The sequence below is a fragment of the Mesoplodon mirus genome (genome assembly GCF_964341445.2).
Source record: "Mesoplodon mirus genome assembly, chromosome: 1".
Lineage (NCBI taxonomy): Eukaryota > Metazoa > Chordata > Mammalia > Artiodactyla > Ziphiidae > Mesoplodon > Mesoplodon mirus.
Window position 1 is genome coordinate 192,500,065 of NC_138976.1, and position 72,089 is coordinate 192,572,153.

Consider the following 72,089-nt stretch of genomic DNA (forward strand, 5'->3'; position numbering starts at 1 on the left):
GATTAGTGGTTGCTTAGAGCTTGTGGCAAGTAGGGTGGGAATATAGGGAGGTGATGCCTAAATAATATTAGATTTGTTTTTTGAAGTGATAAAAATGTTCAAAATTGACTGTAATGATGGTTGCACTTATATGAGAATATACTCAAAATCACTGAAATATATAAATAGGTGAATTCGATGGTATGTGAATTATATGTCAGTAAAAAATGGGATCTAAATAGACAATAGAGAGGATCAGTAAACTTCAATTTTGTTTCTTTGAAAATATAAAGAATGGTATTTTTTTATGTTCATAGAAGAGGAAGGCACAAACAAAACTATGAAAGAAAAGGGGTTTTATTTACATATATTTGGAGTTTTACTAATTATAGGAATAAAGTAAAGAGTATTATGCCATTAATACGAAAATTTATAAAAAATTGAATTAAAAAATAAAATTAGCACAATTGTCTTAAGAGGAAATAGAGAAACATAGTATACTAACAAATTTTACATGAATAGGATAGTCTGGTCAAATGTCTACAAATCAGCAAACAAAACCACCAGGACCAGACATTTTAAAAGTGACTTTGCAAATCCTTCAGGGATCAAATTAACCTTGATCTTATATAAAATTTTTCAGAGAGTGAAACAAGAGGGTATTCTCACTTTTTCAATATACAATAGCCAAACCAAAACAAATAAATAAATAAAATATACAACACATCCATTTATAGAAATCAATAAAACTATTCCAAATAAAATATTAACACAAGATTAATTTATATGTACCGAAGCAAAAGCCAGTGGAAAATATATGTGAAAACAAAAAAAGAGGTGGAAAATGTCTGCATACAAAATATAAGAAAATCTGTAATCTCTGAACTTGCTGGATGACTGACGTACAAAAACCAATAAGAATTTAAAATATTAGCAACAACCATTAAGAAAATGTACTACTATTAGTAAATACTATTCCATTAATACTTTTACTATTAAGTAAAAATATCATTCACAATAAAACAATAAATATCAGGTATTTGAGAATAAATATAATGTGAGTCAAATATTCATAGAGAAAATGAAGCTTTCTTAAAGGATGTAAAAAATTAAATGGAACACTTTGTAATATTCTTTGAAAACATGAATCAATATCTTATAATTGACCATGGCAATAACTTGTGTATGCATTGCTATTACAATGAAAATTGCAATAGATATTTTCATAAGCCATGACAAGCTAAATCTAAAGTTTATATGGGAGAGAAGTGTATTAGGCAGTGTTCTCCAGAGAAACAGAAGCAGAGCCAATAGGACATGTGTATGTGCAAAAAATCTGCAGGGCAGGGCAACAGGCTGGAGACCCAGGGAAGAGCTGATATTGCGGTGTGAGTCCAAAGGCAGTCTGCTGGCAGAATTCCCTCTTTTTGAGGGGCCGTCAGTCTTTTTTCTATTAAGACTTTCAACTGATTGGGTTAAAAGTTAATCTCATCTAAAAAAATTCTTCACACAAATATCATGAATAATGTTTGACCAAATGTCTGGTTACCGTGTCTTAGCCAAGGTGACCATTAGGTATAAGTAGGGAGTTGAAAGTAGCCAAAAATTTTTGAAGAAGATATGAAAACATTAAGAAACATGAAGAAAGGGCAACCTATGCTACCTGATATAAACACTTAAAGTCATATTAATTAAAACAGTGTGGTACTGGCACAGCAAAGGTATAGACAAACAAAATTGAACAGCATATAGGGCCCAGGAACATAGATAGATTAAAAAATAGACTAATGTGGTAACATTACAGATTTGTGGAGAAAGGATGAACCTTTTAATAAATGGTGTTGAGATTATTGGAAATTCATATGGACAAAGGGTTAGACCCCTATCTTAAAGAAATGAGAAAATAAATTCCAGTTCAAATCAAAAATTAAATATGAAAGAAAAATCATTAATACTTTAAAAGCAAAATATGGATATAGCTTTATGAAATCAGGTTAGGGAAAGGTGTCTTAAAGACAACATTTAAACAATCACAAAGTATGAAGAAAAGCTGAACAGATTATATGACATTAATATTGAAACATTTCCACAGCAGTATAGACAAATGGACAAATAAAAACACAAAAGAATAAATCTGGGTGGCCACGAAAATTGTAATAGAAAGGTCAGCCTCTCTATCATTAAGGAAGTTCTTATTTATCTACATTAGAAGCTAGGTGCATTGGAATTTTAATGTAGTGCTGTTTATAATAAGGTGGATGTTACCTAAATTCCCTTCTTAAAGGTAATTGATAAATAAATTATGGTTTGTTCTCAAAAGTAATATTATACAATAGGTAAATTGAATGAAATGTTTTTGTGTGTATTAACATGGGTGGATCATAATAACATAATGTGGATTTAAAAAGTAAATTGCAGTTACAAAAAGAGTATGTAGGTTTACAAATATATGAACTGAAGGGATGGGTGTGTGTGTGTTTGTGTATGTATGTGAGAGAGCGAGAGACAGTGTGTGCATGAGCTTTTGTGTGTGTTAAATAAGAATATATATGTAGTCAGATATGGCAACATGAACATAGAAGATTTACATACCTTTTGGTTAGAGATCTCTCTAATGATTGGGGATGATCTGAAGCGAAATGCAGGAATCAGATCTTTGGAAATACGGTCAGGCTCCACGTGAAGTTTTGAAAAATTTACCACTTTAAATAAACATTTTCTTCTCTGAGTCTGTTAAGATTTATTGCAAGTTCGATCTAATGAGCTGTATAGTAGAATGAACTTTTCAAAGTATGCTTGGTGAGGGATAGATTTCAGATCATTGATTGTTCCCTTAAAGACTAAGGCTATTTGGTGAGGAGGCTCCAAAACAAGGATTTTGTCGATATATAAATCTGTTTTCTTGAAGAGCTAATTATTTGTAGTTATGGCAGTATAATTTACTGAAGCTTTAATTTGTGTTTATTTTCCCCAATAACTCTATTACCACCACTTCAAGATGGTAGTTAACATTTGCTGTTAATTACTTCAGGGGAGATTTGTGTTAGGGTGAAAAGCTGGTGTTTCCTGGAATTGACAGATTTTCCTTTGTTCTTTGAAAAGCACAAATACTTTGAAAGAATAATTTTAGGTGAGAGAGAGAGAGAGAGGAAACAGAGGAGAGCCATTGAGACTCCAAAGGAAGAGGGATAGATGTCCCTGAGGCTGGAGAGAGGGACATATCTTCATGTAGCAGAAAACTTAAACATTCACTATGGCAATGTGAAAATAGGGCATGTCTCCAGAGATAGAGAAAGATTTCAGAAACAGTGGTTATGCACTTCATGCAAGTAATATGGGTTCAGGCACTAACTTTCCTGTGATTCCAGTTTATCAGTGAAGCAGTAGAGTCAGCAGATTTAAAGCCACCATGAAAGTTCAACAAGATGTATCTTTTGTTTAATGCCCAAATACAGAGCCTCTACCACACTTTCTAGGGTTATTTTAAGCCTCTAGAATGTTCATGTGACCTAATGAAAGAAATGGACTCTTGAATGATGACAAACTGGTAGAGTTTCTTCTTTGCCTGATGGGATGAGGGCTTACATTATTATTAAATTTGAAATAAAAGAAGTAAATAAATGAACCTCTTCTTGACCAATCAGTTGAAATTCACTTTAATGAGAATACCAATATGGTGTTGTAGAATAACAAAATCTCATGCAAGAAGGGAGCCTAGAGATCACTCCATCCAGCCTACCATTTTGTAAATAAGGAACCTGAAATTGATCAAATGTGGACAACTTGCCCGAACTTAATATTCTGGTAATTAATCAAGCTGCGATTCAAACTCAGGTCTTTTGATTCCAGGTCTAGTTTATTTTTCCCATTATATTAGGCTTTGTTTAAATAAATATAATTTTAAAAGTACATGATACCTTTACTCACTGTGGGACAGTATTCCAACATGAAGTTTTTATTTCTATTTGCCTTTCCTTGAACCTAGGACAGTTGAGGACGACACACACACACACACACACACACACACACACACACACACACACACACCACTCAGTAAATCTTCATTGTTGGACTATCAATCCATTGGTATTTTAGCATTTCCTTCAGAGATATGATGCATCCTAAGAAATTATATTTTCAAATAGCGTATTTCAGATGAATTATCTAAATGTGTGGGGGTTAGTTCCTGAAAATCTATTTCTCAGTTAATTGCTAGTTAATGTTTTTCTATTTTTACCAACTTAATCTCCTATCCTTTACCTGGACTCTTTAAAGGGCCTTCTAAAGTTTCTTCTTGAATCCTTGTTTACTTGTCTATAGGAAACTCCCCATAGATAATCTTTGTGTGTGTGTGTGTGTGTGTGTGTGTGTCTGTGTGTGGTACGCAGGCCTCTCACTGCTGTGGACTCTCCTGTTGCGGAGCACAGGCTCCGGATGCGCAGGCTCAGTGACCATGGCTCGTGGGCCCAGCCACTCCGCAGCATGTGAGATCTTCCCGGACCGGGGGACGAACCCGTGTCCCCTGCATCGGCAGGCGGACTCTGAACCACTGTGCCACCAGGGAAGTAGCCCCCAATAGATAATCTTACAAAAATAAATTAGATCATTTTTCTCCCATGTTTAAGCCTCCAAACCCAACTCTGCATTGCACTATCCTACTGTAATTGAATAAAATCAATATTTCTCACCATTGACTAAAAAGCTTACATGATATGGCATCTCCCAAATACTCCTTTGTTTGGTCTGCTATGACAAAAATACCATAGACTGTCTTTTTCTGTCTTATATCACTTATATATGGAATCTAAAAAAGCCAAAGTCATAAAAGCAAAGAGTAGAATGGTGGTCCAGGGGCTGGGAGTGGGGATATTGGAAAAATGTTGGTCAAATGATATAAACTTGCAACTGGTATTGATAGATAAATAAGCCCTGGAGATTTAATGCACAACATGGTGATTACAGTCAGCAATACTGTACTATAAACTTCAAAGTTGCTAAGAGACTAGATCATAATTATTCTCAACACAAAAAAAGAAATGATAATTGTGTGACATGATAGAGGTGTTAGCTAATGCTACTGGTGGTAATCAGACTGCAATATACAAATGTATCAAGCCAACAAGTGTACACCTTGCACTTACATAATGTTATATTTCAACTATATCTCAATAAAAAATACTATAGGCTGGGTGGCTTAAACACAAATATTTGTTTCTTATAATTCTGAACTAGTATTTCCCCCAAATACTACTTCACTATTGAGTTGTAAGATCATCTTACATATCCTGGATGCCAGTCTATGTTATGTATATATCTATATCTATATCTATATCTCATGAATATTTTCTCTAATCTGTGGCTTGCCCTTTCATTTTCTAATGGTGTCTTTAAAAGTGCAGAAATTTAAAATTTTAATGTAGTTATATATTTTTTTTATACTTATCAAAATGCTATTTTTAAAATTCTGAGGTAACATGGTTTTAATTATAAATTGAAAAGCAGATAGTATAGGTATGTGATTTTGTATCTCATGCAGAAATTGGCAGTCTGGTAGCTTGTGAATATTTTCTGTTTGTACTATTATTGCATGTATGAATTTATTTACGATAAATATATTTACGTGATACATAGAGAATAGTTAAATTGTCAGGATTTGCTATTTCCCCATAACTTTCTCCTCTCAATACTCTGAAGACTTGAAATGTTTACTTTCTTAATTGGTACAAGGCCTTTGTTGAGGTGGGGGGTGGACGGGAGAGAGATACAAAGAATGTAAAGAATACAAATAATAGCCCAGGCTATTCTCTATGAGGACGAATGAAAGAGGGCAGAGGGGTAAGAAGGATAGGGAACAATAAAGGAAGGGTGAGGACAGGAGAGAAGAGGTAAAAGGAAAGAGCAGTCACTATCAGGAATGGGATTTAGGAAAGGGAGTGTGTAAAAAATCGTTCGGAATCCTAGCTGTGTGCTGCCTCCATCTTTAAAACAAATCAACATGATCTTCAGTGCTTTCTGCAGGTTGGTTTCTGTTTGTGTGCATTATCATACCTAGGCTGTGATATATTTGACATCCTAAATTTTCATGGAGTTTATTTCCCACTCTGACATCTATGTATCTTACTGACACAACTTGAGTACTTCCTACTTTTTCTCATGTCCAATCACCATAAACTCATCAATACAAGGGACTATCATAATGCTTTTGTGATATCCAGATGACTAATCTCCCTATGGACTATAATATTATAGACATCGGGAGACTTGGCATAGCACTCAAGTAAGTCAGAGTTTGAGTGTACTTCTGTCTCTGTCAGGTAGAAGTGAACTGCTCCATTACATTTGCTGTTTGATGTGGAGACAACTATTCACCAGATCAATAGCTGTATATCAGGAGTTAGAGATGTTTTGATTTGTTCCAGGAAAAAAAGGCCCATAAAATCCAGCAGCTTTGATTAGAATTAGTACCTCATTTTCTTATGATAATCAACAATCATTGTCCATGACTTATTTGCCTTTTTTACAGGCCAAACAGATTATTTAAATGGGGCAGGTGATGGAGATTACCATCTGCATGGTTATTTTAGACTCTGCAAATTCCCCAGATATGTGCTATTGCTATTTTTTGGTATTGTTTTCATGTAAGGACAGTTCCAGGAGCTTCCACTTGGCCCTTCCTATGTATTTTTTTCCAGTTGTGGCAAAATATGCATGACATAAAAGTTACCATCTTAACCATGTTTAGGTGTACCATTTAGTGGCATCAAGTACATTCACGTTGTTGTGCAACCATCATTACCATTCATCTCCCGGACTTTGTTCATCTTCCCAAATTGAAACTCTGTACCCATTAAACAACACCTCTCCATTCATCACTGCACCCAGACCCTGGCAATCACCATTCTATTATCTGTCTATATAAATTTGACTACTCTAGTACCTCATATGACTGGAATCACAGTATTTGTGTTTTCGGTTCTGGCTTATTTCATTTAGCATAATGTCTTCAAAGTTCATCCGTATCGTAGTGTGTGTCAGAATTTTTTACCTTTTAAGGGTCATTAATATTCCATTGTATGTATATACTACATTTTGTTTATCCATTCCTCTGTTGATGGACATTTAGGTTTTTTCCATCTTTTGGCTATTGTGAATAGTGCTGCTAAGAACATGAAATTACAAACATCTGTTCAAGTCCCTGCTTTTAATTCCTTTGGATATATACTCTGAAGTAGAATAGCTAGATCGTATGGTAATTCTGTTTAATTTTTTGAGGAACTGCAACGGAGAAGGGTTCAGATTTCTACACATCCATGCCAATACTTGTTATTTATTATTGTTTTTAATAATAGCTATCCTAATGGGTGTCAGGCAGTAGCCGTTCTCAATAGCACTTACCTTGTTTGAGAGTTCTGTCATTTTCCAAGTATGTGTACTCCAAAAATACATTCAGATATGGGGAAATATAGTGTAGGTCACTGCACAGGATTTCTAGTGAGGTGAACTTGTGTCAAAATTCCAATTATCACATGGCTTCCATAAGCCCTATTATGACCTGAAGACCACAGTGATGTTTTGGAACCTCAGGTGTGTAAATTTATCTTAATAATCTCTGAAAAATTCTGAGTTTTCCACTTTTCTTTCTAAACATTCCCCCTGGAAAATTGTAAACACCTTTGAGGTAGACCTGGAGAAAAAAAAATCACACTCTATACTTTTGACAGTTTTGCAGCAAAGTTTCTGAAGCTATTGTAGCCACCTGATCTCTGGTTTAGGTCTGGGCGAGGCTGTAATTTTCATTCCTGGAAAATCAATGCAGGTTTCTGCTCATTGTGCTTGAATTTTATTTTCATTTATACAGTCAAGCCTGCTCATCAATGTAATTCCCAGTGTAAATGTGATTAATCTGTTACTGCTGGAAGTCATTTTGTGTGAAAATAGTTTCACTCTGCCCTGCTGACCTTTATGATAATTGCACTCACCTTATTTCTCATATTAAATGCTACCACTTAACCTCTGCTACTCTGTAACCCCATATTCCTGTTAAAAGCATGGGGGCCATTTCATTGGTGCTATCCCGCATTGTCATCATTAGCCCCCAGAAGACAGATTCCACAGAGGTTTTCAAGGATGCTTGTATTTCTCTCATCAAAGAATGTCTTAATGTCTTGAAGAAGAATGTTATTGATGACCTCTGTGGGGGCATAACTGTGGGATAGTTGAGTGGGTTTTACATAATTAATCCACTCCAACATTCTCATTTTAAGTACATGGATTCCTTTGTCTACATTCTGTCAGATAAATTATGGCATCTTGCCCCCTTTGAATGTTGCTGACTATTGAATCTATGTATCAGTCAGCCAAACAAGCCAACGATTAGAGCCAATTCCATCAGCTAGAGCTAATACTTTGAATCTCAGGTATGTTCTTTATAATAAATTCAACCCCTTCCAACTTTATATTCCATCTTTCTCAGTCTAGCACTTGTAAAACATATGCCAGGGCTTCCCTGGTGGCACAGTGGTTGAGAGTCCACCTGCCGATGCAGGGCACACGGATTCGTGCCCCGGTCCAGGAGGATCCCACATGCCACGGAGTGGCTGGGCCCGTGAGCCATGGCCACTGAGCCTGCGCGTCCGGAGCCTGTGCTCCGCAACGGGAGAGGCCACAACAGTGAGAGCCCCGCGTACTGCAAAACAACAAACAAAAAAACCCAAAAAACCATATGCCACACACACATTCTACAGGTTTCTGCTGATACACATTAGCAGGATATAGCATTTCTTTTGATGTATATGCTAACTCCTACCAGGGTGGACATTATACTTGCCTCCTGGGGCCTGGTGGAATCTGACTGTAGTTATTAGGATGCAGTAAGTGCTGATGTGGGTGGGTCTTGAGAAAAGTAGAAATTTCCTGGAAAACTAAGCTATTTAGATGAGGTCTTTAGAGATTAAGTAAGGGAAGATTAAGTAAGGGAAGGTTAGTTTCCTCAAATGGGGAGGAAGAAGGGTGGCTTCCTTTGGCGAGGAAACCACAGGAAGATTTGGGTTAAAAATTTTCATATTAATCTGAGTCTGCCTACCTGCACTTATCCTAAATACTCAATATATCCTTATCTTAATACCCAGCTCTTCCTGATCAATGTCCTGATATTAATCTGTGAGACTTAGCACAGATGTACCTTGAACTTGCATTTTAATTCTGCAACTCACACTTTTAGATTTGAAACTTGATCCTCAGCCATGTCTGCTGTGTGGCTATAAGACGTGAGAAAATTTTAAGGCCCTCAGTGTGGCTCTCTGTGTCTTCCCATGCCTCGATCTGAGAGTTTAAACACCTAACACCTTTTAACATTAAGTGTAAACATTTTCATTTTCTAAGCTCTCTGGTGCTATAAGAAGCAGCTAATGGTCCCCGTGGTGCTTGTAGTTATTACTGCTGTAATAGACAAAATCAGCTGCTGCTTGAGATGGAAAAGTATTGTCTTCAACTGGCAATATGTTCAAAGCAAATATTGCTGGTAATTTATTTATGGCTTCCACTACTCGGAAGAAGCACTTGTCTTTGCATTGGCAATGGAGTCACTACTACATTCAAGCTCAAAACCTTATTCCAGAGTCCCATCTTGAGCATCTTTTTCCTGGGATTACTCATGCAGGACAGGAAATCTGCTTCAGGAAGTTTAGAAAGTAGATTTTAATAAAAGGAGCTTGTTTCAAAAGTTATAAAATCTGGAGTCAAATGAAATAAGAAGGCAACCTAGAGTTTGGAAAGACTGAATCCCCTAAGCAGAACTCTAATGAATGTAGAGACTGCTGGTGGGTGCTGGGGACATGGAGGGAGAAGCCCTTGAGCAGGAATTGGATGCATGAGGGAGACGAAGCCTCAGTTGTATGTACAACTCAAAGAAAGAGGGCATTCTGGGTTCTCCCCTATCCCCTTCTTCCAAACTCTCACCAGTCCTTCCTTTACTCAAAATTAATTGGAAGCTAGTTGCCAGTGAATCCTGGGAAACCGAGTTTTCAGGAGTCAGTTCTCTAAAATAAAAATCAGAGCTGGAAAAAGAGAAATAGTCTTTAAAAATTATTAACACAAATATGCCATCCCTTTACAATAACTTCTCACATTCCAGTTCACTTGTTCAAATACCCCACCACTATGATAGTACTTTTTTTTACTTACTTTTTTTTTATTAGTTTCTGCTTTATAACAAAGTGAATCAGTCATACATATACATCTGTTCCCACATCCCTTCCCTCATGCATCTCCCTCCCTCCCACCCTCCCCATCCCACCCCTCCAGGCGGTCACAAAGCACCGAGCTGATCTCCCTGTGCTCTGCGGCTGCTTCCCACTATCTATCTACCTTACGTTTGGTAGTGTATATATGTCCATGCCTCTCTTTCGCTTTGTCACAGCTTACCCTTCCCCCTCCCCATATCCTCAAGTCCATTCTCAAGTAGGTCTGTGTCTTTATTCCCGTTCCCAGAGCTGGAAACAACCTAAGTGTCCATCAGCGGATGAATGGATAAAGAAGATGTGGCACATATATACAATGGAATATTACTCAGCCATAAAAAGAAATGAAACTGAGCTATTTGTAATGAGGTGGATAGACCTAGAGTCTGTCATACAGAGTGAAGTAAGTCAGAAAGAGAAAGACAAATACCGTATGCTAACACATATATACGGAATTTAAAAAAAAATGCTATGATAGTACTTTGACGCAAGTCTGTTTACCCCCTTGCTTTCTCCTGATACTGCCTTTGTATCTCTCCTTACTCTCTTACATTCCAATGTCCATTATCTAATAGTGTGTTTGTCCCTAGCCCTGTTCCAGTGTCTTTTAATTATGCTGGATAAACCCAAACCATTGCTTTCTCTTTTCTTGACCTCCAGCTTTCAAAGTATTCCCAAGTAAAGTGTATAATAGTTTAGATTGTTTCCTTTATAAATTCATGATCACTAACCTAAAAGGTCCTTTAATATTGCCCTTTAATTCTGCTACATTAATCTGGACCCATCATTTCCCACTCTTTACAGTTTGTTCTCTCTGCACTATTCTTTGTTTATTTAAAAAAATCCTTATTGGAGTATAATTGCTTTACAATGTTGTGTTAGTTTCTGCTGTATAACAAAGTGATTCAGCTATTGCACTATTCTTAAATGGCATGACCCCACCATTTGCTATAATATCAGGAGATAATCTCTTTTAATTCACAGAAAAGAAAAGAAAAAACAGTAGGAGAACTTTCCTGTTAATTAACATAATAGAGTTACTACATCTGCTGCCATCTTTATCTCCTTTGGTAATTTAACAGAACAGAAGCTCTATTCCTACTAAACCCAATTCCCTTACTCCTGATTTGGATTGCATCACCTTGCACTCTCTAAGGATCCTTATTTTGTTCAATACCTTCTCTAATCTGGATCTTTTCCACTATCTTTTTTAAACATTCTAAAATCTTCCAAATTGGGAAAAATAATAAAGAAGAGTAAAGCAAAAAAGAAAAGCAAAACCAAACTCACCTTTCTCCACCTGACTTCTATTACTAATTACCACACTATCTCTTCTTCAAAGGCACAGTTTTTAAAATAATTCTTGAAAATGTTTTTCTATATCTTGGCAATTGTGAATAATGCTTCAATGAACATGAGAGTGCAATCTTTTTGAGATCCTGATTTCAGTTCTCTTATACATATATATACACACACACACACACCCATATATATACATATATATATATATATATATATATATATATATATATATATATATATATATATATATATATACATATATCCATTCAGAAGTGGGATTGCTAAATCATATGATAATTCTATTTTTAATTTTTCGAGAAGCCTCCATACTGTTTTCCATAGTGACTATATACCATTTTGTATTCCCACCAACAGTGTACAAAAGATCCAATTTCTCCATATTCTCCCCAGTACTTGTTACCTCTGTATTTTTGAAACTAAGCATCCTAACAGGTGTGAGGTGATATCTCTTTGTGATTTTGATTTGCATTGCCCTGATGATTAGCGATGCTGAGTACCTTTTCATATACATTTTGGCCATTCATATGTGTTCTTAGGAAAATATATACTCAAGTTATTTGCCCATTTCTTAATCGAGATATTTGGTTTATTTGCTACTTAGTTGTGGGAATTCCTTATAAATTTTGGATATTTACCCCTTACCAGATACATGATTTTCAAATATTTTCTCCCATTCCATTGGTTACCTTTCCATTCTGTTGGTTGTTTCCTTTGTTGTGCAGGAGCTTTTTATTTTGATGTAGTTCTACTTGTCTATTTTTGCTTCTGTGGTCTGTGCTTTTGGTGTCATAGCCAATAAATCATTGCCAAGATCAATGTCAAGAAGTTTTTCCCAAAATGTCCATCGACAGATGAATGGTTCAAAACATGTAGTATATATTTACAATGGAATATTTTCAACTTTTAAAGAAGAAGGTGGTTCTACCATTGTGGCAACAGGGATGAACCTGGAGGACAATATGCTAAGTAAATAAGCCAGTCACAGAAGGGCACATACTGCATAATTCCATTTATATGAGGTATCTAAAATAATCAGACTTCATGGAAGCAGAGAATAGAATGTTGGTTGCCAGGGGCTGGGGAAAGGGAGAAATGGGGAGCTGTTGTTCAACAGGTATGAATTTTCAGTTATACAAGATGAGTAAATTCAAGAAACCTGCTGTACCAATAGTGTCTGTAGTTAACAATAGTGTTAAGCACTTAAAATTAGTTAAGAGGGTCAATTTCATGTTAAGTGTTCTTACCACACACAGAAAAAATGGGACACAAGGAAGCTTTTGGAGGGGACAGTTATGTCTATTACCTTGATTGTGTTAATTGTCTCATGGGTTTATGCATATGTCCAAACTCATCAAATAGTATATATTAAACATGTGCCATTTGTTGTGCATCAGTTGTACCTCCATAAAGCTGTTTAAAAATGTTTATCTATATTTGATATCTTCACTTTATTACTTCCTTCTCATGCTTCAACCCACTCCCAATAGAATCCATCTTTTATTACTCCAATAAAAAGGTACTTCATAAGTTATTTCCAAATCCATGGATGCGATGTGAAAATTTTATCCCCTACTTACTTGACCTATAAGTAGGATTTGCTTCTGTCTTTGAGACTTGATTTTCCTTGACCCAAAAACTCTTCTGGTTTTCCTTTAATCTCTGCGGCAGTTCATTCTCTATCTTCTTTGCAGGTACGTATCCTTCTCCTCAGACATTAAATGTTGAAATTCTTCAAAATTCAGTTCTAGGCCATTATGTCCTCTCAATCTAGAACTCATAATATGATTTCACAGAAACACACAGCTTCAGTTACCAACTCCATAAAGTTTGGACATTTGTGTACCTGAGACCTCTAATCTGAATTCTGTAAATCCGGTTGCTTATTTAACATCTAAATCTGTTCATTTAAAATATACATAAAGCTAAATACTCATGGTCTCCCTAAACTGCCGAATCTCTCCTCCTTCATTTTCATTTGTCTTAGTGTGTAGTGACACCATTCACCCAGTTGTATATACCAGGCACCTAACAATAAACCTTGAGTTCACCCTCTCGCATCAGCCACTATATCCTATCCATTATCAATCTTATCCATTTTACCTCCTAGATACTTCCTTAATCTATCTAATGTCCTCTATCTACTCATCGTTGTAAGTGGTAAATTAATGCATGAATATAAATTTCCCTGATTGCTTTGCTTGGTACCTATAGTTTTTATGGCAGAAAAATTTATATAAAAAAAAATGCGGGGTTCCCTGGTGGCGCAGTGGTTGAAAATCTGCCTGCCAATGCAGGGGACAGGGGTTCGAGCCCTGGTCTGGGAAGATCCCACATGCCGCGGAGCAACTAGGTCCGTGAGCCACAATTACTGAGCCTGCGCATCTGGAGCCTGTGCTCTGCAACAACAGTGGCCGCAACAGTGAGAGGCCCGCGCACCGTGATGAAGAGTGGGCCCCACCTGCCGCAACTAGAGAAAGCCCTCGCATGGAAACGAAGACCCAACACAGCCATAAATAAATAAATTAATAAATTAAAAAATATATATATTAAAAAAATCCGTTCATCTTCCCTATATCTTCCCTTCTGTTCCTCCATCCTCCTGTCCCCATTTCAAGCAAGTATCCAGGACTCCCTAGAAACCTCTTCCTCAGGAAATATGCCATTTCTAAGCATCAAGGTGTGAAGGAGGAGATTACAAGGCAGTTGGAGGATTAAAAGCCAGTGAGTACAACAAGCACTGCCTGACACTACCTTGTTACTGGATAGAGCCTTGGAGCTTCACCAACTCATTAGAGGGATGTAGTTGAGAGAGATATAGGGAAGGCATGTAATAGGCATGAGGTATCTATCTCATCAAATATTTCAACATCCCAAACATTATACAGGAACATTTATAAATGGGACATAAAAGTACAGGTGTCCCGGTCTCAGAAGACCAGAAGGACCTCCACAACACTTTCATGTTACAGGGTTTTTATACCACTTTGGCTGTATAAGGTACCTCTAATAATGGCTGAGTCTAAATTCTCTACCTGCTCAGTTATTTAAAGAATTAAATTCATTTAAATCAAGTAAAGAAACAGTAGGCTTATAGCAGCTCATAACTGCTTACTTTTAAAAATTTATTTATTTATTTATTATTTTTGGCTCTGTGTTGGGTCTTCGTTGCTGCACGCGAGCTTTCTCTAGTTGCGGAGATTGGGGGCTACTCTTTGTTGCAGTGCGTGGGCTTCTCATCACAGTGGCTTCTCGTTGCGGAGCATGGGCTCTAGGTGCACGGGCTTCAGTAGTTGTGGCGCATGGGCTCTAGAGCTCAGGCTCAGTAGTTGTGGCACACGGACTCTAGAGCGCAGGCTCAGTAGTTGCAGCACATGGGCTTAGTTGCTCCGCGGCATGTGGGATCTTCGGGAACCAGAGCTGGAACCTGTGTCCCCTGCATCGGCAGGTGGATTCTTAACCACTGCACCACCAGGGAAGCCCCTTAAATGCTTACTTTATGTAGAAATGCTGTCACCAATATATGGCAAGAACTTTGCTTGTATAATTTACACTAACTGGTATAATACACCTTCTACAAGAAAACTGAACAAGAATGAACTAGGGAGCAAAACATTTTTATCCTTTGAGCCATTCTGTTTTTAAGGGTTCTTGTAAGCTCTGATGTTTTATCTCTGAGAGAAAGAAAAGAATTTTTTTTAATTGGAAATTTAGAGATTTTTTTTAAACTTAAAATGAAAGATCTTGGTAGTAATTGAGTGTATAGTATTGTCATGTGTTTTATCATTCAATTTATAGAACTAATTGCCCATGTGTTCTTATAATAGGGGAGGAAAAAATAACAGTTTTAGTCCCAGTATAGATATTGCATGATAAAAGGAGAATGATGACCATCTCCATTTCCAAAGGGAGAACAGGAATTCAAAACATGCTATGTCATAAAACGTTTAATTCAGCATTTTAAAATATTTTGAGCATTTTGAACTCAATGTTTTGTAACTTCTAAAAAAGTATAATGTATATACATAATTTCCACACATTTAAAATGAGTTGTTAAATTGTTGAGCCCTGACTTCTTTCTCAAAATTAAGGTATGCTAGTCGGACCTGAGAATAGCCTCCAGAGGGCGACCAAGTTTCATCCCTGCAAACAACTGCATCAAAATTTAACATTGCTTCCAACAAAAGCAAGGACTTTCTAAGGTTAAAATTTGAAAAGCCAGTGATAATAGTTAATCATTGAAAAAATACCATGACCCAAAGTCTGAATAGCTCTGCAAATATTGGTTGTTTAAGAAGGAGACCACCTCTAATTTGATGGTTTAATAGAGCAAGGGTCTTTGGATCCAGACAAATCTCACAAAGCTACTAGATCAGCAAAACTTGTCATCAGTTCATGCATGCTCTAATTTTCCTGCTCCCTGAAGTCTACCTATTCTAAGCACCTTGTATTAGCAGGGTTTGGCTCTTGCATTTCAACAGACGTAAGGCCTTAAATTCAAGGGTCAGCTCTACAATTGGTTGATATATTACTTTGTAAACAGAGTTTCATCTACGGAATGGGATAAATATCTTCCTTATGTCTCATTGTTTTGTGAGTATTAAATTAGATAAATATATGAAAACACTTGACACAATGACTGGTAGGTAAACTTACTTTCTGCCCATTTCTTTTGCCCTCCCTTTTTTCTCCTTAAGTTGAGAAAGATAGGATCTTATTATGTCATTCACTTCAATGTTTTAGTGCTATATCACTCTTCCATTACTTTTCCCCAAAGTATATTTTTAAAAATCTCACAGAAATAAAGTAGTGATTAAGTTTAAATAATTGATATTTCTCAATCCCTAGACAGAAGTATATCTAATAAAAGAAGGTTTGTTAATCCTTGACTGATAATGACTAGAAAATAAAGAAGTATTTCTAATTGGGCAATCCATCCAATTGGCTCTCACCGTGTACCAATGGATTATTTTTTTTTTCTACTTATTTCATCTTTATTAAAGCTACAACACAGAGAACATTAGTTGAGTTAACTTTGTAACTGCCCTTTCTCATTATTCCTGACCTGTATCTAACTAGCAGACAGTTACTTTTGATTCTTCTGAGAAAGTTTCTAAAGCATTGCTTTTCTTTATAAAATAACCTTCCTGAAGGTAATGCTAATTTTAACTACTGATCAAGATGGCCTTAATGTGTCCCTCAGTTTGGCTCAACTTCAGACAGGTTTTTTCTTTACCATAGGCCCTTAACCTCCCTTTTCTGAAAACATTTACTTTAAGAAACTTGAAATTGTAAATTCTTTCTCTGCCCCTTTGAGATGTAAATTTTCTCCTAGTCACTTGATACTTTTCCAACCCAGAAATGTCTTTCTCAAGGACCTGGGAGTCAGCTCTTTGAAATATAACCTTCAAGAAAGGTATTGCCCCTACTTCCCAGTCTCTGTGGGGAGTATAGGAGCCTAACTTTGATAAGAGCCAAAGCAAACAGAGATGGTCTAATTATATTGACCAACCTCTTCCCCAGCATCCTCTACTATTTTTCCTACAGCTCATCCTGGCATCTAAAATCTTCCATGCCTTTTGTTTCAACAGAACGGAGTTCAGTCTCTCTCCCCTATTACAGAATCATCTTGAGTAAAGTACTCCTTGCCTGTTTAACCATCTGGTGCAATTTTTCTTTGACATCACTCCATCACATACTCCAAACTGCCTACCACTTTCAGATTAATCTTATAAAACTTTGTATATGTGCTGCTGAAGTGAGCACAATCTTTATAGAACTTTGAATCACTCCCTATTTCCTGTGGCATGAAGCCCACCATTCAAACTTCTCCACAGTCTTATACCTTCCAAACTCATTAGTGTTCTCTTCCAATTCCTGAATTCTCTCCTCCAATAATATTAGTACATTTTCTTCCTAAACGTGGCTAACATTTCCCCATTTTGAGATTTCATGTCTCTTCTAATTTTTTTTTAATATTTGGAAATTTTATTATACTGTATTTGCCCATAACAAATAAAATAGAAATTGTTTCAAGTCTTTGCAAATAAATTTATTATAGGGTATTAAGAACACCAGTGATGAAACTTCTGAGAAGTAAAGAAGGGCCACCTAGATAATGGAGTGATTAGTAGGAACAGGAATTTACTTTTACCCCTATGCTGGAAAGGCAGAGTTAAGCAGAGGGTTGTAAAGGAGTCCAGGGCCAGGTTAAATGATCATCAATGTCAGACCATACCAGTTCTGTCTCATTGGAGTTGGAGCCATGGAAGTTACAAAGTTGCTGCTGGAGAATCTTCACAAAGTAGAGGAAGAAAGGGAGAAGTCTCGTAGCTTATCCCTAAACTCCCATATACCATCAGTTGCTTCTTTTTGGCTGCGCCTGATCAGAAGAAAGCTGCCTGTATGAGTCTGCTATAATGTGATACAAAACAGATTCAAGAAAGAACAATGACTAAATTCAAGAAAAAGCAGCCCAAAACTAGTATTTTTGCTTGAATGTTGTGCAACAGTCTGTTTTCTGTATTTTTCTAACTTTATTGAGATGTAATTGACATATAGCATTGTGTAAGTTTAAGGTGTACAACCTGTTGGTATGTTACATGTTGTGAAATGATTACCACAGTGGAGCTAGTTAACACAACTCCATTACCTTGCATAAATAACATTTTTTTTTCGGTGAGAACATTTAAGATCTACTCTCTTAGCAACTTTAAAGTATATAATACAGTTCTGTTAACCTCAGTCACCATGCTGTAGATTAGATTCCCAGAAATTCATGTGCTAACTGGATATTTTACCCTTTGGTCAACATCTCCCCATTTCCCCCAACCCCAACCCCTGGCAACAACCATTCTATTCTCTGTTTCTCTGGGTTTGGCTGTTTTAGAGTCTACAATTTAGTTATATCATACAGTATTTATTTTTCTCTCTCTGACTTATTTCACTCATCATAATGCGCCAAGGATCCATAAATGTTGTTGCAAGTGGCAGGATTTTCTTCTTTTTCATGGCTGAATAATATTCCATCTATGTACATACCAAATCTTCTATATCCATTTATCCATGTATGGACACTTTGGTTGTTTCCATTTCTCGGCAATTGTGAATAATGCTGCAATGAACGTGTGAGTGCAGATATCTCTTTGAAATAGTGATTTCATTTTCTTTGGATATATATACACCCAAAGCAGGATTGCTAATGTATGGTAGTTTTCTTTTTAATTTTTTGAGGAGACTCCATATTGTTTACCATAGCGGCTGTACCAATTTACATTCCCACCAACAGTGCACAAGGGTTTCCTTTTCTGCATCCTTGTCAACATTTGTTACCTCTTAGTCTCTTTGAGGTGATATCTCGTTGTAGTTTTGATTTACATTTCCCTGGTGATTAGTGATGTAGAGCATCTTTTCATGAACCTGTTGGTGATTTGGATGTCTTCATTGGAAAAATTTTTATTCAGTTCTTCTGCCCAAGTTTTAATTGAATTGTTTGAGAATCTATATCTATCTATCTATCTATCTATCTATATATATATATAGCCATTGTATGAGTTCCTCATATATTTTGGATATTAATACCTTATCACATACATGATGTGCAAATATTTTCTCCCATTCTGTAGCTCGCCCTTTCATTTTGTTGATTGTTTATTGTTCTGTGTAGAAGCTTTTTAGGTTGATGTAGTTATATAACAAGTTGTATATCACAAGTTATATAACAAGTTGTATTTCTCTTGGTGATTTTAAGATTCCCTTGTTATCTTTAACGTTGACATTTTAATTTTAATATTTCTTGGTATGGATCTCTTTAGGTTGATCTGCTTTGGAGCTCTCTGGGCTTCCTGTATCTGGATGTCTGTTTCTTTCCCCAGGTTAGGAAAAGTTTTCAGATATTATTTCTACAAATGTTTTCTGCCCCCTTTTCTCTTCTCCTTCTGGAGTTCCTATAAGGTGAATGTTATGCCATTTGATGTGCCATAAATCCCTTAAGCTATATTCATTATTTTCATTCTTTTTTCTTCCTTATTCTCTGATTGGATGAGTTCCTCTGACCTGTCTTTGAGTTCACCTATTCTTTCTTGTGCTTCATCTACTGTATTTCTAAGTTCAATTATTGCATTCTCCAGTTATGTGACTTCTATTTGGAACTTTCTTATATCTTCTGATTCTTTGTTGAAGTTCTCATTGTTTTCATCCATTTCCTTCTGAGTTCAGTGAGCATTTTTATGACCATAACTTTGAACTCTTTATCAAGTAAATTACTTATGTTCATTTCATTAAGATTTTTCCCTGAGGTTTTATTTTGTTCTTTTTTTGGAGTATAGTCCTCTCTTTCTTCATTTTGCTTGACTCTCTGTGTTGGTTTCTATGCATTAAGTGAAATAGCCACATCTCCCAGTCTTGAAGAGCTGTGTGACAGATGAACCTTGTCATTTAACCCTGTCTACTCTTGGTTGCCTCTCAAATCTTTGTGATTGTCTAAGCAGTTTATTTTTAATAGACCTGGCACACCATCCCAGCAGTTGAGGGTGTGCCAAGACAAATGAGCAACCCAAAGTGGAGGATCTCAGGCAGTACCTAGATTCAGGTTGATAGGAAGCCAGAAAATTTGGTAACAGCTTTTAAAGAATGCAAATATATTTAGCTTTGTGAGATTGCAAGTGTAAGCCCTGCTGCGCCCCAGAAGCAAGCAATCTGAAGGTGTTCCCCGGGGAGCAGTCACAAGAAAACAGTGCTTCAGATAAGTGTACAAGCTCCATTCTGGGAGATACCAGTGAACTGTAGTAAGGCAGAGTGAGGGTGGAGAGATGGCACCCCCAGCCTACCTTCCGCGAGAGCACATCCGTAGCCTCTAGATGTGTGCTGAACCTGAAGTCTGCTCTTAAGTCTTGTCCCTACTAGCAAATAGGCTTTTTTCATGTAAAGGCTGGGGCTGTGTCTCAGTCTGATGTGTAGTGGTACATCCTGGGGGTGGTATCCTGCCAAGAACTGTCTCTCCAATTGTTACAGTCCCATGGGACCCAGAAAAGAAATCCCTCCTGGCCTCCAGAGCCAGGTGATCAAGGAGCATCCCCTGAGTGGAGGCCAGAAAAATGGGATCTACTGTCTTGGAGATTCTGGGTCTCTGGAGCACATCAAAAGGAAAGTGTGAAGATGATGCTTACTGGCTGAGTGAGGCGGTGGGAAGAGTGCAAAGATGACACCATTTGAATAAAGGGAAAGAGGGAAAAGAAAAAAAGAAAAAGAAGAAGAAAAAATATATATATCGCAAGAGAGAGGAAGAGCAGGGAAGAAGGAGCCAGCTGGCTGGAGCACAAAGTTGTCACCTGCAGGAAAGGAAAAAGGGGAAAAAAGATGGCACCTTTCAGTTTTATCAAGGCAGAGAGAGAGCAGGAAGATGGCACCTGCCAGCCTCTGTCCCTGGGGAGTATTCCAGCAGGCCCCTGTTCCTCAGATTAATGCTGTAAAATTGGGAAGTGAGTCTCTTTCACAAAAAGTCAGAGTGCTTTTCAAACAAACAGAATATTATTTATGTATATGTAAGTTTATTTATTTATTACAATAATCTAGGAGGTAAGACTTTACAAATAAACAAATGTGCAGAAGTATGAACTAACTTGCTTGTGAATAACAGACCTGGAGCATGCCTCAGAGAAAGTGTGTAAAATGGCTCAAAACTAGAGAAAGCATAGAAGCAAACTAGCCACTGACACGGCACTAATAGAAAAGCTATCAAAAGTCTAAATCTGGGCTTCCCTGGTGGCGCAGTGGTTGAGAGTCCTCCTGCCGATGCAGGGGACATGGGTTCGTACCCCGGTCTGGGAAGATCCCACATGCCGTGGAGTGGCTGGGCCTGTGAGGCATGGCCGCTGAGCCTGCACGTCTGGAGCCTGTGCTCCGCAGTGGGAGAGGCCACAACAGTGAGAGGTCCATGTACCGCAAAAAAAAAAAAAAAAAAAAAAAAAAAGTCTAAATCTGAGCAGAACCAGGAAGAAAGGAAATCATAAGAGGGATGAGACCTTGCTAAATAAATACATTTTTATTTCCATAATTAGAGGTAAGAATAAGGAAGAGATGAAACTAATTCCTAGTGTCAAGCCTATGTAAGTGGAAAGGGTGTGATTTCAATTAACAAGAATTTCTTGTTTAGATTCAAAACAAGTATTTGTGTCAAAGAACCAATTCCAGTAGATTCCATGAGACATGCATATTTATATTCATTTTTCTGCATCAATGCTGTTAAGCTTTTAACCCATCCTTCTGGTGGGAAAGAAAAAGACATAAATATGAAATATCTTATCAAGCTTTAATTATGTTTACTTCTTGATTTAAAATTACTCTTTATTAAGTTAAAACGAAGATATTCTAGACTAACTCCAAAGCAGAATTGAAATGGCACACGAAAATGATCAAACATGATTCAAGCATCTCATTTAACTGAGATTTTACTACGTTTGTGTAATGATGTCTAAAATTGTGTTTTCATTAAACATAGCGGAGTAGAGCGAAACAGGGAGAGTCATCCTATAGACCTTGTTTGAATCTAAACATATTATCTATTACTGTAACTTTGAGAAAATCACTTAATTTGCATCAGCCTCAATGCCTTTATCTCTGAGAATAGTAATACCTATCTTGCATGGGGCTTGAGATCAAATAAGTTAAAACACAAGCAGAGTGTCTAGCAATTACAGTTGCTCAGTAAATAGCTCTTAATATTACCAATGGTCTCTGATGTGGGAAAACTATTACATAATAAAAAGATCCTTAATCGGGTATCTTTAAAATCAGGCTGAATGCAAAGAACTTCAGATTTTATGTCCTCCCTTTTTTTATTTTTACCCAGAGAATAATGCAATTCAGAAAAGAGAGGGAGAGATTAATTTCCACTTCAACTGAAAAGTCATCATTATAAGATTTTTTTCATCATGTGCTATAGTACATTAAATATAACCATAAAATCTTTGTTACCTCTCTATTGAAAGGTAGAATGTGGTGTCCCACTTCTTGAAGATGAGCTGATACAGTGGCTTATTCAATCAACAGAATGCCAGAGAAAAGGTGTTCTTGCACTTGTGAGGTTAAGTCATAGGAAGACTTACAGATTCCAGCCAAGTCTCTTGAGATGTTTACTTTGGGTGAAGCCACTCACTATGTAAGAGTTCAACTACTTTGAGATATCCAGGTTGCTAAGACTCCAAAACTACACCGAGAAATTTCATGGAGAAAGACAGAGACAGAGAGGAAACCAGCCCCAGATTTTTCAGCCTGTGCAGCCCAACTCAAGCCCCAGATTTGTGAATGAAGATGCCATCTTGGTTGGACATTTCAGCACCAAAAGATGTGACTCAAAGAAAACTTAGCCAGAACCAAGGCCCCAGACATATGACACCAGTCAAGTTGTCTAATCTATCTCCAATCATTCAAGCCACCACAGCTGAGGCCCAGTCATGATGGAGCAGAGATGAGCCATCCCCAGTATTCTTTATCTTTATTCTTAGCTCACAAAGTCCTGACTATAACAGCATGGTTTCTATTGTATCTACCACTGCGTTTTGGACTGGTTTGTTATACTGCAATAGGTATCTGGAATATATGTCTTGATCATTTCTTACAGTTCTAAAGCCACAGAACTCCTTTTACCCATATTCAGGGAGAATGCTATCTCTTGCTTATTTTCAGTCTCCCTTTGAGTCATAGAATCTGTTCAGAAGCTTCCTTGGACAGAGTCAGTAAAAGAAAACTCTTGATTACAAAACTCCATTATTACAACCAGGATAAAAGAACAGCCAAATCTGCTCACACACACCCCATTTTTTCACCACATCATAAACAATGGATTGGCCAAATTTTTAAGTGCTTGACTCTGTTTGAAAGTAAGCAGCTTTCCATCTTCAACCTCTTCCCCTCCAACTCAACTTAGAGTGATGCTCTAGTCAACCTCCGGACTTCCTGATGCACCTCCCATCTCTGAAATGAGAAGTGAAGAAAAAACATCTTCAGAAGACTGCTGATATCAAGACAAGGGATAGAACAAAGGCCAAAGCAGCAATATTGCCATCCAGAGGAAAAACTACTGAACCTACACTGCAATACTCAGAAGGAAAGTCAAGACATGAGAGAACTAAGTGTAAAGCACAGCTATATTGGTGGCTTCTATTTAAATAATCAAGGTCAATAAGTAGGTCTCTGGGATGATGATCCCTATACCCTGTTACTTGCACCAGAATTGGGACATAACCAGGAACAAATAGTTCAGGAAGCTAGCGTCATTGACACTGAGAGCCAACTACAGGGAACACCAAACATCCGGGGCTATTAATAGTTCATGTGCTTCTGTACCTAAATTTGGAATGACTGTAAGACTTTCTGAATCTTCAGGTAACTTGCATACTATTCTAATTATAAGCAATCATGCTCCCTCTTAAGCTAAACCATACAACTTCAGAATCAGGTGTTACTTCTTATTGGTACCACTGTCCACTAAGCAAAGACAGAAATACAGAAGTAATCCTGACCCCTGCCTTTCCCTCATATATTCCCCCTCCCCACTTTTCCCTCTTTCCCACATATTACTAGGTTTAATCCGTTCTGCTGCCTAGAGATCTGTTAAAGTCCTTCATTTTAATCATATTCCTTGGCCCTGATTCAGATCCTTGTCATCACTAGCCTAGGCTGCCCTCTATCTATTTCTGACCCTCCCATCTGAACTGTTGCCCTTCATATTCATCCTCAACACTACTATCAATATTATTTCTAAATTGCAAATTTGACCATCAACTGTCTAAAGACTTCAACATCTTTCCATTGCACTAATGATAAAGTCCAACTTCTAAACATGTCATAAAGGTCTCCAATTTTTGGCCTTGCTCTGCCAATTTAACTAATGTCTTTTTTTAGTAATTAAAATCTACTATCCTTGTTGTTTTATGAGTATTAGCAGTTGCTCTTCTCACTTTTGAAAATATTTCCCCCTTTCATTCACTTAGAAAACTCCTGTTCATCCTTTAAACCCCAAATGCAGTGAAACCGATTTTCTCTCTCACTCAAATCACTTTCTCCTCAAAACTGTAATTTTACCTCTGTGTAGCTCAATTGTTTGTTATACTCTAATGACAACAGATTCTTAAATATACTCATCTTTGTATCTTAATATCCGATAATATGACTGACATTTAACAAACGCTAAACATACTTGACACTTGAATTGATTGAATTGAATTAAACTGAATCAATCACTCTCAAGAACACTAACGATTGTGAGGGTTTCCTGCATCAAGAGTACAAATCACGCTGAATTTTCATAATACTGCTAGTCTTGATTGAGGCACAGCAAACAAGTTTACAACAGAGTTCCCCTGTGAAAAGAATAACTTCAGTAAAAGATAACAAATACACTCAGAAGTCCATAAAGGAGGCAGGGTAGTCTAGGGGATTCTGTTCTCATCCAAAGTCTTGCTGAGATTTGATTCAGAGGGGAAAGATTGATTTTTCTAGCTTAAGTTAAACAAGGCATGGAACAAATGTCAAAAGCAGGACATAGACTTAGATTCTTCACTGTCACACCAGTAAAGTTACCATCCTTCCATCTCCTTGAGAACAAACAAGAAAGCCTGCTGTGGACCGTGAACAAAACAACAACTGTGAATTTACACAGCTCCTTCAACTTCTAAGCTGTGTACTGAGAGTGAATTAGAGGTCTCCTCCAGATAGCATTGCAAATGAGCGTTATTTTATTTTCACCAAGCCTTTCAGGTGATACATGCGACAAAATCAGCAAAGTCAGTACTCACTGTGGCAGACAAAGTAACTATTATGTATCTGTCTTAAAAGTTCCTGTGATGTTCTGGCTAGTTTTGCTTAAGTACTATTTATAATATTTATGAGAAAGGAGGACAAAAATGAACCTGATGCTTTTGTGGAGAAGGAATTCCCTGGCTGAGCAGAAAAGCCTGCCAAAGTTTTGGTGTTTCTTGTTTGTTTGAAACAAGACTAAAAGACCATATAATGCAAGATGAAGCCATTAACAGTTAAAAGGGAGAGGACACACTAAAGAGACTCAGCCAGGGCCCTGGTAAATTATCAAAAATTGTGGGCTTTCTTAGTGAGAGTCTAGGATTTGAGAAATTCATGAGAAAAGGCGGAGGTCCCTGGGCACCTGAAAATGAGAATTGCTGCATTGAACTAGGCTGACTTTGGCATGGCATTTTGAAGAAGGTAGTCATATGGAATGTAACGAATAAATAGAGCATATCAGAGCCTGAAAACCTGAGAATAGGCTCCTGTGGGTGAAACGAGGTGAAGCACGGTGCTTGGTACACTATAAACCCTCAGTAACATTGGCTGGTTTTGAATGAAATGAAACCTAACCTGAATCCAGTCCCTACTCGGTAACAGCGGGGAAGATAATGGGTGCCTAGGCAACGTCTAGCAAGTTCTGGGCTAGAGGCGGCTCCCAACTGTTGCGTCACCAGGGGCCACAGAACTGAGTCGGGAAGGGAGAAGGGAGGAATCTGTGCGGAGGGTCATCCGACTGAGTCGGAACCGGACACTCTGGCAGGAAGTAGAAAGCGAAGAAAACGAAACGACCATTGGTGAATTTCAACACCACGTCGTGAATTTCAGATAATTTTCCACTTGTTTATTAAGGTGGAAAACTCGGATTCCAACGATGAAGGAGATGGAGTTTCGGCCCAACACATAAGTCAAACGGACCGATTGGTTCGGGAAGAAGATTTCTCCAGGTTCGTAAATAATCTGAGCGAAGAAGATTACGAACTTATGAGAGACAACAATCTTCTAGGCATTCCAGGTGAAAGTACGGAAGAAGAGTTGCTGAGAAGACTTCAGCTAATTAAAGAAAACGCCCCACAAGACTCAGATGAAAATACATGTATATTCTGCTTTTGGAGGGAATAGGATGGGATGAATAAGGAACTTCATAATAGGAAATAGTAACTTCATAATAGTAAATAGTAAATTATACAGAAGTGACTTACATTAATTTGGTAAGTAACTTCTCATAAAAAGAACTGGCATTTACTTGATTTTTGGTGAGCATGTCAAGGTCTGTTTGTTTGTTTTCCTGATTCACATCTGGGTTGTTTTAATTGGGAAACAGTGCAAAGTAGCCTATTTGTATTTTTCTTGGTTTTCTACCTCAACTGAAAGTCCCTCCTACTTCCTGAATTATTTTTTCTACATAGACATGTAAAAAAAGCAAACAGAAATATTCTCCACTGGGGACAATTGTGCTTTCTTCAACACCTGGGGACATTTGACAATGGCTAGAGATATTTTTGGTTGTCACAGGGGAGGCATGGGTGTTACTAGCATCTAGTGGGCAGAGGCCAGGGATGCTGCCAAAGATCCCACAATGCACAGGATAGCTCCCCAAAACAAAGAATTGTCCAGCACAAAAATGTCAGTAGTGCTAAGGCTGAGAAACCCTGCTCGAAACTCAGGTCTGGTGTCCTCCCTCCCAGTGTGAAGAAGAGGATTTTGCTGTCTAATGAAGAGGATACTATAATACTTTGGCTCTTGAATATGGTCTTATATGTACCATGCTAGGTTCAGTCTATTCATTTGATCTGACCTTCAATTTAATGTCAATTAAAAATCTTGGTAACATTAAGAAGTATTCAAAATGCAAACACTTTTAAACCTATAAAACTTGTTTATGTTTGGGCAATAACCTTATATTTTCAAACAGCTTATCTATTATCAAAAGCACATAAGTGAAGAGCCTACAAGTAGTCATGTTGGAGACTAATGGAAATTAGACAATAATGTAAATTGAACTAAACTACTAGCATTGTACCTTAACTGGTGTTTACCTTGTTTAATTGCATTAGTGTTTTGACAGTGGACAGAAAAAAAAGTCTTGACATTCCTCTGACAGTGGTACACAGGGCTGTGTATATGATGAAATACTGAAACATAGACTTCCTCCGGATTCCCTTTTTAAAAAATTCTCTAAGTTTATCTAGGATTAGCTCACTCTTTTTGGATGGAATCGAAACTTTTCTACCTTTACTTATAAATCCACACAGTGCAGTTTATAAAATATTAACTCTATAAATGTGAAATCAGTTGAAAACACCTGAGTATTTAAGTTCTCATTTTTTGTTTGTTTTTGAAACAAAGTTTCAGAGTGCTATTTTATGATGGTTCTAATTTTGGTAGTTCTTTTATGAATCCTCCCCATTTTTTTTGTTAACAGACAGAGGAGACTCTTCAGATGACGTGTCTAGTGGTGACTCTCTAATAGACTGGCTTAACTGTCCTGGACAAACTGAAAATATGACAAGTGGACAAAGAGAAAACCAATCTTGGAGAGAAGAGAGCCAAATTAATCCTAAAAGTGATCAGTTCATATTCAGTTTAGAAATAAATGCTAACCTTGATAATGGGAGTCCAAATCCAGAGAATGAATATGTAGCATCTGCAAGACTTCCCAGAAGAGAAAATATGGAAGACAGCCAAAGGCAAGTGGAAAGTCCACAATCTGAATCAATATTTACAAGACCATCTATGTCTGAACAAGATACAACTGAAACATTAATGGAATTCCCACCTACCACAAGTCAGCGAAGAGCAAGAAGTAGGAGCCCAGAGTATCGGAGAACCAGAGCAAGAATTGAAAGTTGGTCGCCTCCACGTTCACTTAGGGAAATTGTACAAAGACTTAATCATAGTATACCCTCTCAGAATTTTGAGCAGCCTCTGCTAAGTGAGAATGCGAGATTTTCTAGAACTGAGCACCAAGAAATATTGAGACAGCAAATGACTGGATTTGAGTTGCAAAATAGCGGTCTTATTGAAACTTCTAGAACAAGGAATGCCGTTCATGGAGAAAATTCTCCAGATACAACCAGCAGTGGTGAATCTTGGGGAATGAGGGAAATATATCCAACCATACCGTTCAATCTTGAAGTAGGACAAGTTCTTTCTGGAGCATATTCTCAGAGAGACAGCAGAGCTAGTAGAACTCAGTTAACATCTGAGACACCAAACAACACTGTCACTTCTGAAAGTGAACGAGGACTGAGGCATATGTATTCACATTCTGAGCAGGCAGGTGTGAGAGCTTATGTCAATACCATTAGAAATCCCGTTTGCAGAACGTTAAATACTAGCTTAAATGATACAACATCTGTTCCAATTCAGAGCATGTTAAGGCAGACAATGACAGAATTTAGTAACTCAAATAACCTTATGAACAGTGACAGTAATTTAGAGCATAGTGTCTCACCTCCAAGTCAAGACATGGAATGGCTAGAGTCACCTAATGGTAGTAGTAGTGGTACATTTGGTTCTGATTCAAATGCTAGCTATGATACCCATTCAAGTTCCACACTGAGTTGGCATTCAAGCCCCAATTGTACGTCTAGTTCCAGTTCTAGTCCTATTTCTGGTTCCAGCTCAAGTGATGAAAATTCAGGAATTAGATCACTGCTGTTTGAAGGCATTGAAGAAACAAACTTATCATCAGAGACCAGCCAAGGGGGTATACAAATTAGCCTAATAATATCTGATGAAAGTGACTCTGGGTCCTCCCATAATCTGCAAACTACAGGACTCACCAAAGCACAGATTGACAGCTTGGCTGTAAGATCTTTTGGTGAAAATGATACACTAAAAGCCTGTAGCATTTGCCTTACAGAGTACACAGAAAACAGCAAGCTTCGCATACTACCTTGCTCCCATGAATATCACATTCACTGCATTGATCGCTGGCTGTCTGAGAACTCTACGTGTCCGATTTGTCGTAGGCAAGTAGTGGATTCCAATGAGAGTGAAAATCCTGATCGATGAATTCTCAGCTATATAAAGCGTTATAGGGCTTCCCTGGTGGCGCAGGGCTTGAGAGTCGACCTGCCGACGCAGGGGACTGACAATAAAAATTAATTTCACACCATAGCAGTTCACTGAATTTCAATAAAAACTTAGCATGTGCACTGGGTTGGGATGTTCCTGATTCCATGGGAGAAATGTCTTAATATGATAAAATGAATCTAGATAGATCCTAGTAGTATTATCTCGTCATGTAAATCCCAGACATCTCTTAGCCCTGTTCAATCCTGGTTGTGCATGCAAAGAAACAGAAACCCAACCAAATATCAATAATTAAGAAGCCATTTAAGACTACATTAGAGTCATTCACATAAAGAAGTCATGTTACATTCCTAGAATGCCATAAAAAGCTTTGAAACCCTTCTCTTCCTATCTCTCTCCACAGCAGTTTATCCCACCTCCCTAACACTACCTTAACGTTTCGCCTATTCCCCACTACCAATGTATCAGTCAGTTCTAGCTAAAAACTGATGGCACACTTTAAAAGAGTGATGGAATAGCATTTAATGAAGAGACTAAAGTGTGTAAAGAATGAGGGGAAACCAAGGGATGATGAAATAGCCTGAGGCTAGCAGCTGTGAGAAGCCAGTATTATAACCACTAGGTTTGAAGGGGCATAGAGAGATAGCAGTTCCTGCAACCCAGAATGTCTTCGAGTTATAGGAGAAGCCCACCCAACAAGAGATGTAACCTTAGGAAATGGCATCCACTGCCAACCTAAAGTTTGGAAGGGGGCAGATCATGGAAATAAATACCCTTGCCTTCTTTCCTCCTGACTTCTAATCACTTATCAGTAGTTCATATTAACCAAACCCAACCTGAAGACACAGAGAGACTGGTCCATGAAGCTGATAAAGATCAGCCTCCTGGAATCACGAAGCAGGGTTAAGAAGGTAGCGAGTAGATCCGGTAAGCAAATCAGAGACCATCTACCACAACCAGCATTCCCAACTCTCTTCAAACCCAGCCTGTGTATGCTTTCTTGCCTCTTCCGCTTCCGCTTGTTCTCTATTCCACTCTATGACTCAGCTCTTTAACAACCCTCTCTATTTTCCTTTCATTTGCTCAGATCTTGTATTTTTAAAAGTGATAAGATGACAAAGCCTTAGAACTTAATTACCTTTCTCTTAAACATGTCACACTTTGATTTGCTGTGATTGTAAACAACTAAGGATAAAGGGCAGTTATAGGTATGTCTTTAATTTTTGCTTCTTCAATATATTCAAGCTTCAATTTCTTTCTATATATGTTTAGTTCATATAATTAATTTTTAAAACAGATTCTAATTTCTTATAAAGGGTTTTATGGTTTATATATGACTCAATCATATGATTAAGAGTGAATTCATGTGAATGACCCAAAGGAGCCAATTGCTGCTTGGAGCCTCACAAGCTGCAATATGAAAGCCTTAAAGGTAAAACTTGGCTTCAAGAAACATGTCTACATAGTTCAATTCTAACTGTCCACAGAGAAACCATCACCCAAAACCCCGAGTATTTGAAATCAAAATTTAGGTCATGCTTCCTTCCAACCTAAACATAGTGAAGGATTTTTGTCCTAATTCAGCCTGAAGGCTATTTTTGGGGGGTTGTATTGGCCAGTCCAGAAAATTTTGCTTAAATTTTTCAATCCTGGTATAGGTGAGAGTACATTGTATTATAACCTAAAGCAATAATCAGAAATTTTGTGCAATGTGCAGCCTATACAAATGTAGGCAGTGTTAAGTATACACCTTCTCTAAAAAGTTAAAGTCAGAAACATCACTGACCTTTCTTTTCTATGTGAATTGCTGGCAGCCACAGTATTTGCACATAACTACAAAATATAAATGGGGAGTGGTGGTGAAGTTTTTGAAAACATCTTTGAGGTAGCATATTTTTCACACAGAAGATATCTGCATGGCCAGAAATGAAGGCTTGGATCAAACCTCTGAAATTTACATTAACTTCTGAAAGTTGTTTGAATAGTCTGATTTTTAGGAAGTATTTTTGATATCAGATATACTTCATTTAAAGTGAGTAGAATAATTATAACAGTACTTGGCTTTCATGCTAACCTAACAGATTAAAACCTTCCAAAGGATGATAATTGCTTAATTAATGCTTCAGTATATTCACATGCACCTTCTGTGGTCGACAGAATTCTAAGATGATGCCCAATGATCTTTGTAGGAGCCCCTCCCCTTGAGTATGAGACCTGTGAATGTGATGGAATATCATTCCCATTATTAGATTATGTTATATAGCACAGTTGATTGGGAGCTTATCCAGAGTGAGCCTGACCTAATCAGGTGAGCACTTCAAAGGCACAGAGAGGACTTCTAATCCAGATAAGATGGGTTATACTTCCCTCTCCCTGCTCCCCCTTTATACGCACAACTATATATCCTGGAAATAATATGAGACAACCAAAGGAGATCTCTGAAAGGTCTAGAGAAGGTGAATTGCCTAGGGACCCTCAGAATGGATGAACAGCCTCATGGCAGGGCACCTTATGACCCTCTACCAACAAAAAAATGTGATCCAGGCCCAGCATTTCCTAACTCCCAACTTAGTAACAGGAAGTGGCTCAAAGAGGCTCTTCCTCCATCACATCAAATGGGAATCCCCCAAACACCAGGCGAGCCTTGCAGAACCTGCAAGGACGAACAATTGGAAGCCCTGATGACACTAAGTGACCAGGGAAAGTGCTTTCCTTCCCCACTGGGCCTGAGATCCCCCTTCACCACCCAGACACATCAGTGGCTAAGGGTCCCAGCAAAAGTGCTCCTACCACAAAAAGCTCCCACCTGGACAATGCTCTCCTCAGATGGGCCTGAGACTCCTCTCCCCTCCCCAGAAACATCAGGCAACTTGCTGGTACCGGCAACGGAGATCCCTCCACAGAAAGCTCTCAACCTGGTAAGCACCCTCCACTCCTTACAGTCCAGGGAGACCCTGTCACAAGTGCCTGGCCCAGGAAGGACTCTTCATCACGTGTTCCAGAGATTCCCTTCCCTCACCAGAAGCACCAAGTGCCGTATCCTGGGGAAGCTACTTCAGACCCCATAAGCAGCATGAGAAGGGACCAGAGGTAACCCCACCTGCACAAGAGAAACAGACCATAAGAGTACCACAAAGGGTCAGAAAATTAGGTGATCATGGAACCACCATCCATAAAAGTACAGGAAATGTGTGCCAAACCTATAAAGAGTGAATGCCTGCTAAAAATAAAAAGAAAACAAAACACTTTAAATAGGGACCAAAGTATCCTAACATAATAGCCAAAATGTCCAAAAGACAATAAAATATCACTACTTATACCAAGAACCAGATACATGACAGCTTGAATAAGATGTGACAGATGATTCCAACAGAGATGAATTAGATGTTAGAATTATCTGACAAGGGTTTAAAAATGCTGATTTCAGACCTTTAAGACCTTGAACACAGAACCTAGTCACTCCATGCCAGTATCCCAACCTATAGCACTGTGAGCTAATAAAGGGATGCTGTTTTAAGCCATTACATTTGTACTAATTTCTTATGCAGCAACAGACAACTAATACAACTTCTCATCTAGGATCCATCCTGTACCTAGAAAATGATTATAATGAGTCCTAGACAAGTAAATGGCTTAATGTCTTGGTTCTAGGCCCACTATAACATTATATTCTACCATTTTTCCCAAAAATGGAATCCCTAATTCCTGCTACTGAAGCTGCTAGAAGACAGTATCCTTCCTGTTTGAACAACCACCAATATCGTATCGCTCTAACTTTACTTCACATCACCCTATCTCATTCTACCAGTGTATGCTGCTTATATCATAAACCCAATTTAACACTCTGACTTTGAAACTATAGAGCCACTTATTTTGCTCTCAAAGCGATTGCTGAGTATTATATTGCTCTTCCAAATCATATTCCTCTCTGTCTGCCCTGACAAATCAGAAATGGAGAAGATTTGTACCTGAATCTTCTGAGCTCAACCTGATACGTTTTTTACATTACAGTATATCAGTTTAAATACACAGCATCACTGTGGTTGTGAGCATAAATATTTCCATCTTAAGAATTTTCTCTGTGTTTTCTTGGTAGTTTTTAAAACATTTGTTTATTTTGGCCTAATTCCAAAAAAAAAAACCTTGTCTGAATAACAAATTCTTTTTGAAAGTAGTTATAGCCTGTGGATAAGTTTTTGATAGCAATATAAAGTCTATCTTTTTTGGCTAACCATGAAAATAAGTTGTGCTCTCAATATTCCATGAAGAATTAAGTATAAAGATTCTTTTGTAAATGCAAACAAGCCTGAGCATCGAACAACATGAACATCAAAACACTGCATGTACTGGAAAGTTCACAAAGAAATGTGACGTTTCTGTTAAGTAATATTACTTGTTATCCATATGCAATACTTTGAGATCTTCAGTATCTTCTTTACTACAATTTACCAAACATTTCATGTCTTTTCATTATTTGAGAGGTGAATGTATACTCCCTTCAATGAGAAGTTCCTGGTATGAGAATTTCGAATGGAAACTGAACTGCATTTCTTTTCTGTCACTTCATTTAAGATTTGAAAATTCTTTACCATCCTAACTCAGGCTTTCTCCCTATGAAATAAGAGGCTCTCCTTTGTGTGATATTCAAAACTCTCCATTTTTAAGCATCAAGCCAGCATCTTTAACATCACTGCAAAAATGTGGAGATTTGGAAAAGCATGTTGGGGAAAATCCTTTTTCTCTCATCCACCATTCGTAGAGGACAGACACTAATTATAAGCCAACTCTGGGCTCTGGGTTCTCCATTCTCACATCACTAGTCACAACACAGTTATCTACCATCCCTGGCCTTGTCATCTTCTATTCTGGAAGTGTATTTTTTTTTAGTAGCACTTGTGACTATCTATAACATTTTTTATTTATCTTGTGCTTGTTTTCTTCCCCATTCCTATCCCAAAATAGAAGCTCCAAAAGATCTTTCTTTTTTTTAAAAATTACTACTACATTTCTAAAAACTAGAACAGTTACTGGCATACACACACACACACACACTCACACATACACACTGCTTCAGAATTTTTGGCCACTGTGAGCATCCCAGACTTATTTTTCACCCTTTATTCTCCAAAGATAACTTATTTTAATACTGTTACCTACCATCCAGGACTTGATGTATTTCAACCTAGATCTCTCTCACTTACTTAACATATTTGTATAGTGTTTCTTGCCTATTAAGTTATAATATCTGCCAACCCTTTTCTAAATCACTATTTCAGGCATTCAACGCTGACCAAGAATGTGCCATGTGCGATGCTGGGTGCTAGGGTTATAGTTACGAAGTACAGCACTTATCATGACGAAATGTATTACATTTTAAAGAAGGCAGATGAATAAACATACAGTACCACTCTATGTCAGGGATGCCCTGACACAGATTCAGATACAGGATAAAATGGAATGATCTAGGAGGAGAAATCTACACTAATAATTCAAACCTCCTTAAAGATGGGTTATATCTGAGTTGTATCTTACAGGACTAGTAGCAATTAGCCAATGAAATGAATTCATTAATTTTATTCTAAGCAAAATAAACACTGTATGCAACAGTAAAGATGCACTGAAAATTTAGGGCTCAGTAAACAGTAAGTATGAATCATCATGCTCTGGGGTAGAAGAGGAAGAGATGTAAGTACATTAGCAAAAAATGAAGAGATGAGGCCAAAGAGGTAACAAGTGGTTTTGTGTATCAGGCTGAAGAGTTGAACTAGATCTTCTAAGCAATGCACAGTCAACATGATTTTTCTAATAGGAATAAAATTTTTCAATTTTTAGAATGGTCATACTAGCAGGGATATGAACAGATTGTCAAAATTTAGATTGTCCCACTTATGGATTTACGGCATTAACTGGAAGAAACAAGTATAAAGTCCTGATATAATGGTGAGACAGTTGAGATATGGATGCATATAGATTCAAGTAGTATTAAAGAAGCACAATAAAATTTGGTGGCTGCTTGGATAATTTAAAGATGACCTTAAGTTTCTGGTTTAGGTGACTGAGTAGATGGTGAGAAGTTCCACTGATATAAGAAATGCAATATAACTTGTTTGTCATAGTAGAGGAATAGATGACAATTCAGCTGGAATCTCTGAGATTTGAGATGTCAGAGTGATATTTTAGTGGCAATGTTCATCTCGCTATCACGGAATATCAAGTATGCTTCTAAAATCAGGATAAAGATGCCAGACAGAAGTCAAAGAAGTATGAGGTATTGCCTGTGAAAGTATGTTCCATGGTAGTAGTGGAGGGAGATGGATGGAATCCTTTGGAACAGGAGCAATTATAAAGTAAACAGACATAAAGAAGCTAGCAAAGATAATCAAGACAGAAAAATGAGAGGTGTAAAGATAATCATAAACACAGAACTCATGGTCTTCATTCGTAAATATGAAGAGAAAACAAAATATCTCTAGATGTTAAGAAGAATGCAAACTCCTAGGAAAGCAAGGGTTTTGTAATTTTGACTACAATAGTCATAGCACTCAAAAAATACTGCCTTGCCCAAAGTCGATGTTCCATAAATATTTGTTGAGATATTTGAGATAGGCATGATATAAGAGAGAATAAGATAAATATTAAAAATAGCAAAATAAATCCTGGGAGAAATAGGAATAATTCATGGACTAGGAAAGAACCTGAAAGGCTTAGTTTTACCATGAACAGATGGAGGCCTGCCACTATTCTAAACACATACAAATGTTGAAAGAATAAGTCTTTGGCAGGAACTGTGACAAACACACTGGCCATTATAGATCACCTGGAAACAGTCTTTACATATCTTTTTTAAAAGGCTCCTTTTTAAAAGAAAGAATTGGTAAGAGGGTGGTTAAATGCCTTTCTGTCAGGCTTTTTGTTTGGAGAAAAAGGTGTAGGTGAAGTAACTCTGCCCCACATAGACTTTCAGTCTACGTCTCCCTCTTGCCATCCTGAGTTACTCAGGAGTTCTGCTGGGCACATATATATCTCAGAAGCTGAAGCCCCCTCCTTGCATATTATAGTAGTGGGCTTCCCTTTCTTTCAGATTTCACCGTTATTATGATAGGTTTTTGAGAGGCAAAGGTAATGGCTACGTATGCTTACATTCACAAACATCTTGAAGCAGAGCCCATTTTCTTTTGTATTTTGAAATCTAATATAAAGGAATTTAAAAATTCAGCAAGAGGGAAAGGGTTTCCGAGTATTTGAACTTGAAAGAGTATATACCCATAACTTCATTTTTGCAAGAAAATTAGCTTCTTGAAATCTTATGCAATTGCTGCCATGGTCATTGTATTAATTTTAAGTTGTAATTTTAGAGAACACTTACAAATTAGTTTAAAGGCTAGAAAGGAATTTATTGACTCACAATACAACAAAGTTTGAAAGTGCTGATACTTTCAGACACAGGTCAGTGTGGGGTCCCAAAGATATAAATAGAAAATGTTTCTCTGACTTGGATATTCTTCCCTCTGCAGTTTGTTTTGTTTGTTTTGTTTTGTTTTGTTTTGTATTATTTTGGGGAAACCTTTCTCCAAGGGGTGGCAAGAAAAATGACCAAACACAACTCTATTTTTGTATATTACCAATTTACTGAACCCAGGCAAAGAGACAGCCTTTATACAAAAGACTGACTCAGCTTGGGATTTCTGTTAAAACCTCAAGTTCAGGGAATTCTAACTGGCCAGGTCTTGGTCACATGCCCAGCACGAGAATATGGAGGTGGGATCTCCAAGCCAAACCAGATGGAAATGTGGACAAATTCACCAAAAGTAGCAATGAAGGTCTTCTAAGGGTTCTCTTGTTTTTCACACTCTTCTGGAATCAATTCTGGTGGTATACATTTTACTAGGAAATAATCAATTTCATCCAGTTTTTAGATTTTTACAGCATATTTATGTTCCGTGCATCATCCTAAATTTAATATATTTCCCTTTGTGTTATTTTTCTTTCTGTTCCTATACTTTATACCTTGGCTTTCTCCCTTTTTCCTTCATCACAATATCAAATGACATTCGATAAACTCTATATTAAGGTTTGGTTGGACAAGTAGAACCACTAGAAGGACTTTATTATAGAGATTAAACCTTACATGATAGTGGGGCTTTGTTAAGCAGTCTATGTAAATCCACTGTCCCTGCCTCTTGGTGCCAGTCCTGAAGTCAGTAGGGCTGGATGTCAGGAATGAGAGATGATCTGAAGTTAGAAGATCAAGGATAAGCTGGAACCTTCAAAGATAATCTATAATCCAACTAGATAAATGAACTGAACACCATATTAAAAGGATTATACATCATAGCCAAGTGGGATTTTTGTGTAAAATGGTTCAACAGACAAAAATCAATCAATGTGATACACCACATTAACAGAATGAAGGACAGAAAAACCACATGATCATCTCAATTGATGCAGAAAAAGGCAGAAAAAGTATGTTCATTGGAGTTCAAAACTCCATAGAAAGTTTAAATAACATATTTGATAAAACTGAATTTGAATTTTATAAGTTGAAAATAAGCCAGAAAAAATGATGAGATTAAATGAAAATGTGAATGATAAAGGAATAAAAGATAAAACGGAAGACCCACATTCATCTAATAATATTTTTAGAAGGTGAGATTAGAGTGAATTTAACAAGTATTTGAAGAAATAGTACTTCTCAGAGATTAAGTTAGAAATAAATACTCCGATAAAAGAAGTGCATGGAGTCACCAGTAAAAGAAATAAAAACAAATACATGACTATATCCTATATCGTATACCTCACCTCAGCCTGATTCTTCCTTTGTTCCACATTAAAAGAATGTGCAACACTGGCAGACTACTTATATATACAAACTGACAGTGTATCACTGTGTTCATGATTCCAACAAATCTATCCTCCACCTCTCTCCTTACTCCAGCAGGTGAGAATATTCCTAAAGCAACCCTTTCAGTTCTCCCACAGGCTAAACCCATGGATGAATTCTTTCTCCTTTCTTCACATTCCCTCCCCATAATTTTGAGATCCAGTTTACAGAACTTCCAGAGGTCAAATCCCAGCTTGATCATGCATTCTCATATTGAATCGCCAGCCTTCCCTGCTTCACTGCTTTTGCCCTGCAATCCTGTTCACTTACATTGTACTCTCTAATTAAATAATAGCACATAAACTCTTGGCCTGAGGCTCTGCTTTCTGGGGAACCAAGGCTAAAAAACAGCTGGTAAACCACATCACATAATGGCAAAGAGGAAAGTCTACAAAGCAACTTGGAAGAAAGAAAGAATATCAAATAAAAAGAGCAATGAGACTAGTAGCAATCTTCTCATCAGTAACAATAGATGCCAGAAGATAAGTGAAAGCACTATCCTTAAAGTACTAATGGAAAAATCACTCTTAACCTAGAATAGAACATTTAACTAACCATATTAAAAAATGAAAGAGATGACATTTTCAGACAAAGACAGAAATTTCTACCGATAGATCTTCAATACTAAAACTTCCAAGGAATAGGTTTCTTACTGAAAGGAATTAAACTCACCGTGAAGAAGTGGGATTAAAAAACAAACTGAGCAAAGAAAGTGATATACATGTAGATAAATCCAAGAAGTTTAACTGTTAAACACTGTGTAATTGTGTGACTAATTTGGGGGCCAAGTCAAAAATAAAGTGCAATTCAATGGAATATTACTCAGCCATAAAAAGAAACGAAATTGAGTTATTTGTAGTGAGGTGGATGGACCTAGAGTCTGTCATACAGAGTGAAGTAAGTCAGAAAGAGAAAAACAAATACCGTATGCTAACACATATATATGGAATCTAAGAAAAAAAGAAAGCTCATTAAGAACCTAGTGGTAAGATGGGAATAAAGACACAGAATTACTAGAGCATGGACTTGAGGATATTGGGAGGGGGAAGGGTAAGCTGTGACAAAGTGAGAGAGTGGCATGGACATATACACACTACCAAACGTAACATAGATAGCTAGTGGGAAGTAGCCGCATAGCACAGGGAGATCAGCTAGGTGGTTTGTGACCACCTAGAGGGGTGGGATAGGGAGGGTGGGAGGGAGGGAGATGCAAGAGGGAAGAGATATGGGAACATATGTATATGTATAACTGATTCACTTTGTTATAAAGCAGAAATTAACACACCATTGTAAAGCAATTATACTCCAATATAGATATTTTTTTAAAAAAGAAATTAGAAACTAAAATAATAATAATAATAAATAAGTACAATTAAAATAGAGATGATAATTACATGGAGATGATATAAAATACAATCAGAACCAATGCATGGAAACTCATCAATTTTGTTTTCTGTAAGGGTTAGAGCTATTAAATATAAGACTGTGATCACTCAAGTAGGAATGTTCGACCTTTAATTACTAAAAATCTAGAATTAGAATAGATAAACTCCAAATCTGTTGAGGGGAAAAACATAACATTGAATGAAAAATGCAAGTTACTAATGGAAATATATTATTTATGCAAGTTCAAAATATAAAAGAGTAGAATAGGATTTCTAACTATAAGCAAATTCTTGATTTACAAAATATGGATGCTAGAGTATAGTCAAACTTTAGACCGTGTGTAACTAAGCAGCAAGGAAAATGCCATGGACTTTGAGAGCTCTCATGTGTATCACTAATATTTTATTCTAAAACAAGGTACCAATCAAATAGGGAAAAATCACATCTTGACTCTGAGTTTTGGATATACTAGTGATTCTGTGCTGTTTTATTAAGTTTAAATAGTTGTAAACAGTAAAAGTTAAAAAAAATCTGTAATGGATCAATGTCCTTTACTAAGTCCTGAGTCTTAGATCATGCTTTCTCCTCCTCCTTGGGCCAGTCCTTCTCTCTTCCTCCTTTTCCTTTTATCTCTAGTACATAACCTTGTATATGGAACATAGTAAGTACACATTAAACATGTGTTGACATGAATAATTCACATGAATGAGCTTTGCAAACTAAAGCCATTATCCTAAACATAAACTCCTCACAAAATAGCACAATTGTCTTCCAAGAAGTGAACCACTATAATAAACTCTGTTATGTGCTACAGAGTACCTCAACATTAGTAAATGTGAAAATATGTACCATAATTAGAAAGCTATCTTAAAGAACATTAAAAACAAAAGAAACAATTAACTAGCATCAGTATATTAGGTAAAAATTGCTTTGTTAGATGTCTTTCCAGAAAACTGCTAGACTACAGAAAATTGTAGACAGGAATTTTCTAAATATGATTCTGACGTGAATCCTGTAGACCTATTTTTGCAAATAAAAGTTTCTGTAGAGAAAGTGACATCATATAACACTGGTGGAACCAAAGCTTCTATGACTAAAGTACTTACTGGTGCACAATTACATATAACTTTGGTGGGAGACTATTAAATATCTAGCATGCGAAGGTAATCTATTAATCTAAGAGTATAATTTTTAAGAGAGGTGAGAGTAGAAGGTCAATTTTTATGATAGCATAAATGCTATCAGGATTGCACTTGTGTTACTATTATAAAGTAGGACACTCGCAGGTACAAAAAAATAGGTTTCTCAAGTGTGGAAGGTGAAAGAAAGAATAATGGAAATTTTAGCTTTTTGAACATAAAAATGTGAAATATATGCTTTAGCAATGAAAATGAAACTACAAAATAATCGTTTTTATTAAAAATATTTTCTTTCCAGTTACTAGGTCTTGCTAGAATAATTTTAACCAGATCATTTAATTCCCATTTCAATCCATTCTATATACCCGATTTGGTTATGATTTCTAAAAGTAATATGTATTCCCCCCCACACCGCAATATTGCACACAATATGAAAAGAGAATATTAAGCTTACCGTGAGATTGAGTAAAACCTATCATTATGCAGTGTCCTCATAATGAGATTGCATAGTATAAAAAGAACAAAACAGAATTGAAATAATGTATGAACATCCATATGTTAAGGTTAGTTCTACTTGGGTGACACATTATACAATAATTCCGTGAAATTAATTGGAGAGAAATATCGCAAGACTTGAAAAAAAAATCCAAATTCACAGACATTAATCTACTCTAGCATTAATTTTACTACTGTTCTTTAAAAATACTGTGAACCTTTCTTGAAAATCTATTCTAAGTCAAACTCTCTGTCATAGTCAACTATGATTTTTGTACATTTATTCTATGGACTCAAGGAGAGAACTGAATGCTGATATCAGAATGTCCCTTGAGTCCACAGATAGATTCATTGACAATCATCTATATACATAACAAAAAAACATGAGCTGATACTCACTACACGCAACACTTTTGGTATTCATACTTAGAGTGTTTCCTTCAAATTGATGTTCCATAGATTTTTGGTATACAATTATTTATGGAAAAAAAGATGAAATATTAAAATCTCTAACATCGCATAAATACACATACAGTTGATAATGTCTATAAGCAGTTAAACCAAATTTTTAATTCATATTTTATTTTTTGCATTTTTGTGAGAAAAGTATCAAACTCAAAGAAATGTTGAAAGACCAGTATAATGAATAAATATACCAACTATTAATGTACCACAATGCCAGTTTTCTCTCTCTCTCTCACTCTCCAAACACAGACACACACACACACACACACACACACACATACACTCACACACACCTATGTCTCTTTTTTCAAACAATCTGATATTAGCCTGAGGATATTATACTTCACCTCTAAATACTTCATTATGCCTGAAATGAGGATACAAACCCATATCACCACTACCACACTTATGAAAATTAACATTAATTCAATTCTATCATCCATTATACAAAAGTGGAGGAAAATTTGGGACCCCAAAATATGCCTCTTTGGCATAAGAATTATTTTAGACTGGTTATTTTTTAAAAAAGAGCAGACTCAGGAGAAACTCAGAAAACCAAGTAGAAGTTACCCTTTTGTAAAGGACATTTACAAGGGGAAATCTCCATTTGTAAGGGTGTCTCCCCCTCTATATCAGAACAGGAAGGATGACTCTAAATCTCTAGAAACTCTTATCAGTAGAGAGGAAAATGTCTTAAATCTGCATAACAAACATCTTTATTTACTGTGCTTTGCCCGGTAACCTCCCATAACTGCCCCCCCACACTAAACATCTTCTTTGTCTTTAGCTGGAGATGGTATCTCAGGTGGTGGCTTGGGCCATTTTGGGGAGATACTCAGTTTTCCTGGGTACCTCCCATGTATATAGGAGGTATACCTGTTATTAAAATTCTGTTTGGGGACTTCTCTGGTGGCACAGTGGTTAAGAATCCACCTGCCAATGCAGGGCACATGGGTTCGAACCCTGGTCCGGGAAGATGCCACATGCTGCGGGGCAACAAATCCCGTGCACCACAACTACTGAACCTGCGCTTTAGAGCCTGCGAGCCACAACTACTGAAGACCGCATGCCTAGAGCCCATGCTCTGCCACAAGAGAAGCCACCACAATGAGAACCCGCGCACTGCAACGAAGAGTATCCCCAACTCACCACAACTAGAGAAAGCCCGCATGCAGCAACAAAGACCCAATGTGGCCAAAAATAAATAAAATAAAATAAATAAATTTATTTTAAAAATTCTCTTTTTATTCCTGTTACTCTGTATTTTATTATAGGAGGATTAAAGGGGAACACATTTTTCTACCCCAAAAGATGTCTCTTTGGCATAAGGATTATTTTGAGTGAAAGATAATCAAAATACATCAGATTCAGGAAAAGCCCTTTACCTGCCCCTCAACAGCTTAAATTTACATTGGAAAGGGAGCCTGTACCAGGAAAAAAGCTATTACCAGAGAGAACTTTTTACCTAAGAGACTTACTTGCGTAACAGGGCAAACTTTGTTTTCTAAACATCTCTTTCTTCCTGTGAATGGCCTTCTTTCCCTTTGTACCCCCAGACCCCTACCCCTTTCCTTAGCTCAGAATGTTATATAAGCTTCAATTCCCTGGCTGCCTTTTGGGGCTCTTATTTTTATGGGACTCCCATACATATAAAATTAAATTTGTTTTTCTCCTGTTAATGTCTTAGGTCAATTTGATTATTAGACCAGCCAAAGAACCTAGAAGGGTAGTAGGAAAATGTTTCCACTCGAGTTGGCAACCATGAAGCGACCTTCACTGGCTGGACACTGCTCACTCTGGCTGCTGCAGCTGAGAGAACCTGGGACCTCTGACAAAAGCCAAAAGAAGAAATCTCATGTCAGTCTCCCAGATCTCTGCCTGCAGGGTCTGATGGAAGTGAAGGTGGTGAGAGTCCTTTGCTTTTTCTAAATTTAGATTAGCAGGAGAAAATATTTGGGTGAATTCGTTCCTTAGGAACACCTACTCTGGTAAAAATTTGATATGAGTACTCTTGTTTTCTATTGATTCTTTTCCTACTGTTTCTTTTCTTTGTTTATGTCTTTTGTGTCATTTGCCATAAGGATGAAAACCACAGTGTATAACAGAGGCAAAAGTCCTATAAGCTTGTCATTTGAGCCTGCCTCACAGACTGGTGAGTTCCCAGTTCTCACCAGACAGGCACTGTGAGTTAATGTGCACATGAGGTAAAGGCTATGACTAATGGAATTTCAGAAGCAAGCCACAGAATTGGTGGGCACAGTCGAGCACTTAAAAGCTGTTAGAGCACTTGCAACCTAACTCCAAGACCCCCAGGTTAGGATAAGTTGGTCATGAATGGGTTAAATTGACTAGGTCACCACCAACCTCAAGAAAATTTCCATGTCATGAGGTACATGGTAAAATACCACAATCCCCAATCCAGTGGCACATGCCTCTTAGCTATCAGTTTGGCTCCAAGAGACCCAAGGCTTAGCTGAAGCCATTCATGTGTACATGACAAACAAAAAAAGAGGTGCAGGAAATTTTCCTTTTGTGTTGTTCTATGCTTAAGAGCTTAGCTTTATGACCAGTGAGAATATCACGTCTAGTCTCCACCACCTGGAAGGTACCTATACTTATGTGCATTTCCAGTTGAAAAGACTGGGATTCCAAGTGCGGTAGCCAGTTGATCAGAATCACTGGTAACAATCTGGGCTTGCAACTGGCATCTCTTTGTCTGACTATGCCAGCTCTCAGGGGAGTCTGTCACAAGGGGCCCTGCGCCATAAGGGGCCTTTGTCATCTCAACCTTCATTGTCTCATTCTAGATATTGTTAGGGCTGCATGTTTGCAGTCTCCTTTGGGACATTTCTTGCATCCATGGTTAAGCCATAAAAAGTCTTATTGGTTTGATTTGATATTGAGATTAATATAAGATCCTACCTGTCAATTGCCAGACAATGGGAGCTTCGAATTGGCTATATTTAAGTGTAATGGCTATTGTTAGGGACTCCCTTAATAAGACGAGAGAACAGAAATTAGACTCAGAACAAAAATAACATCTACACCTGACATAAATTCCCCTTTTTCATCCTCTTATACATTCCTTTACCCCCAACTCCCTGTCCCTGACCCTCCAGAACTTTCGGCTCTCTGGACATCTGGTCTAAACCCTACCTCTCAAAATCCAACTCCATCACCTCAGTGAACTCCCTTAGGTCCCCAGATTCCTCCAACTTCCCCCCAAATCCATTAAACATCAAGTTGCCTGTTTTGACTTCCCTTTCTTTACAAGATTTACAGAGAGCACTCTGGCCTAACCTCTAGGCCTGGGGTATACAGATTAGGCATTAAAATACTAAAAACAAGGAACTGAATTCAGAACAAGTACCAGAGACAGATGGTAGGGATCATTTTTCCATCCCTTATGACCCTTGCCACTTTCCAGGGCTCTGTAAACAGGCTCTGCCAGCTTTAGGCCTTCCTATGAAATGCCTCTGTGGTTGTTTCCAGGACCCACACCACAAAAAATTCATGGCCCCCAGACAGCAGCAGATCTTCTAAGTTGTAAAGCCTTTTACCTCAACTTTCAGAACCTCTTACCAAATTTAGAGAGGAATGGAAAGCTTAGTGGCCATTCACAACCACACTCACAGCAACCTAGATTGGCTGTTAAGGGATGTTCTTCCCACCCTTGATTATACTACAGCTATCAGACAAGCCAGGCAGTCCCCTGAGGAACACCTCCCTGCTGCAGAGGAAACAGATGGCCGGAAGTTCTCCCAGGCCCTCCTACAAATGATCGAGAAATGGGTCACCTGGATGCCAATGTTTAGGGGCTAGTAGAAGCAATAGTACAGGTTTCTCCCTAAGGTGAATTGGTCTGAGGTTGAATTTTGTACTCAGAAAGGTCTTTCTTAAATGCTTTAGACAGACTTTTTGAAGGCATACTGCATTAAACCCTCAAGCTCTAGAAATCTTTTAATTTTCATCTTAGTTGGAAATCTCCCTGATATAAAGAAGCAAGTTTAGTTGGATGGGCACATCAGTCCCTTGATAGGCTGTTAACCAGGTCTTTGGGGAATTGGAAACAACAATCTTTGTCTTACAAACCTCTAAAAAACCAGAAATGTGGCTCTAGAAGCAAATCAAATTCCACCTATTTTACCAATCTCCACACCTCCCCTATTCATCTCAAAATGCTTGTAGATATTGTTAAAAACCAGGACATTGGAGACAGAACTGTCTTGCACTTAAGAAAAAGAAAAATTTAAATAGTAATTACCCTGGACCTCTGAAAACAGGCAAATATGCCTGAAAAACTCCATCTTGGAGAAAACTTGGATACTTTCTCTGTGATGTAGATTTTCTACCTCCATCTCCTCTATTGACTTAACAGCCATTCCCTAAAATGCAAATCTTAGGGAGATGTTCCTCATCCGAAAAACGGGGAGGGATGGTAATTGGAAATTGGGCAAATAAAAAAATCTTAAATGTCCTCTCCACAAATATTAATAAAAAGCTTTAGCCATCTGAGCAGGTGAACGTCACTTATTCCAACTGCCAAAACAAAATTTGGATCCACCTGTTCATTTATAAACTCGTGAGTTTTATATTACTGTACCTTAATCATAGCTAAAATTTTAAAACTATAGTTATAAGGCCTGTTTGCCTCTGTCTGTATGTTTATGTGTGTCTATATATGTACGTGTGTCTATATATGTACATTGTATATGTGTGGTATTTTTCTACCTTAGGATGGTATTGCCAAAATTAATTTGTAAAAGAGCTCTATTTAGTTGGGTTGAAGGTCAAGTACTTGAAAAAATTGGGTCTTCTAAAACTCTCAAAAATATAGAAACTAACCCAAGTGTTAATCTGGGATAATCTTCAGTAAATAAAACCTAGTTTAAGTTTGTTATTTTAATTAAAATGTGTGTGTTGGTTTAATTAAAATAATGAATGTAAAAAAATTTTATTCTACCTGAGTTTACTAGAACTGCTCCTATAGAACACCCACTGATCGCTGGCAGAAGACTTCAGACCTCCCAAAAGGCAAGAAACTCCCCACGTACCTGGGTAGGGCAAAAGAAAAAACAGAGACAAAAGAATAGGGACGGGACCTGCACCAGTGGGAGGGAGCCACGAAGGAGGAAAGGTTTCCTCACACTAGGAGGCCCCTTCGCGGGCAGAGACTCCGGCTGGCGGAGGGGGAAAGCTTCGGAGCCAGGGAGGAGAGCGCAGCAACAGGGGTGCGGAGGGCAAAGCGGAGAGATTCCCGCACAGAGGACCGGTGCCGACCAGCACTCACCAGCCCGAGAGGCTTGTCTGCTCACCCGCCGGGGCAGGCGGGGGCTGGAAGCTGAGGCTCGGGCTTCAGTCGGATCCCAGGGAGATGACAGGGGTTGGCGGTCTGAACACAGCCTGAGGGGTTAGTGCACCATGGCTAGCCGGGAGGGAGTCTGGGAAAAAGTCTGGACCTGCGGAAGAGGCAAGAGACTTTTTCTTCCCTCTTTGTTTCCTGGTGCGCGAGGAGAGGGGATTAAGAGCGCGAGCCGCGGCTAAGAGCGCGGACCACAGAGACGGGCATGAGACACTAAGGCTGCTGCTGCAGCCACCAAGAAGCCTGTTTGAAAGCACAGCTCACTATCCACACCTCCCCTCCCGGGAGCCTGTGCAGCCTGCCACTGCCAGGGTCCCGTGATCCAGGAACAACCTCCCTGGGAGAACACACGGCACGCCTCAGGCTGGTGCAGCGTCATGCCGGCCTCTGCCGCCGCAGGCTCGCCCTGCACTCCGTAGCCCTCCCTCCCACCGGCCTGAGTGAGCCAGAGTCCCCGAAGCATCTGCTCCTTTAACCCCGTCCTGTCTGAGCGAGGAACAGATGCCCTCAGGCGACCTACACGCAGAGGCGGGGCCAAATCCAAAGCTGAACCCCGGGAACTGTGCGAACAAAGAAGACAAAGGGAAATCTCTCCCAGCAGCCTCAGGAGCAGTGGATTAAATCTCCACACTCAACTTGATGTACCCTGCAACTGTGGAATACCTGAATAGACAACAAATCATCCCAAAATTGAGGCGGTTGACTTTGGGAGCAAGATATATTATTTTTTCCCCTTTTCCTCTTTTTCTGAGTGTGTATGTATGCTTCTGTGTGAGCTTTTGTCTGTTAAGCTTTGCTTTCACCATTTGTCCTAGGGTTCTGTCCGTCCATTTTTGTTCTTTACTTTAAAAAGAAAATTGATTCCTTGATAATTATATTTTATTGTAATAACTTTATTTCATTTTATATTAATTTTATTTTATTTTATCCCCTTCCTTCCTTCCTTCCTTCCTCTTTCTTTCTTTCTTTCTTTCTTTCTTTCTTTTTTCATTCACTTTTTCTCCCTTTTATTCTGAGCCGTGTGGATGAAAGGCTCTTGGTGCTCCAGCCAGGCGTAAGTGCTGTGCCTCTAAGGTAGGAGAGCCAAATTCAGGACACGGTTCCACAAGAGACCTCCCAGCTCCATGTAATATCAAATGGCGAAAATCTCCCAGAGATCTCCATCTCAACACCAAGACCCAGCTCCATTCAACGACCAGCAAGCTACAGTGCTGGACACCCAATGCCGGGGTCAACAATATGATGACAGTTGACAACTAAACTTTTGGTGGTGAGCACACTGTAGTTTATATAAATGTCAAAATATAATATTATACACATGAACCTTATGTGTTATAAACCCATGAAAATATAAATAAATAAAAATTTAATAAATAATTTTACTTTCATTAACTTATGAAACAGCAACATACTTTGCCCAATTTACTTAGCTTCAGAATTTTCATTTGTACAGTTGGAACCAGAAGAAGTACCTTTATTTGTTTATTTTTTTCTAAAATTCTAAGACTAAATTGTTATTACAATGTCTTCAAAAAGTTATTAATAGAATGCTTTCATAATTATCTCACATAAATATTTAGGTAAATAGCTATGTAATACCTGAATTTTCTCAAACTGTTAAAATATTATTTCTAAAGGTATATTTCAGGTTAAGAAGGATTAAGCTGCAGAGATATAATGTTTAATGACATTTCTCAAGTGATAAGAACTTACTATCAGAAGCATGTAATATATTAGTACCCTCATTATGAAGTTCAGATTCTCCAGCAGAAAATGCTCAGGGCATATGTGAGTGATGATAATTTTTTTTCTATGCCTATATTCCTATAGCATTTCTTATCATGATGTCATTGTGTAACTGCATTTAAAGTGGGCTCTTAGGGACTTCCCTGGTGGCGCAGTGGTTAAGAATCCGCCTGTCAATGCGGGGGACACAGGTTCGAGCCCTGGTCCGGGAGGATCCCACATGCCGTGGAGCAACTAAGCCCATGCACCACAACTACTGAGTCCATGTGCCACAACTACTGATGCCCACGTGCCTAGAGCCCGTGCTCTGCAACAAGAGAAGGCACCGCAATAAGAAGCCCGTGCACCGCAACGAAGAGTAGCCCCCACTCCCCGCAACTAGAGAAAGTCCGCGTGCAGCAACGAAGACGCAACACAGCCAAAAATAAATAAATTTTAAAAAAGATGATTCTTTAATCAATCAATCAATCAATCAATAAAGTGTGCTCTTAAGCATTTGCCAATTAAAGAAACTCAACCTAAAGACCCAAAGACCCCATCTGAGTTTGCTAAGTGATGCAGTGTTAATAAAACTGCGGCTCATTGGAATCTAGTGTGTTACACGATTTTTTGCACACTTAGCTCTTCAACTGATTTGGTTTGGATTCTAGTCAAATTACTTGGTACCTTGGTTAAGTGGGCTTGTGAAAAATACCTGATGTATACAACCACTTCCTATGGAGCTAATAGCTATGTGTTTGCTAAGTATTTTGTGAGAAGAAAAGATCAGAGAGCAAAGAAAGCTGGATTTCCTTAAAGGCACTGAACTGTAACATGTATGTAAAGACTGGGTAATTACTGGGCAGAAACAGGCCTGCCAGTAATAGCCAACGATATGCAGCTCCCTTCTTTTGCTGAAAATCTGTCCTAGTTTCATGTTAAATTATATATTAAAAGAATACTACATTTTTCTATAATGATGTTTTTATAATATAGAGGGTATGTTTCTGACCAAAGACCCTACATCCACGATATATGACAAAAGCAAAGGTATAATGATAAAATATCATACTCAACTCATTTAAGTATTAAAGTATATTCTAAACCTCATAATGGACAAATATAGTCACTGTGAGGTGGTTCTATAAGTCTCTAATATATTTTAAAAAGGTATATATCATGTTCAAACGAATTTCTACTATATCTTAAATTATGACTATATAAAATGAACACATTAACTTTAATGACCACTTATTGACACTAATATAAGTCTGTTCCCCAACAAGAAAGATGTACATATGTATATGGGTGTTTGTATGAGTTAGGTAACTGGCATCTTTTAAAACAACTGTTCAAGAAAGTTTGAAGTAATGAATTTTCATGTAGCATGAGGAGGTAATCAAAATCATTCTCCCATATTTCCTTAATTCTAAGGTACCTTATGTTGTATATGTCCTTAAGTTAGGGAAACTTTTTTTGGAAATAAAAAGCAAGTACACCAAATGCGCACATTAGAAGGAAAATTCTGGTTTTATAAATTTTATAATGAAAAAAGAAAATGGAATACATAGTTTTATTTACCTTAGAATTAAATTTGAATTTAAGCTTAATTTCTACAGTAACCTTTAGAAATTTTTATTATGCAGTCTTTCTTGATGATAATTTGTAATTTGCTATGATTGATTTAGAATTTCCAAATTTCCATCCATTTTTAGAATTCAAAATTTTGGCTAAAACCATCAATTATTTGAAATCCTCTCTCAATCTAGACTGTGCCTGAGGCCAGTACCTGAGCTGATCCTCTAGAGAGCTTCATGGAGAGTATAATAAGGGGAGCCCTTGTTGAGTAATTTATAATTGATTAACATCATCATGAATTGCTCCCAACTTTATTCATGATTCTGAATACTTGAGATAATTGAAATACCAAAAGAATGAGTATAAAGCTATTAGGACAAGTGGATATTTGAGCCTACTCACAGTCTCTTTGAGGCAGAGGCTCATTTTGTGCATAAGTGTAAAGAAATATATTTTTGGAAAAATAATTCTAGTTCCAGTTAGAAGATGGTGAACTCAGAGATTTCATTTATCACTGCTCAAAGTGTTTAGAGCCACTGAAAACATTTCCCCCTAGATATTGACATGATGGACTTATTTAAATCAGCAATTACAAAAGTTGACAAAGTGCCAGGCATCAGTGAGTAGATTATTGGGCAAAAATCCGTTTTTTCCCCTTGTACAAAACCTGGATGCATCCTGTCCAAGGACAGACTTAAACAGGCAAGGGAAAGTTTATTGAAAACTTGCAATTGGAGAGAGAGATTGGACTAAACTCTGCTGAAACAAAAAGTGGGACAGTTTATCAATTCTGGAGTGAGCTAGTGGACTGGTACTGGAGGACATTAGGAGGAGACTGGTTAATGGGATTAGGCCATCTGTGTTTGCTAATCAGCACTTACTGAAGTTAGACTCTTGCCCTCCCACAGAGAATGCAGTGCTATCTTTCTTGATGATTACATTTCAAAAACTGGCTCCCATGTCCGTGAGAAAGACATTCCTGGGTTGTAAATCTGGCAAGATGACTAGAAGAAGATTTACGAGTCAAAGGGGTGAAAAAAGAATTTGCATGTTTTTTAGAGTAAATGTTCTAAATAAGGGGAGGTCAAGGGCCTATAAGTCAGGAAGAAACCTGTCTAAAGTTTTATTAAGCTGAAAGGAATGTTAAGGCTGTCTTGGTCAATCTAAACCTTGAACACAGGTACAGATGTTTGCCAACTCTAGAGAAAAGCCTACAAGTACGACCAGCTCCTTTACCTTTAATTTCCCATCCTCCTTAATCTGATTTAGGTATTTCACTTGTGTTGTCACAGGCTTACCAATATCACAGAATTTATCAGGTCAAATTGCAATTTTTTTCTGTTTACTACTCTTGACACTGGACGGTAAGGTACCTGAGAACAGGGATCCTGTTTATATTTTTAACCATAGGATCCACTGTAATTCCCCTTACCTCAATTAATGCCTGCTAGAATAAACTGAATTCTAAAAAATTAACAGAAAAGTAGCTGAGATAGGAAATAAGAATGTGGGAATTACAAAAAAATTAAGAGCCTTTAGGTTAGTAAAATGAAGATGGTAAGGGAATATGATCAGAAGCCATATATTCCTAGAAGGTATGAAATTTTCTAGTAAATCCTAGAAAACTAGAAGTTGGCCACACCCAGTGGAGATAGGAAAGAGGGCTCACATTTAATGTACACTATATGGTAGACACTATGTTAGCATATCAAATTTAATCGTTTCTCTGTGAAGAAAGCACTGCAAACCCTATTTCATAAGTAAGAAAACTGATACCTGGAGTGGCCATATACCACCTACAGAACAGTGAACCAAGATTGAAACACTCACCTTTATGGCCCCAAGTCATAAAGCTATTAAACTTGGCTGCCTTAAACATAAATTATAATAGTTTAAGTTTAGGAGAGAAAAATGATCAATACTTTTAACTTTGCATATGAGATGATATCCCTAAGAAGGGATCACCCTCAAAATATAAATAGAATCAATAAGTATCAGATGTATCTTTAAATACTAGAGACAAGCCAGGGTGTAAAGAATACTGGTGATGTTTGGGGGTACCTTCCAAAACTTTTGAAGGTGGTGTCCCCACAAGGAGACTCTGTCTCTTGGTAGCACCATCGTCTCTGCTTCTGGATTGGATGGATATTGAGATGACGTTAGAAGTGCTCTTCTCTTAGAGTTAGGACATTCTCTGATTCTTTAGTAATGAAATACCTTTGATTCTTTGCTTTATCACCAAAAAAGATTGTTTAAAGGCACAACCTTTTTGTTTTTCCAGATACACACTGGGAATGCTATTTACCAACTCCCACTACATGCTAGAGATATGATGGTAGTCCCCTTATATATCCCAGTATACCGTACAGAAAATATTAAGGCTACTGGCATCAGTCCCATATGGTTAAATAAGCTGTTTAAAGGAGGATATTCCTGAACTGGAGAGGGATGTCTGGGACAAGAGCAAGCAGGATGGAGAGGATTTAATCAACAATTTAGTTTTATCTGGAAGCCTGATAAAATTCAAATACCCATGTCTCGCTTACATGGGACTTAGTTTTCAACATAATACGGCTTGACAATTATTCTTAAGAATTTGGGATGAGAAGGAAAAACATAATAATTTAATCTAGTCAATAAAAGTAATATTGATGTTCCTCTTATTTCTTTGAAATCCTTTGGTAAATTTCTTGACTTGTCATCTGACTGACTTTTACCCTTTTCTAGACAAAAAGCATACCGGGAGGAAGTGAGACCTAGTGCTCTTTAGTGTACTGTTGGCATTCTTCCAACTCTTCTGGAAAACATTATTCTATCACTTATATTCCTGTAGAACTGTAAGCTGAAATGAAGAACCCTCTTACCCAGCCTCTTACACAAAAGTATCACAATATTCTTTAAAAGACCCTATCCAAACAGACACATTTTAAATAATCATTAGTTCACCATCATGACCCAACCAGACTGCAAGCTTGCTTAGCAACAGAATCGGGCACTCTTAACAGGAACATGCATGGGAACAATGGTGAAAAGTGATGGAGATCTTACAAAGGTAAATTCTTTGAATTAAATCTTTGTGAAAAGACATCACAGGGAAAATAAGTTTTTTGACCTAAGAATTGTTTCCTGAGATTGATATATTATTTCATAGCTAAACATCAACCACTTTCCATAGAATAGATAGAACAATGGAACTTTTAGTCTTTACATAATTTAGGGCACTTACAAAACATTATTTATCAGTGTTAGCTTGAAAATGAATAATATTTCTGTGTCGTCCCATTATCTTTAAAACTGTATAGATATATAAAGAAAGGAAGTTACTTACAAAAATAAATACTGCAAATGTATTTGATTAACGATGTTCTATTTTTATGTCATACGTAATTAGACTATAAAAATTGTATTCTTTTAAATTTGAAAAAGATATAAGTGTATATATATGTATACATACATAAACACAAACATGCATTATCTATGTAATTCCCATTTCCAGTGGAAAAGAAAAGAAAAGAAAAGAAAAGAGAAAGCCTGCAAAGCATTGTCTCTTTGGCACTCCTAGATTGACTAATTTTTGGCTGAATGGGCTGATTTTTTACTACAATACCTGTAAAGGCATTAACTTGCTTCTATTAGTAAATGGAAGAAAATCCAGTACATATAGGCTCTGTTGATGCAATATGTAAACACCCAGCAAGTTCAAAGAGTAAGTTCAACATCCTGGCAGAAGACCTCAACTTTGACCCTAGTCCCATCTCTGGCTTGGACAATTCACTTAACCACCATAGACCTCATATTCCTCATCGCTAAAAGGAGATCTCCAAGATTATTTTCAGCTCTAAAATTCCTAAAGTTCATGTCCATCAACTCTAAGTAGCATCATTCTTTTTTCTCACAGAAGAATTGTTTGTTTTACTGCATTGGTTATTTGACTACTGTCTTTATGTAAACACTAGAAGTAGCAGGCTTGTTCGCCAATACATTCAAGTGTCAGGCAGAAAATTTTCAATACTGGGTTTTTGTTTGTTTCTTTCTTTCTTCACAGCTGATTGCATGTTGCAGAGCTGATTTTTAGTTTCTGGAGGTTAAAAACATGCAGGTGTAGATATCATGTGCTGCAGCCATTTATATCACCAGCCATAATGTTTTAAAACAACTGGCTTTTTTGCATAGTCTTTAGAAGAGGGTTAGATGAGCACTTCTGTTTTCCTTTCCTTGAGAAGTTTTATAACAACACCGAAAGATCCTCTTTAAAATGTCAGACAAGATTAACAACAAAATCTTGGAAGATAGCCAGTCCACCAAGGAAACAAACCCAAAGGACTCTTTACAGATGCAAATCTTAAATAAGCAACAGAACCTGAGAGTGGGGTGAGGGCATTGGAGAGAAATACTTTGTAGTAAAGAAATACATTCAAGAGATGCCTCATGGCCTTGAACTGTTGGAAAGGAGTAGCAGTAAACAAACCTGGCCCCCAGCAATTGCTAAAGGGCACATTCATTAGGAAGTTGGAAGCAAGAAGTATAAGATCATGAGTCAGAGAAGCAGAATCATGAGCCACACCCACACTGGGTTCTCTATGGTATTGTTACAACCAAGAGAAGTTGATGTAAATATTTTAATTGCATGGAATTGAAAAAGTGGTTTTTAATCTCACTAGTTGATGCCAGGCCAGGTTTTTGATTATACAACTGAGGATGTAGCTCTATAGTCCTGACAGCTGAGTAGTAGAGAAGATGAAGTTTTCTTCCCACAAAAATACCACTTCTCCTACTAACAATTCTAAAGGGAGAGAAAGCCTTTAACAGAGAACACATTAAAGGAGAGTCACAGTTATTTAAAACCAGAAACTTAAATATTGATGGAAGAAGCAAGTAGGTTTAGGAAGAGAGCAAGCTACAGAAATTGATAAAAGCTTTGCAATTTTAGTTGAAATTTTTAAAATTATCAACAGAAATGGAGAATTCTCTGCAATTTGTATTTTATGCAGTATTCAACTAAGTGGCCTATTAGTTTAGTAGGATGAAAAGTATCTTGCTGGCAAATGTGGAAACTAATACAGAAACAAAAAGATAAGGCAGAGACATATTTTTGTAGCAAAGGATTTCACCAGCTTTGTCAAGGTTGACACAAGAATCATATTATAGTTATACTTAATATAAATGTTAGATTATGTAATACATAAATGTATATTCAGTAGAAATAGTCAATAAATTGTACATAATGTACTACAGTAGTAAATGTTAGGTTCTTTTCAATGAATACTTTATAGTGTTTTTGCGATCTTTATAAAGAGCCTAGTTTTTAAATAAATACTATTTCAAATTTGGGGAATGAGAAGTTTAAAATAAGATGAACCAGATTTCTACAATCCATTTTCTGATGCTCAAAGTGGGCAGACTACAAAATGGAGCATGGCTGAGGCCATGTGGTAATCTGTGTGTTCCTTGCACTGTTTGAATTATATTATACATCCGTAATATGCAGGGGCACAAATCACTCATAGGTTATGCTTTTTAGGCAAACTTTTACACACAAATAACAACTAATTAGAATAGACCTTAGCAAAACCGTGATGTTTGTTTGTTTCATCAAGCTCCACTTTCTGAGTTTCCCCTGTGAGTCTATTTATTGCTCTCTCTTCTCTATTCCCTAATACCCTCTGCAGAACACTTATGCCCTCAAGTTCTCTTCCCTCTTGCACATCATCAAAACTTGCTTTTGGATCATTCAGGCTGAGGTAAAAATGACTATGATCTTAAAGCACAACCAGTATTTGAATTTTAATGGGAAAAAAAGATTTAAGCTAAAGGGATGAGATTCCGAGATAAAGGGATGAGAGTTGAGTGCCAACCATCAGTTAGTAGATGAGAAGACATTTTTAGGCATCAAAAGTTTTCTGCATCTCTAGTCATAATACTAATTCTGCAAGCTATATAGTTGGAGAGATGCAATAATATGAAAGGCTCAAGATATTAGAAAATAGAAACCAAAACTATTTCTCCTTAGTTCATAAATAGGGTGTAGGTTTACTAAAGAGGACATTAAAATTGCTCCCTGTTTCCTGAACCCAATCCAACCAGCAAGGGAAACGAGTTGAATAATGTAGCATTTGAGTTGGTTAATGGCAGGGAGAATTCAGAGTGGAATTACAGATGTAAAATGGATATCAGGATGTTACTTGTGTGTATGTGTCCATCGTGTATGTGTATAGAAGCCACCTCTGTCATCTAGGAAAAGACATTTAAATGTTCCAGAGTTATAAATTCACTGAGAAGAGACGATAAACTTCAGCATCATTTTGTTGCTCAATTGGGTCCTATTTGAGGGATGAATCAATAACAATGATTTCCTTGAATGGTCTCTCAAGGCTATTGTTTTTTTATGGCCCTGGTATGCAAGGGGGTTGTTCTGAAAGGACACAAACAGGTAATTCTCTCTTTCAAGGCTTTTGGTCGTAGGAGTTGAGCAAAAACTACAGTATGATAGAAAGCAGTTCGTTTTCTTTGTCTCATATACAGAGTTAAAATTAAAAAGTGAAAAGACCCTACGTTTTATCATTTTATATTCAACACTGATCTACATAAGTGTTAAAACAAATTGATCTTACTACCCATTATGATTATTAAGGTACCAAAAAAATTTCACTTTGAAAACGATTCCTGAATATGGATACATTTTGTATTCAGAATCACATGGAAAAAGAAGCCTCTTAATTTACATGGGCCAGTGTCCCATAGTTATTGATCATTATTCATGGGAAATAAATTAATTTTCTAACACCCATCATTTGCTATTTTTTTTAACAAAAGAGGGATTTTATTGTTCAGCACAGGGAAACATAGCCATCATTTTATAATAATTAAATGTAGTATAATCTATAAAAATATTGAATCACTATGTTGTACGCCTGAAACTAATATAATATCGTAAGTCATCTATACATCAATAAAAAGAGGTATTTTAGTTTTCTTATCAGCTGTTCTGTTCTTTGGTAAGAAGTGAGGAAAAAAACACTTACTGATTCTAAGGAAATCAGATCCGTTATTTGCCTGATGATTATGAATATGAAAATGTGTTCTCTACAGAACAGTAGCTCTTAATCAAAAAAAGGCCAGCTCTAACATATTCTACAAAGAAGAGTGTGCCAAGATATAGCAATCCTTTTTGATTCTTTTGAAGTTTACACAAATAGTGTACTCTGCATGAATTTTATCTTTCAACTAAATCATTCTACTGGAATCTATGATGCTATAGTAGTAGTTTACGAAGAAAGTGTAGTAGGCTTCACATATCTCCATATCTTATATTGATGGCATTTAAATTCTAATACCAAACTGTTATTGTTTCATAAACTAGGAGAAAATTACGCTTATAACAAGCAGGAGAAGCTGGCAGAAACAATAGATTTTCCATTCTTTGCTTTCTATTGTTTGTAAGCCTAATTACCCTAGTTGACCAATTAATGACAACACATGATGAAATTTTCCTGACTGCTGATTAATGAGCTCTAATTTCACTAGCTTTGTTACTGCTAAGGCTTCCACTAATTCTATGTGTGAATGTCTTCTTACCCTAGTCCTCCTACTTTCCTCTTTGAACTTCCTCATATGTAGAGAACCCATTTGATTGACTTAAGCATCAGAAGATACTTATAATCAGAGAAAAAGCAAAAAAGAATGACTATAATGCCAATTAGTATAACTATTAATTAGAAATTATGTTTTGAGGATTTTCAGACAGAAGAGGAGTAGAAATGATAATAGTTTAGTTTTAGGAAAGCTGTAGTACACAAAGAGAGCCCCAAATCACACCACAGAGAATTTTGCAGGAATTTAATATATCTGATATACACTCAATTTGTGCCCGTGAATGGTGAGCAACTAGAAGTAAAGGAGAATCACATAGTTACATTTCTGGACAAATCAGGTTATCAGAATGATGTAATAATGGCAGTTTACCTCAATCACTTCTTAGGCTTTCTTATTTACTATGCTAAATGTTAAATGAGATTTCTGAGTAAAAGCATTACAATGACTCCAGCATTGTGGGACATGAAACACAGTGAGAACTCAGAGCAAGGAAGGAAATAAGTCAGGTAAGAAGGAAAAAGAATTGAAAGAGCTGAAAGCTGGATTACTTGGCTGTCAGGTGTTAGGAGAGTTTATTTGTGCTTTTTCTTAATCTTCATAATGCTCTTGTCAGAATGGTAGTAACATAACCATATTGTTTTTAGATGAGCGACCTTTAACTGTAGGTTGCACTTGATTGTCTGCCAGGTTTTCAAGTCTGTGATGGGGACAGTAATGTCAGAAATTTAAATCCCAGTCAAATCAAGACCTGGTAGAAACATCATTATGGAAGTGTATAGTTTTGACCCAAATTTGACCACATTAAAATGTTGTTCTTTCTTCTCCAGGATGATAGTCTGTATTTCAAGAAGAATTCTAATTCTTGCCCCATAACAATTTCTCTGAGTTCTTTGTGCCAACTAAAGCCTTTGATTGATTTTCATATTAGCAAAGCCCTGGAATTCTATGCAAAATGCTATGAATAGTTAGCAAATAGCAAAAGGATGCAGAGCCGTTATCAGATTCTCAAAACTCAATCAGATTATCTAAGAGTTTACATTAAATGAGGTAATGAATGCCCTTTCTGGATCCAAACATTATAATATTTTTAATCCTTACCGTGGTCCCTGAAATGTCTATGATCTCTAATTATCAGTAAGGGAACTGAGGCGTCGTAAAGTCTAAGTAAGTGAGAGGTCTGGAATTCAAATCCAGGTCAGTTTCAGTCTTGAACACCACTAATTCTATAGCCTACACTGCATTCTATACTCTCACTGTAGATAATCAATAAATGTTCATTTATTTCCTTTACCCCAGTTGGGGACAAAGAACATGGGTGTGTGAAAGAAAGTACAGATTAGTTTTAATGTAAATGATATAATAATAATGCTAGTCAGCAGTTACAGAATATTCATATTGTGCTAGGAGTTGAGCATTAAGTACTTTACAGGCATTCTTTTATTTAAAATCTCATAAATATAATAACTACCTTAGGAAGTAGGTAATATAAATGTGCCAAGGTGATTGAAATAACGTGGTCACGTACAGTTAATGAAACTGGGAAGGAGTTTTCTGGGCTGATGGTTGAATTTTGGCCAAGACATTAAGGGGAGAAAGGATGAGCACTGGTGGGGAGACTGAAAACGTATTCATCATAGGGAGAAAGCACTGGTGGAAGCATTGTACTGCTTGCTTAAGAACTGTGACCCTCATAACCCAAAAACTGAGGTTTTGCTGAAAGCTGAAGGCAGATTTCTTGCAGTGTGAAAAAGAATTTACTGATATCTCTTCATGTTTGAACATGACTGTTTTGCAGATTTGTTGAAATGACTCAAGTTCTCTTTCAGGTCTAGACTAAATGTCTGTATCATAGCATTAGGGCCCATGAAGCAGCATTTGCAAGCCCATACTCACCTCCCCCCTTTTTAGTGTTTTGCACTCTGGAAAAGCAAACAACAGCAACAACAATATCTTATTTCCTTTTATCTATAGTTATTATTCATCTTGTCAAGAAACCCATTTGATATATTTATGCTAAAATATAAATGAGATTTTTCCAGTTTTATTCAGATTGAATTGATATATAATATTGTATCTGTCCAAGGTGTACAATGTGATGATTGATATATATAGTGTGAAATGACTACCACAATAAGTTTAGTTAACCTTAATTCACATAATTACAAATTTTATTTCTGTGATGAGAACTTTCAAGATCAAATCTCTTAGCAACCTTCAAACATAAAATAAGGCATTGTTAACTGTAGCGACCAAGCTGTACATGACATCACGATTACTCACTTATCTTATAACTAGAAGTTTTTATCTTTTGATCATCTTCACTCATTTTCCTCACCTCCAACCCCCAGCTCTGGCAACCATCATTCCATTCTTTCTATCATGAGTTCAGCAGTTTAGATTTCACATATGAGATCATAAAGTATTTATCTTTCTCTGTCTGATATTTCATTTAGCATAATGCCCCCCAAATCCACCCATATGGTCACAAATAGCCAGATTTCCTTCTTTATCATGGCTGAATAATAGTAGGTTGTATGCACCCCATTTTCTTCATCCATTCATCCACAAAAATCACTGAGGTTGTTTCCATGTCTTGGCTACTGTATTGGGTTGGCCGCAAAGTTCATACAGTTAATGAATACACTGTTCAATAAAACTTGGTGGAAATGAAAAATGTGTCTTTCATTTTTACTTAAAATAAATCTTTGACAAAGCCAGCTAGGCATCCCTTTGATTAATGACTTATATCGCATTGAAATATTTTAAACATATGAACAGTAATAGCTTAAATGACAAATGTTACTAATATTGACACAAATGATCAAGGAGAATATGTTAGAATATGTTAAAATGCAGATGGACAGTGAAAGAACAAATATAACTTTTAACTAAATATTGTCTTGATATTTAGACCATTGGTTAAGAACATGATAACAGGTTTCATCCATTTCAAGAAAGCAGAATATTTGCAGATCACTTAACATTTACTAGGTATGTTCTCAGTCTGGAAGGATATATTTCATTTACATGTGTCATTTAATTTAACCACATCCCTCTCTAATAGATAGTGTTATCCCTATTTGCAGATAGGAAACAGGCTCAGAAAGATTAAGAACGTTACCTAATTCTAGTAAGTTGTCAAACCTAAACTGATCTAATTCCTGGGCACAGCTCTTTCTGACACGTCAGTGTGGGTCTTTATCTCTTTGAGAATTGTTGAACATTAAAAGCCTTCTTCCAGGTAAATGCATAAAGAAACAACATGAGCAATGATATAACAATACAAGTCTCACTAAATAATTGGTGTGTTTGGCCTTGCTTTTGCTGATAGATCTTTTGCAAAATTGCTTTTCTCTGAGATAGTGGACTTTAAATATTTTCTTTGAAGACTTTCCTAAACTATACCTATCAGAAAGCTACTTTGCTTTCAACCTAAAGAAAAATGAAAGCTTACTTAACTACACTTAGGTGCCAGGGTCATACTATGAACTCTACACCTGAAAGGATTCACACTAAGATAGGGTGGCTCTGAAAACTGTCCATAGTACTGTGATTTCTTTCTGATATTCTGAAGTAGAAATAATTTAATAACTATTCACAAAAGAGAGAAACACTGTTTCTTGGTCCTCAATATCATACTGCTGTAGGCTACTTCTTTTTCTCTTCTGTTGCCCCTTAGTATAGAGAGTGTGTTTTGTGGACCCTCCTTCACGATCTTCTCCATTCCAAGAGCATCTTACATAAATCCAGGACTTCTCAAGCAGCCAGTTTTGCCAGATGGTCTTAGGGTTGTTTGTACCCATATATGTATAATCCTGAACTTCTCAAGTAAGGTCCTTATAGAGCATAATGGCTAAGAGAATTGGTGCTGATACCAGACCTGAGTTCAAATCCTGCCTATGCCCCTAACTAGCTGTGTAACCTTGGAGAAGTAACTTAATCCTTAAAGAGATTAGATTTCTCACCCAGAAAATGGTATAATAAATGCATCTACCCCATATGGTTAGTGTGTAAATTAATGTAACTTGAGATGGTGCATGTTTAGCCTTAGCACAGTGCCTATCTCTTGTTAGTAATACCTGCTTTTATTATTAATTATTCTCTATATTCCCAGTTTCAGCAAGGTGCCTAACATATAATAGTTGTTCACCAAATATTTACTGGATTGAACTAGCTCTGAAATTTAAGCATTGGGTCAACAGCAAAATAGTCACCCCACCATCATTTCTCCCACAGGAAGGGAGAATAGATGGAAGCCAGCCATCATACTTTCGTTTCTTATTCTAAACTTCCCATCCAGGCCCAGCACTAAAATAATCTTCCTGAACCCCAACAATTTCGAGAATTTTTCAAATCACACTATTTGAAAATAGTTGGGTTTCCCTAATCTAATATGTCCCAGGGCCCCAAGGTCACCAAGCTTATATTAATGAAGTGTAGTTAAGATAAATGATTACACTTAGTAAACCAACTGCTTATGAGCTCATTGGGCTTTTTAAATTTTACTATCTGCACTTCATAGAGACACAAGTATTTTGCTTTTGTAGGACACTCAACAGTCAAAGTAGTCTTTCAAAAAGCACAAATCAGATGCTATTATTGCACTGCTTCTAACCTCTAAAGGCTATCTGTTGTAAAGAGATTAAATTTTCAACTACTTAGCCAGGCTCACAGGGACCATGTGCTCTGGTCACTTACTACATCTTTCCCTGACCTTCATGGGGTTCGAGGCACAGTTGTCTTTATCAGTCCCTCAGATGCAACAAGCTCTACTTCTTGCTCTCCCAGCTTTAGATTGGCTAATCCTTCAACCCAGACCAATTTCCATCTGATCATTAAGGTCTCGGTTCAAACGCCACCACTACTATCTTGACCAAAGAGACCTGCCTCCTCAGTGCCTCTCCGTCCCATTGTCCAGTCGTATTTCTGTCGCTGTACAAAATTTATTTACATGTTTACTCTGTCTTCCTCCACCACTGGACATTTGCTTAAGAGCAAGGATTTTGTAATTTTTTGCTCACCACTGAATCTTCCAAGGCTTGCAGCAGGCACTGGCACATAGAAGGTGTGTAGGAAATGTGTGTCTAATAAATGTATAAATATGTGAATGAAAAAAAACTGAAACACTAACACAAGACTATTCTCCTTTCAAAAGAATAATGAAAAATAATTTCATTCAATAAGAGTCATTCTTAGTTACTGATACATGACTTAGTAGTTCCCAGTCAATTTAAAATGTTCCATTTTTTTCTGATACTTCACAAGTCATTAATTAAATGTTGCTCACACTTAGGGCCAATCTGTGAGACATTATTAACTTGTCTACTCTAAAGTTCCAGCATTAACTCAGGCGTAGATTCACCAAGTACTGATCATGTGACCTTGGCCTCTCATTGCCTCAGTTTTCTCATTTGTAACACGGGTATAATAATAGGCTTATTTCATAGGCGTATGAGGAGGAAAACCTCATATATATGTGTGTGTGTCTATATATATGTATTTAAACAGTGTCTTAGAATAGTGTCTGGCACATGATAAGCATTACAGAGTATTGACTGCTGCTACTAGTACTGTTATTATGAGAACTAACTGTTGAGAATAATCCTTCATATACTGGTTTATTCCACTGAAGATAAAGGAAACTAATAGAATGTTAGAAATCAGATTAAACACAGAAAGCCAATAAAATATACCAAGACAAAAGATGATGAGAGTGTAAAAGCATAGAAGAAAAAAATGGTTTTTGTTTTTCTTATTCTTTTTCTTTTTTAAAGAAGGAAAGAGCCTAGAAATAGGACAAAAACTATTCATTGGCTATACTGACATGGGGATCGCTGGTGACCTTCATAAGTAAAATTTCAGGACAGTGGGCAGTGAGATTACGGTGACAGAAGTCAGATGGATGTAACTTATAGAGTAAATGGGACGTGAGGAATTGGAAACAATATATGAAGATAACAATTTTGAAAAGTTCAGACATGAATTGTCTAAAGAAGATATGCAGGGATTAGGGGAGGAGGGAGGCTTTCATGTTACACGTATAGTTTTTAACATTTTAAGTTGGAGTTACTAGTCTAGAATGAGGTTGAATTTTGGCAAGAATCATTCATAAGGGGTAGATGGGCTGTAGAAAATGCAGTGCTGTGAAGTACTTGAGAAGATGAGAGAAAATGAAATCCTATCTGTAGTGCACATGACCTTTTAACTTTAACTCCTGTAGTAAAAGGGAACACAAAGAGCAATGCAAATGCTAATGAATTAATGGATTTGGCAGTGGAGTATTTACTGACTTCTGTGTTCTTAATGAGTTATGAAGCACCTCACCGGCTCAGAATGGAGGGAGTAGAGAGGATGGAGGTTAAGTAAAGCTTCTAAGAAAATAGTCCTTAAGGAGAATTAGAAAGAGGTTACTGTAAGTCAGAGCAATATTTCCAGTCTTGAAAATCCATTTGAAGCTGGTGATTATTAATTTATTGGAATACCAATTTGCCCTGCCACATGATTTTTCTCCAGCTACCTGGATATAAGATACACAGAGGCAGAAGAGAGTGAGAGATAACAATCGAGGGAAAATACCATTAGTATTTTTTTTTACCTTTTTCCACTTCCCCGCTCCAACTCTGGGGAGCCTTCACAGACATGGCTGCCCTCCCAGCCTCCAGCAGCACTCTGTTATCAAAGAATTCAAAGAAATGGAACATAGGTTTCCAACTTATTAATTTAGCAAAATGAAAAATTATATATAATGTCTTCCGTTGGCAAAGATTTTTGCAATATAATTTGGTTCCATCTTTTGACAAGTAATTTGGCAATGTCTAGCAAGATAAAAATGTTAAGAGCTTTTTACATATTAATTCTAATTCTGGACGCTTATGCCAATAAATACTTTATAATCCAGAAAATTATTATATAAAGATGCTCATTGTCATGTCATTTGTAATAACAAAAAATTGGAAACACTTTTAATTGTTAACAATAGGAAAACAGTTTAGGAAATATCCACTTAGTAGAAAGTTACACAGTTACTATAGTATAATTACAAGATGATGGAGCAAAATAGAATAATGCTTAATAAAGAAAGAATGAAGAAAGTTGACCTACAATTGTCTCTTCCTTATGACAGTAATTATGTAAACATATAAATATTTATTAAAACTTAAAACCAAAATAAAATTTTAAAAGCTCTGTACCAGTAATGGGGATTATATGTTTGTTTCAAAATATTTTTTAACATAACTCTTATAATTTTGTTTTTTCTACTCCTTTTCTTAAGAATTTCTGATTATTACCTCATTTTTCATTCCATAGTTTCAAATAAACTCAGCAATATTATCATCAGAGAAGATTACACTTATTTGACAGTTCATAACTCCAAGTTATTTGGTATAAAAAGACCATATACACTTGTAGGTGCTTTCAAAATAATATTTCGAGAATTTTTTTTTTTTTGCTTAGTCTTTCCTAGTATGGAGATTCAACAAACTACCTAAAATTGCTAGCCATTCTTTTTTCATTTTTCTCATTTTATTCATTTATCTTGCCCTTCACAGAAATGATAACAAATGAGTCTGCAGTTGCATCTGCCAATTTCTTAAATCCTCTATTATCCACATTATGAAATCATACTTATATGAATGCTTCCAGTATTTTCAGAGCTCTTTAGTTATTATACTTTAGCATTCTGTATGAAGTATCTTATGTAAGTGTAAAATTTAGACTCAACTTCTGGAAGCTTTTCATTTCTTAGTTCAAAAGTGAGAGATCCTTAGTTCAGCCATATGATTAACAATTACTTGTATAGTAAGAAGCTCCTAAATTATTGTTTTATGGATACCTGGCAGTTTTCTTGCCATTTCTCAGAGGTTCTCTATTAAACACATTCTCTCTCTTTCTCTCTCTCTCTCTCTCTCGCTCTATCTCTCTCTCTCACACACAGGTTGTGATTAAAAGCACAGACTTTGGCATTATGAAGTCTAAGGTTCAATTTCCAGATCTGTAGTTTCTGGGCCACTTCACTTTAGGCAAGTAACCTAATGTATCTGAACCTTGTTATTTTCATCTGTAAAATGGAGATTACAATTATATCAGACAATCATCAGAACATCCGTAATGATTTTAGAGTTTCAGAGTCAGGTACAAGCAGGCACTCAGTAAATGGCTAGTGCTTTTATTACTTTATTATTATTTAGGTCTTGGTTTTCCTTGAGTCTGTGAGTCCCCATAATGAAATGTAATTTCCAGTAGATTGAGTAATACCTATTTTCACCAAATATTTTAACTGAGTTCATTACTTTCTGTGCAACCCAGATTAGTTTTCTGCCTTTTTTTCTGTGCCGTCTGTAGGTGTTCAATAGATTTATTTAATAAATGTATGAATGCATGAACGTGTAGATGAATTTTTAAATGCTTCTTTTTGAGAAGGTAGAACAAATGTGACACTGTAAAACAGATAAGAAAATAGTCCATGGAAAAAATGGCAAAGTCACATATGTGCACAGGGCCAGCCTAAGGAGAATTGCTTTTTTTTTTTTTTTAAGGAAAAAAGTGTTGAATAGCTTATTTTAATTATTTTTAAAAGTTAAGTACAGGGGGCTTCCCTGGTGGCGCAGTGATTGAGAGTCCACCTGCCGATGCAGGGGAAACGGGTTCGTGCCCCGGTCCAGGAAGATCCCACATGCCGCGGAGTGGCTGGACCCATGAGTCATGGCCGCTGAGCCTGCGCGTCCGGAGCCTGTGCTCCGCAACGGGAGAAGCCACAACAGTGAGAGGCCCGCATACCGCAAAAAAAAAAAAAAAAAGTTAAGTACAGGGACTTCCCTGGCGGTCCAGTGGTTAAGACTTCACCTTCCAATGCAGGGGGTGTGTGTTCAATCCCTAGTCGGGGAGCTATGGTCCCACATGCCTCACAGCCAAGAAACCAAAACATAAAACAGAAGCAGTATTGTAACAAATTCAATAAAGACTCTAAAAAGTAGTCCACATCAAAAAAAAAAGTTAAGTACAAAAATTTGCTGATGATTTACATATTTAGCACCAATAAAATAATGTGAGATTAGCTGTACTAAAACAGAAGGTTGAGCTACATTCACATTAAGTGACATTATATGGTCTAAATTTATGGAAAACTTTTGAAATGGCTGATAAAAAGTAAGATGGTGAGTGACCTTTGAGCAGAAAAAGACAGAAAGAGAAATGGCCTTTTCTACATTCTATTGTGCCTCTAAGTAATATGCTTGGTAATCTAGCTACAAAGCAATATGTCATTTGGCTTTAGGCACCTCCTGTGATTTACCTTGTGAGGATCAGATTTTGCCATGGAGAGGATTTGTAAAAGTATCACACATTCCAGGACCATTGGCAACCACAGCTACCAAAAACTCCAATTTAAATTGATGAACCTAATGTCAGATGATAGTATCATTTCCTTGTGGGTGTCTTGGGAAAAGATGGGTAGGAAATGTATAAAAGTGAATACTTTATTGACTGAAATAACAATTCATCATTTTGAAAACGTTAAATACATTAAAGTTGTTATAGCATCAGGCATTAATATTTCACTGTACTTTAGACATTGCCTACAATCAAAGTTTTCTGCCCTTTGAAACAGAATCTTTTTTGTGGTATGCATTAATAATATAAAAGATTAAACACTGAAAAGAAATTCAGCCTTTAAAGACAATTTGCTTTGATTTATTTGGTGCGTTCTTCCAAAAAGTTAATACAAGAATTATTGCTTGTTGAATTGGAGTTACAAATTCTTTCAGAGTTACTTAGTATTTTCTGTAATATCAGTATCAAGGAAGGTAAAGCAAATTGACATATTCATTAGGAAATACAGGCACATAATCATAAAACAAGAAAACACAGCGTTTTTATAGACTTTATTTTTTAGAAGTGTTTAATTTTACAGAAAAATTGAGAAGATAGTATAAAGTGTTTCCATATACACTATACCCATTTCCCTCTATGATGATCCATTTATATTAGTATGTTACATTGTTACAATCAATAAACAAATATTGATACATTATCATTTACTATAGTCCATCCATTAGTCCAGTTCCTTAGTTTTTACCTAATGTCCTTTTTCTATTCCAGGATTTCATCCAAAACATCACATTACCTTTAGTTGCCATGTTTCCTTAGGCTCCTCTTGGGTTTGATAGCTTCTCAGATTTTCCTTGGATGACCTTGACAATTTTGAGTAGTTAGGGTTTTGTAGGATGCCCACTACTAGAATTAGTTTGATGCATTTTTCATGATAATATTGGGATTATGTGTTTTGGGGAGGAAGACCACAGAGTAGAAGGGTTATTCTGTCAGATCACATCAAGTGTACAAAGTATCAATATGCATTATGAATGCTGAGGTCGACTTTGATCACCAGGCTGAAGTAGTGTTTTTCAGGTTTCTCCATCATAAGATTACAGTTTTCCCTTTTTCATACTGTACTTTTTTGGAAGGAAGTCAATATGCTCAGCCCACAACTAAGGAATAGGGAGTTATGCTTAAGATGGAGTACTACATAAACTATTTGGAATTCCTTTGCACTGGAGATTTATCTATTCTCCTGCATTTATGTATCCAATTATTTATTTATATCAGAAGAACTCATGGATTTTTATTTTATACTTTGGGTTATAATCTAATTCTGCTTTAGTTACTTTGTTCCTCAAATTGCTCTAGTCCTGACCCTTGTGAACTCTTTTCAGTTGGCTCTTGTGCCACTCTGGGGTATCCCCATCCTGTATTTTTTTTTTTTGGAATTTCCTTACTTTCTGACACTATAAGATGGTCTTGTCTATAAATCTTGTATATTTACTGCCCCAGTCCTAGAATCAGCTGTTTCTTCATGGATAACTAGGTCTTTTTAGTGGAGAAAGGTATTAGACAGCAGGATCTGGGTGTGGGGTGTGCTAATTGCTGCTCGGATGTCATTGCTTCTAGATCTTCTCAGCTGACAGAGCAAAGAGATAATATGTGTGTGCATGACCCATGTATAGGCACATATCTATAAGTATCTCTCTACATAACCATGTGTATTAAGGTAATATGAAGCAATATTAAGCTAACCATGAATGTATATTTATGTTTCCAACTTTAGTCTGTTACCACATAGATCATCTTAGCCTCATCTCTTGCTTATCTTTAAATTTCAACTCCAGCAAAACACTTGGCTTTTAGAAGTATGAAAATCAAACTGTAGCAACTTTGGGAAGCCACATCATCTAGTAGAATAATTCTTAAAGGGCAAGGTGTTTATCATCAAATTTTAATTTACAGTCAGCAGTACTTTTTAACATCAAAAGTCCTCCAGACCTCTGCTTCCAAGAAGATGAAGTAGCCCATTTCTCCCAGGTTCTCCCACTTAAAACTAAAACCCTGAACATAACAACAAACAAACATAGGAAGACGCTGAAAGGTGGAAATGAGAAGGCAGACTTAACTAGGGACTTTGGGACTTGAGGAATAACATGGTGATGAGTCCCCTGTGTTTCCTGTTGCTTCCCATACATCCTGGAGAGGTTATTACAGGAACCCCCAATCAATAACCACCAACAGAACAACAGACAAAAAAGCTTCAGAAAAAAACACAAAACCCTGTTCCCCCTAGCCAAAGTATGAGGAAAGGGGTTGCTAAAGACAGAAGATCATTTGGGCAATAATATACACACTACTCGAGCCAAGTGCCAGTGGAATATACACACTACTCGAGCCAAGTGCCAGTGGAATATTGCACCCATCCCCTATGTCCTGTGGTTTCAGTTGGGCCAAGCTAGGATTTGATCTTCCACACCACACAACTCCTGACCTCCAGAAGAGGCAGCACTCTGAAACAACCCACCAGGGTGGTTTCAGTGTGGTCCAGTGGTGAGCTGAGCCTCCACCCCTTTCCATTAGCAAACAGACTTTAAAAGGTGGTGCCTGGGCTTCCCTGGTGGTGCAGTGGTTGAGAATCTGCCTGCCAATGCAGAGGACACAGGTTCGAGCCCTGGTCTGGGAAGATCCCACATGCCGCGGAGCAGCTGGGCCCGTGAGCCACAGCTACTGAGCCTGCGCTCCGCAACAAGAGGGGCCACAACAGTGAGAGGCCCGAGCACCACGATGAAGAGTGGCACCCGCTCGCCACAACTAGAGAAAGCCCTTGCACAGAAATGAAGACCCAACACAGCCAAATAAATAAATAAATTTACTTATTAAAAAAAAAAAGGTGGTGCCTGACAGGCTTGTTAACACTGGGCTGCTCTCACACAGTCGTGGGGTCCAATGGTGGAACATAGCATCCATCTCTCCCTGAGATCAATAAGAATAGGATGTTACAGGTTGGAGGGAGTAGGCACCCCACTAACCCCCAACACATGATGTCAGTGAGACCCAATGGGGTGCGGAATCCCCATAACCATCCTGAGGCAATAAGACAGAATGAGATGGCACAAGCAGGGCTAGTTGGCAGTTCTCTTCCTCTTACCCTGGTGTCAGTGGGGCCAGCACGTAGCTGACCCTCTACCCACACCCGGCATCAACAAGAAGGAATGGAGTGGGAGGAAGGACAGCAAACACTTCACTTCTCCCCTCCCCTGTGTCAAGAAATCTACTGGGGAGATGAACTTCCACTCCTACTAAAAGGCAACACAATGATACTAATGTTCCCACTTTTGGGGGAAGGTGTCAGAAGGGCCAATAAGATAGCTGAACTTCTACTTGATCTGTCTGCAGTGAGACAATGTAAGTGCCCACTTTTGCTGGGGTATCGTCAGTAGGGCCCAATGGAAATCTGTATGTAACCTCCCAGTCCTCGTACTACGCCTCAAATAGGATGACTTCCTTCTAAAAAGTAATAATAAAATTAAATGGGATACAGAGTCATATAATAACTCACAATGTTTAGAATACAATGGAAAAATACTTATGACACCAAGAACCAGGAAATCACAGAATAAATGAGAAAAGACAATAAACATACACCAACACTGAGATAAAACATCTATTGAAATGATCAGACAAGGATTTTAAATAAGCTGTCACATAAGTGCTTCAATTAGCAATTATGTGTTCCTTGACAGAAATGGGAAAAACAGAAAATGGAAACAAAGAACTAGAAGCTATAACAATAAAAACAAATGAGAACAGTAGAACTGAAAACTACAACAATCAAAAAACTTTGCTCAAGAGTAGAGTGGAGATTACAAAGCATAGAATCATGAACTTAGAAGAGATCAATACAATGTACCACATGTACAGAGAAAAATAGACTGAGGGGTAAAGATGGGAAAAGAACAGGATCTCTAGAACGTGTAAACAGTAACAAAAGCACTAACATTCATATCATCAAAGTTCCAGAATGAAAACAGAGAGCAAGTAGGACTGACAAAGTATTTAAAGAAATCATGACTAAAAAGTTCCCAATTTTTTAGAAGACATAAACACAAATTCAAGAATCTGAACAAACCCAAAGAGGAAAAACGCAAAGATATCCTTGCCAAGACGCGTCATAACTAAACTTCGGAAAAGTAGAGACAAAAAAAATCTCGAAAGTGGACAGGCAGAAACAATGCATTACTTATTGAGAAACACCAATTCCAATGACAGCATATTTCTTGTCTAAAACTCTGGAGTCAGAAGCCTTGACATAACATTTTTCAAGTGCTAAAAGAAAAGAACGCTCAGCCACAAATTCACACGTTTTATATCCACTTTCTTGTTCGACTTACATTAATGGACTACTAACTCATCTTTCTATATCCGGGACTGCCATCACCCTTCTCCAAAAATCTAGTCACAGTATTTCCAGAGTGATCTTTCTGAAAATGAAACAAATTTTTCTTATAAAAATACCTGATTGTGTTATGAAACTTTTCTCTCTTCTAAGTTACCAGTTAAAATCCTTCAATGGATTCCCATCTTTCTTGGAGTAAAATCTGACATGCAAACTCTCTTTGTCCTTTTCCACTGCTGTAAGATTATGGTGCAGGTTGGGTGGCTCATAAACAACAGGCATTTTTTTCTCACAATTCTGGAGGCTGCAAGTGCAAGAATAGGGTGGCAGTATGGTCAGATGAGGGCCCTCTTCTGAGTCACAGACTTCT

At 37.2% G+C, this 72,089-nt stretch overlaps 1 protein-coding gene across 1 annotated transcript; it reads left to right on the forward strand.

Moving 5' to 3' along the window:
- Positions 1-8,027: 8,027 nt before the first annotated feature.
- Positions 8,028-44,893, forward strand: LOC309806979 (E3 ubiquitin-protein ligase RLIM-like; the record flags this gene model as incomplete). The annotated part of the gene is made up of 4 exons (XM_082626096.1): positions 8,028-8,186; positions 26,190-26,433; positions 27,763-28,655; positions 44,864-44,893. 4 exons carry the CDS (start codon positions 8,028-8,030, stop codon positions 44,891-44,893), a joined length of 1,326 nt encoding a protein of 441 aa, XP_082482222.1.
- Between the last annotated feature and the right edge of the window lie 27,196 nt (positions 44,894-72,089).